Source organism: Humulus lupulus, chromosome 1 (genome assembly GCF_963169125.1).
Source record: "Humulus lupulus chromosome 1, drHumLupu1.1, whole genome shotgun sequence".
NCBI classification, from domain to species: domain Eukaryota; kingdom Viridiplantae; phylum Streptophyta; class Magnoliopsida; order Rosales; family Cannabaceae; genus Humulus; species Humulus lupulus.
In genome coordinates this window covers 50,883,668-50,955,756 of record NC_084793.1, presented here as the reverse complement: position 1 = coordinate 50,955,756, position 72,089 = coordinate 50,883,668, and the positions used below count along the sequence as shown (strand labels likewise).

General features: G+C 40.6%; 1 protein-coding gene and 1 long non-coding RNA gene across 5 annotated transcripts; one reads left to right on the top strand and one right to left on the bottom strand.

Moving 5' to 3' along the window:
- Positions 1-29,857: 29,857 nt before the first annotated feature.
- LOC133792265 (EID1-like F-box protein 3) lies at positions 29,858-31,407 on the bottom strand. Its single transcript, XM_062230175.1, has one exon. It carries the CDS (start codon positions 31,140-31,142, stop codon positions 30,144-30,146), a length of 999 nt encoding a protein of 332 aa, XP_062086159.1. The 5' UTR covers positions 31,143-31,407; the 3' UTR covers positions 29,858-30,143.
- Positions 31,408-34,639: 3,232 nt separating this feature from the next.
- Positions 34,640-62,600, top strand: LOC133792271 (uncharacterized). Of its 4 annotated transcripts, none has more exons than XR_009874237.1 (4): positions 34,640-34,993; positions 36,051-36,090; positions 37,964-38,047; positions 62,197-62,600. It is a non-coding gene; the product is annotated as an uncharacterized LOC133792271 (long non-coding RNA). The 4 variants fall into 4 exon arrangements; XR_009874235.1 differs by lacking the exon at positions 62,197-62,600 and adding an exon at positions 38,866-39,092 and having other exon boundaries at positions 37,960-38,047; XR_009874233.1 differs by lacking the exon at positions 62,197-62,600 and adding an exon at positions 38,866-39,092 and having other exon boundaries at positions 34,641-34,993.
- Positions 62,601-72,089: the final 9,489 nt, after the last annotated feature.

Below are 72,089 nucleotides of genomic sequence, written 5' to 3'. Positions count from 1 at the left end.
CGTTTTATACCCAGCTCGGGGTGAGCCTAGAGGTATTTTGGAAAAATTAATGTATATTTGGGATTTATCGAGTAACGAGTAGGTATTCGGTGGTTAGTTGGGCATATTGGGAATTTGTAGGACGACTTGAGGAATTAGCGGGTGTTGACTGTGTTTTTAGCCAACGACGTGAGAACGTCAAATACGACAAACCTTCAAGAGAATTTAAATAGCACAGACAGTTCAAACAAGAAAAGTAAATAACACACAAGATTTTTATAGTGGTTCAGCCCCGATCAGTCGGTAATAGCCTAATCCACTTAGAGTTGTGATTATAGATCTGTACTCAAGATCAGATGGACTGAGCCAACTGAGTTTCTTCAGTACAGATTGCAAAAATACAAGAATCCTTTCAAATACCAGCACTTTCTCTCTCTAGAATACTCAGACCCAAATTTTCTCTCTCTAGAAAGAAGAAGCAGAAGCCCCTCTCTAATCCCATAAGCCCTATATTTATAGGCTTAGGGTCATACATCTGATATCCCCTAGAATCGGGATATTTTATTATATTTATTACATTGTAAATTACAAAAAAACATTCAAAATGTAACAAACCCCCCATTTGTGGGAAGAATGAGAGATTCCCGCATATCTTGTTGAAGTTGTTTATGGGAATCTTGACTTAGTCCTCCTCTAGCTAGTTGATCCACCTCCTACTGACCACCTATGCAATTGCTGGTCGGACATGTGCATGGTGGTAAGACATGTTTTTGTGGGTCGGACAAGTGCATGGTGGTAGGACATGCACTCATCTCCTCTAACATGGCACTCTCCTCTAACATGCCATATCTCTCCTCTAGCATGGCACTCTTTTATTTGGGCAACCATGCACTTGTTGTACATATGTATAAATACCAAATTCTTGGGCTCTCCTCGGACCACATCCTTGGGGTCTCCTAGGACCACTCTCTTGGGGTCTCCTAGGACCACTCTCTTGGGTTCTCCTCGGACCAAAGTCCCTTGGGCTCTCCTCGAACCACATCCTTGGGATCTCCTAGGATGCACTCTCCTTAGTTCTCCTAGGATGCACTCTCCTTAGCTCTCCTAGTACCACCCCCTTGGGGTCTCCTCGGACCACACCCTTGGGATCTCCTAGGTTGCACTTGGCTTGGTTATGACATCTTTCAAGCAGTCCAAACTCTTCACCAGTCTACCGGGTCACTTTATCACAACTCTGAGGAGTCAATTTATTTATTGACTATTTAATGTGTCTTTTACGGACCATGTACTGTCATTTGTCACCTTTATTGCCACGTCATCAATCTCCATTTTTGGGGATAACAGCGGGAAATGGGGAAAATGACTGTTTTGCCCTTATGGGAAATAAAGGGCTGAGTTAATTTAAGGGGCATTTTGGTCTTTTTGATTAAGGGATATGGTAGAGTAGATTTTAGGAAATAACCAAAACCCATTAGAAACATTTCTCAGCACACCCACGTTCTCTCTATTTCCCTCTCTTGTGCCTTCAAAGTTTTGGAGCTTTGGAAGAGAAAGCTTGGAATTGAGCTGGGAATTAGGGAGATTAAGTTAGGAGTAAGCAAGGGAATAGCTGAGGATTAAAGCCATTAACTGAGGAAAGATTTCAAATTCTAATCCGTTGAATTTCTGGTTGGGTTTTGAGCATGCTTAGGGATTCTTAAGGGAGTGTCTGAATTTGAGATTTAAGGAAGTTTGAACTAGTGTTTTAGGCTATATGTGTTGTTTGTAAGGTGATATTGATAGTTCTGAACCTAGTATTGGCTTAGGTATATCTTTAAGTGGAATTCAGTGGCTTTGGTTTGGGGGAAATTGCAAGAAAAACCCAAGGATTTTGGGTTCACGGGGGCGCGTTGCGACCCAGTTCATGGACGTCGCGGCCTGCGTGACCCCAGAAGCACTGGGGGCTTGTTGTTTCGTAAGCGTGTCGTGGCCCTAAAATGGCAAGTCATGGCCTGCATGCCTTAGGATTTGGGGTCGGCGCCTCTAATTTGGAGGCGCGTCGCGGCCCGCCTAGGTAGCCTTAGCCAAAATAGGTTTTTGGGCTCGGAGACTTAAACCTAAGCGTTCAGGACGAATTCTCTTACCAGGTTTAGTAGAATTAGAGGTCCCAGAGACTAGTATTTTATTTCAAAGCATTTAAATTGATTAGATTTTAATAGTTACCCATTTTTGCTTGTGACTAGGGTTACCGTTAAGGCTCGGAATTGAGGATCGTGCTCGGGACCACTCTATATCTTCAGCTCGGGATCCAAGGTAAGAAAACTACACCCGTGTTGTGATTGGGGCTGAGTTCCCTAGTAAATTGATATATGTGATATTATAAATGTATTCATGATTGGAAATATCTAGATAGGCATGTTAACTTGTGTTGCTTTCAATTGCGTGCTTCACAACTTGTATTTATGCTATGTTTGATGTGAAAGTCTGACCTAAGGGAGGCGGGGCTAATGTTAACCATACTGAATGTAGCTCAGCCTAAGCAAGTTGGGATCATCTAAATAACTAGAGGACTCGGCCTAAGGGAGTCGACACCTAATTAATTTTATTAGTATTGAATTATGTGTTTGGATTAAACTGTTATTGTTGCCTAGCTTAGTACTTGTACTATGTTGTTGATTGAACTGGTTGATCTACTGTTTACTATGCACACTCTGTTGTTATCTATGCTTGTTGAATTTAGTTTTCTTGATGAGCCTTGGGTCACGAGTGCTACATGGTGCTGGTAAAGGTAAGGGAAAGTTGGACCAGCCATGAGTTGGAGAGCTTTGGGGGCAGTGTGTACATCAGCAGCTGCTTGACCGCCACGACCGAGGGATTTTTAGGGACTAGAGCCAAAATTCATATTTTTTCATTTAGGCTAGTTGCAATTGTATTTACTTTTGAGGGTTGTAACTGCCATGTAAACATTATTTTTGGGAACCCATGTATCAACTCTTATTTTAATGAAAGTCAACAATTTTATGATCAAAATCTTTTAACTCTAACCTATCAGTTGAATTTAGAAACACATTTATGTTCAAACAACTTAATTAGCAAGGCTTGCACTATTTTAAACACATAGTGTGACATTCTTTGTTGCCCAGGGCATTACACCTATGTCGAAGATCCCTCACCTACCTTCTCCACGAGGACAAGCTTTGAGCTTGCGGTCTCCTGGGCAAAGGCGAGTCCAGAAATGACTCGGGGATTCGCAAATATGTGAGGTGGGAAGACATCCCAATCCCACCGCCAAGCTTCCCTCCAGGAGGAGGCCCTCAAGCTCGAAGGCCCGTGCCACCACTCCCTACCTACTTGAGCAACCAGGCTCAAGCAATGAAGCCCAAGATGAGGCTTCGACAAGCTCGGTGAATGGAGGTAAAGTAGTGTTGGATCCATCTATGTGGTCTCCCACTCTTTTTAAATATGAAATCGATGTAATGGTTCTTTGAGGACCCCAGGAATAACTTCCTGGCTTGGTCGAGGGTAGACCTTAGAGTCCATAGGTTTGATAGCTAGTTAGGGAAATACCAAACATTGTATAGTCTAAACGAGGTTTGGGATGGGGTAGCTATGCAATATGGTTCAAATGACTATAGGGACCTTTCGAGGATGTCCCCTACTTTCAGGGAGGGGACTCAAGTAGCCTCGTTAGAAGATAGGGGAATTTCCTGGTCCCCGAATTCGAGCTCAAATGAGTCCTCCAGTTATGTTCTTGATACTTAGTCATTTTTACTTATGGCAACCTTAATAATCTGCTGATATACTATTTTATTTTACTTTTTTCAGGTGACATGGAGTCAGACTTGGACAACTTCCTGGGGAAACCTCCTACGGCTCGGGGTATCAAGCAAGGGTGCGCCACCTCGAAGAAGGGTGCTCCTTCGAAGTCTGCGAAGGTTGCAGAGGGTTCCTCTCCCTCGAAGGTTGTTTCCAACGAGCCCATGTCTGAGGCCCCTGACTCTTCGGATGTGGCCTAGGGCACTGTTCCTGCACCTTCAAAAGGTACCACTATCGAGCCTCCAATTAGTATTCAACCTCCTTCGAGCCTAGTCCCTACTGGAGATAAGGGCGAAAAGATTATTCATCCTTCGGCTCCCAAGCCTGCAGCAGTCCCGGTCCCGACCATGGTTTGACATTTTGTAGCCTCGTTTAGTCTAGTTATTTTTTGTTCTTCCAAAGTAACATTTCCTCATCCTCAAGTATGGTCTCGAGGTTGTGAGCTCAAAACTTATTTGCAAAAATTTCCAACCCTTTTTCGACTTATGATTTTTTGTTGGTTTATCTAGAATCCCAACTCTTTATCGTGTCGATTAGGGTTTGCTGGTTTGTTTCACACTTATTTAATCTATGTTTGGTCAATAATCCATACACTGTTAATCCGTGTTTGGTTAATAATCCATACACGGTTATTGTTTACATCATGTAGGTTAACAATCCATACATTGCTGTCAGAGTTTATTTTTATTGATGTTATGTTTTTTCGAGCTCATGGTATGATTGTATACCACTTTTGCCCCATTAATATCCTATGATTGTGATCTTAGGTTATTTAATTTTGAGGGCTTGCAAAAAGCATAACAATAAAAATACAAAATTTTAATGAAATTTAGTGCTTTACCGATGAAAAGCAAAAGTTAAATACAAGCTGGGTTAAAATGAATAAATGTCATTCCTACATTACTGATAATAAGGTCGTAGATGTTCACCCTTTCAAGCTCGTGGGACCAAACCTCAATTCAATCTTGCTAGTTTATAAACACCAGGTCGAATTATGGACTCGATTTGGTAAGGTCCTTCCCAATTAGGCCCGTGCACCCCTGCAGATGGTTCTCGTGTGGCCAAAAACACGCGTCTGAGTACCAACTCTCCCAATCCAAATTTCTTGTCTCAAACCCTCTTGTTGAAATATCTTGTAGCCCTCTGCTGGTATACAACATTTCTTAGTTGGGCTTCATCTCATCTTTCTTCAATTAGGTATAAACTTTCTTCGAGTTGGGATTGGTTTAAGGTCTGATCGTACGCCTTGCACCTTATTGTTGGGATTTTGACCTCAATAGGAAACATAGCCTCGCAACCATAAGCCAGGGAGAAAGGGGTATGTCCTGTTGAGGTCCGTGTTGTCGTTCTATACGCCCATAGGACTTGTGGTAGTTCCTCTGTCCATCTTCCTTTAGCTTCTTCTAGCCTTTTCTTGATAGAACTCTTTAGATTTTCATTTACTGCTTTGACCTGGCCATTTTCCTGTGGATGGGCCACAGAGGAGAAGCTTTTAATTATTCCATTCTTTTCACAGAAATGTGTGAACAAGTCATTATCGAATTGGGTCCCGTTATCTGATATCATCTTCCTGGGCATCCCGTACCTATAGATTATATGCTTCACCACGAAATGCAAAACTTTTTTCGAGGTGATAATAGCTAGAGGTTTAACTTTGATCCACTTTGTGAAATAATCAACAACCACTACTGTAATGCCCCAAATTTCCTAATAAGGTTTAGGACCTTGATTAGGAGGCCGAGAGGGCCATAATTGATTTATTATGATATTTAATGATTATATGCATGTTTATGTGAATTATATTATTATATGATGGTAAATGCATGCATATGGGTTCATTTTTAATTATAAGGGCATTTTGGTAATTTGGCTCGTTGAGGGCGTGATTGTGTATTTTCATGCATGTGGGTGAATTATAAATAATACCACATTATATGTGGATTAGTTCGAGCCATTCGGCATGAGACGATCATGGAATGCAAGTTTTCGGTCTAGTCATAACGGGATTAAGTTCGGGGCTCGGAGTGAGTCTCAGGGTAATTTTATGATTACAACGTTGCCGGGAATTAGAGGGTAACGGGATATGAATTATTGGTATTTGAGAATATTGAGAATAACAGGAATTGGAGGGTGTTAATTATAATTAACGAGATAGGCGGGAAAGGACGATTTTACCCTTGGGAGTCTTTAGAAGCCTTTATTTGACCTAGGGGAAAAATGGTCTTTTCACCCCTAAGATATATCAGCCCTTTGAGTTTAGAAGGCTGTGGAAGTGTAAAAGACAGAGCATTATCATCCTCATCTCTCCCTCACCCGTACACCATTTCTCCTCTTCCATCCTTTGGAATTTTTTAAGCCAACTTGAAAAACCAAGCTAGGAGATCAAAGGTGGGAGCATAGGAACTTAGTTCAATCATTGAAGAGGACTCTGTTGACCCTCGTTTTGGTCAACAGACACAAAGTCAAAATGCTTGATGTGGATAGATGTGTTGGAATAGGTATAATGACAAAAACAGTAAAGAACACAGTAAATTATAATGGTTTGGCCCCAAGAACTGGTAATGACCTACGTCCACTTAAGTTATTATTGATATGAACTCTCAAAGGAGTGATCAAAGAACTAGGGTTCCCTGAGTTTCACCAGTCTGAGAGAGATAAACAATACAATCGTAATACAATAGCTCTAATTCTCTTGTAAGTGTATAGCTTTAATCAACCAAAAGCCAAAAGTCCCTTCCTTGAGCTATCTTTCTCTATTTATAGGCTCAAGGAGGATTACATGAATTTGTTACAGATATTCGTTCCTAATTAATCGGATAATCAGGAATCATAGGAGACAATCTCGGAATTGATTATGATTTACTCAAGATCACTTTGGAATGCGCGGAGTGTACGACCACTCTGGTCGTAAGGAAACTTCAAATGTTACGCCAGGAGAATCTTACTGCTCGATGGTCGAACAGAACTTCTGCCAGGTGTCAGCCACGTGTTTAAAAACGTCTGCCACGTCACCCGTGCCTGATTTTTGGATGACATTTGCCCCCCAATTTTATTTATTACGACCAACAATAAATAAACTTTAAGGAAAACGACTCTTCGATTACCGCACCAGATCTGTCAGAGTAGTTCGTGCATTCTTAGAAAAAGCAACCTACCATTGTCTAATCACGGCTTTTCGGTTCCCAGGTAACCTATTGAGGGCTATCACCCTTCCCCATGCTTCGAAAAGAGGAAACTGATGATTACCTCCTTTTTCATGCCACAGACAAAATATATATAGCCTTCTCAGAGCCTTCTTAGAGCCTTCTTTTTCTTTTTACGCAAGTTATTTCTCTTTCAAGAAACCCTAAATCAGAACCATCATTCTCTCTGAAGATCATCTTTCATCGTTCCAAGAACCAGCCATCCGTTCGTCTACGCTCGAAATTCCTTCAAACCTCCACAATCTTTGCTTTGGTAAGTTTCAGAACCTTTCTACTCTTTATTTTCGCTATGCATGCCGCTGTGAGTTAACTTTTTAAGTTCTGGTATTGTCTGTGTTCTTGGGTTGAGATGCATGGAAGGAGGGGATTTATTAGGTGATGCTAGATAGGATGGTGCTTCTTTGCCATCCGGGAGTTACGAGTCAGTTTGATAGTCGATATCATAAATTTAGCACGTAAAACCGAAGTAAACATTCGATTTTTATGCTAGTTGAAAAACTGAGTTTTTCCCGCCCTTATAGGAGTTGAAAAAGCTTTTTCAAAAAACTTTTTGCTTTCACTTTTTGATCTGTTTTTCAAATTGTTCGTGTGAAAAATTTAGTTTTTGTTAGAATGTTGTTGTATAAAAGTTTGACTTTTATACAAGACCAGCGTTATTCTAACCAACTTTCTATACTCTCCATCCTCACCTCCCCATTTTTCTGTTTGCAGATTTTAATGCCAGATTTGTGGGGAGGTGAGCGGCCCATCGAAGACGATCTTCTTGCGCAACTGCTTGAAGGTGAAGAACAGCCGGCCCAACGAGTTCACGAGATTCCATTCTAAAGACTCTCTTCTTCCAGACCTCAACCATCACCGCCTAAAATGGCCCGTTCTAAATCTCCTGGCAAAAAGAAACCAAACCCTGAAGATAATCCAAATCCCCCTGCCCAACCTGATTCACAGGCTAGGGTTCCCTCGACCAGCAGTCGAGAAAACATTGTCCCGGACCCTCGCATTCAAGTCGGGGCTCGCCCTTGGCATTCAACCCTTCCTGATATCGAGTGGTATCTTTCTCCCCTCAGCCAGATGACCCCCAGGATGCTTGCCAATTACCTTAGGAAGTATCCTCTCACTGGGTTCAATCTCAAGATCCCGGCTGCTGACCAGAGGGCTAACTTGCCTGGGGGCGTTTACAGCGCCTGGTCGAGGTATCATATAGAGGCGGGGGCCACCCTTCCTCTTCATCCCTTTTATCAGGGGGTGGCGAACTATTTCGGCGTCGCCCCCTTCCAAATTACTCCCAACGGGTATAGAATGCTCGCTGCACTCTATATCCTTTACAAACTTAAAACATGGCCAGAGCCTACTCCTCACGAGGTCAACTTCCTTTTTGACCTTAAGTCCAACCCTCAACAGTACGTGACTGGCTTTTTTCATTTTTGTCACCGGGAAACAATCCGAACATTCCTGAGTGACACCACCCACATCTCCAACGTGGGGAAATACAGCCAAGAGTATTTCCTCACGCCCGACATGACTACAAACAACTTGGCCTTCGCTTGAGGAGGTAATTGTCCTTTTCCACTGGTCGCTACTTTTACTTAGCAATTTTCCATGTACTTCTCTAAAGTATCTTGTGCCTTTCAGGACCATGGCTACGCCCAAACCCAACACCGAACATGGTGTTGAGGTCCAATGCACTGGCCAGGATGACTGATGCTGAAAAAAGCGTTAGTCTCTGGTCACTAATGAAAACTTGAGGCTGTCTGGCCTCCTGACCCCTCATCAGGAAATGAGGGAACCCGCGGTGGTTGACACCACTGCCGAGGGGAATCCCAACCAGCAACCCCTAGCGTCCCCTCCTCGAAGGAGACCGACTGAGATTATGATCAGGGAACCGATTGGCGCCCCCTCAGCAGAAAGACCTTCTGCCCCCCAAGGGAAGGGGAAACAAAAGGCAGCAGAGACTGTTGTAGACTTGGATGAGTCTTCAGATGACAACGGTACTGTTATTTCGCTTTTAAATAGCTTTCCAATTCCCTGTCACTTATTTGACGGGGACGGCAATTTTACGTATACTCCAAATCTAGGGCCAGACTTCTTCGTGCCAGAGAGTGAGTGTATGACTAGTAGAGTCAGTAGTGTAGCGACAAGTAGTAGTAGCTCGGGTATTGGACTTTGTAAATCTCTTTACTTCTTTTCTGATGTACCATAACTTGTTATCCATTTTTTGGCTTACTATCTGCATGTTTATCTCTTTCTGCAGACATGGCCTCCGCAGACGTTTTTGACCTGTACAACACTCAGGAGGAGGAGGAGGTTCCCCTGGTTCGAAGGAGGAAATCGGCCAGGAGACAAGATGGCGAGTCTAGCCAAGCACCCTCGGCCAAGAAGAGTCAAGCAGTTGATCCTCCAAAGGATGGGCCCTCTGGCCAACCTTCTGCTCAACCCTCCACTCCTGCTGAGAAGGAGACCCCGCCTGCTGCCACAAATCCTTCGCCCGTGGCTCCAAAGGAACAGACCCAGCAAGCCGAACTTCCAGGAGCCAAACTCTTGAGCCACTCCCTGCGATTAGCCAAGGATCGCCTCACCCATATCCTGAAGCATGACCGTTCCAGGGAGGCAATGGCTGAGGCTGAAAACATGGGGGTCGACCAGATCCTCAACATGGCCCTTAATGAAGTGGCCAGTGTAAGCACTCTTTCTCTTTTTGTGATCATGGTTTTGATTTTTCTTCTTTTCAACTGGCCTAACTCTTATTATTTGATTGCAGGCCATGCTGACAATGACTGCTGCTCGTACCTGCGCGGGTGCCAGTATCGAGCAGTCCCGAGCGAAGGTCATCGAGGAGCTTCAAGCCGTAGAGGCTAGGCATGCTGGGGAGCTGGAGGTGGTCACTCAGCAGAAGGATGCCTTGGTGGTAGAGCTGGCAAAGAAGCTAGCTTCTTTGGAAACTACCAGGAAGCAGAGGGATGACTACCTGGAATCTAGCCGAATCCAATGGCGTGAAGTCAAAAAACTTAGGGAGGAGCATCTTGCTAAGGACACGACCATTGCTGTTCTTCAGAGCCAGGTGGAGCAGCTTAAGCTTACCAATGCCAGGGACCTAGAGAGGTATAAGAACGCGACACTTTGGTGTTTCTACGATTTTTGGAAACACAACCAAAGTGCCGATTTCAGTTACCTTCTAGAGGATGCTAGGAAGGCCGAGCTAGCTCGCTGCACTGCTCGGTTGGCTGCCGAAGAGAGAGCTAGGGTCCCTGCTTCCCCGAACATTCCGCCGACCGCTGAAGTGGAGGGAGGAGAAGCTGCTGGGGACGTGGTTGAACAGAATGCTCCACATGATCCTCTTGCTCCTCAAGCTCCATAAAGTTTTTTCTTTTATTTTTCTTTAATTACACGACCTACGGGTCGTGATGTAAAGACTGATTTTCTTTTTAATTTTGCTGCATGGGCAGCATATTTTACTTTTACTTTTGAACAATTACATCCAAGCAGTACTGTTTGCAGTGTAAAATAATTCCCTTAGATATTATAACATTTCTGCATATTATAACATTTGTTTGCATGACCGAACTTAGCATAGTACTTTGGCTTGATTTAACAAAATATAAATTTTGAAAAATACTCTAAGTATCGTAGCATGCTTTCACTTATTTTGTTCATGTGTTTACATACCTCTTGGTATGCTTTGCTATCGATGTACCTTATATGCCCCCCAAGTGACTGAGGAGCTTTAGGTCCTTGGTCACTTGCCTTGGTCACGACCTGTGTGAACATCACTGCTCGGTATAAAATTCAACACTTATAATACAGCAAAACAACACACATAATGAACAAATACTTGTAAAAAAAAAATTTACAAAGGTTTGGCAAGAATGACTGGCTGTGCACAGTCCCTCATAATTCTCATATTAAAATGGACTAAACATGTCTTTACGAGTGATCTTTAAAAAGATCTTACACTTATAAGCGATTAGCCATATAACATGACTAACCCTTTTTCAAAACTTGTAAAAAGTAAAAATTAATACAAGCCAATCCTTTAAGAAGGACAGTTTACTGATAATACTTGCGCAGGTGTTCTCTGTTCCAATAGCGCGGAACGAGATCTCCATTTAAGCGTGCAAGTTTGTATGTGCATGGGTGAAGGACTTCTTCAATCTGGTAAGGTCCTTCTTAGTTTGGTCCGAGTACTCCAGCAGCCGGGTCGCGGGTGTTTAAGAAACTCGTCGAAGTACTAGGTCTCGGACGTTGAATTTTCTTTCTCTTACTTTTGAGTTAAAGTACTGAGCGACTTTTTGCTGGTACGCAACTACTCGGAGTTGGGCTTTCTCTTGTTTCTCTTCAACCGAGTCTAGGGACTCCATCAACAGTTGGCTATTCTGGTCCTGGTCATATGTGATTCTTCGATGTGAGGGCGGATCTAACTTGACTGGCAACATAGCCTCATACCCGTATGCTAAGGAAAACAGGGTATGACCTATTGTTGTTCGATGAGACGTTCTATACGACCAGAGAACTTCAGGCAGCTGTTCTGGCCATGCTCATTTAGCTTCCTCGAGCCTTTTCTTTAGGGTATCTTTTAGTGTTTTGTTCACTGCTTCGACTTGCCCATTTTCTTGTGGATGCGCGATTGAAGAAAAGCTCTTGACGATTCCATGCCTTTCGCAGAAGTCTGTGAATAGGTCGTTGTCAAACTGGGTGCCGTTGTCTGAGACAATCTTTTAATTATTCCATTCTTTTCACAGAAATGTGTGAACAAGTCATTATCGAATTGGGTCCCGTTATCTGATATGATCTTCTTGGGCATCTCGTACCTACAGATTATATGCTTCACCACGAAATGCAAAACTTTTTTCGAGGTGATAATAGCTAGAGGTTTAACTTTGATCCACTTTGTGAAATAATCAACAACCACTACTGTAATGCCCCAAATTTCCTAATAAGGTTTAGGACCTTGATTAGGAGGCCGGGAGGGCCATAATTGATTTATTATGATATTTAATGATTATATGCATGTGTTATGTGAATTATATTATTATATGATGGTAAATGCATGCATATGGGTTCATTTTTAATTATAAGGGCAGTTTGGTAATTTTGCCCGTTGAGGGCGTGATTGTGTATTTTCATGCATGTGGGTGAATTATAAATAATACCACATTATATGTGGATTGGTTCGAGCCATTCGGCATGAGACGATCATGGAATGCAAGTTTTCGGTCTAGTCATAACGGGATTAAGTTCGGGGCTCGGAGTGAGTCTCAAGGTAATTTGGTGATTACAACGTTGCCGGGAATTAGAGGGTAACGGTATATGAATTATTGGTATTTGAGAATATTGAGAATAACAGGAATTGGAGGGTGTTAATTATAATTAACGAGATAGGCGGGAAATGACGATTTTACCCTTAGGAGTCTTTAGAAGCCTTTATTTGACCTAGGGGAAAAATGGTCTTTTCACCCCTAAGATATATATCAACCCTTTGAGTTTAGAAGGCTGTGGAAGTGTAAAAAATAGAGCATTATCATCCTCATCTCTCCCTCACTCGTACACCATTTCTCCTCTTCCATCCTTTGGAATTTTTTAAGCCAACTTGAAGAACCAAGCTAGGAGATCAAAGGTGGGAGCTTAGGAACTTAGCTCAATCATTGAAGAGGACTCAAATCCAACTTGAGGTAAGGTTTCATCCAAGAACTTAAGCTTTACCCTGTTTTACAAGTTAGTTTTCAGTTGGGAATTTGAGGTGTTAATTGTGAGAATCCATGGAAGATCTTGTGTAAGATTGCTTGGGTTTTGATGAGGGTGTGATGTAGATGAGGTTTTGGGATTGAATTTGATGTTTTAATGATGTTTGGGATTGGTTTGGAGACTTGGTTTCAGAGGGAAATCGCAGGGGAGAAGACCAGAATTCCCTCTGGTTTGCTGATGGCGCCCCAGCGCTAGGCAGGGCTGATTCTGGAGCTCTCTGACTTTGGGGAAGCGCCCCAGCGCCACTAGGCAGCGCCCCAGCGCTAGTGGATTTTCCAGAAACCTATTTTTAGGGTTCAGGAGGACTTTTAAGGCTCGGGGGCTGGTTCCTTTACCCCGTTTGGGTAGATTGAGAGTCCCGAGAGTGTGGGATGGATCTCGGAGTGAGGTTTTAGATTATAAACCTTTTTATGATTTATTTTATTGATGGGATTCCATATTTGGTTATGACTAGGTGACCGCTAAAGGACCAAAGGATTGATCATTCTCAAGGGTCGTTCTTTTACTAATTCTTGCTCGAACTCGAGGTAAGAAAACTGCACCCCATATGTGACATGCATGGTTATTCTTGATGCATGTTGGATGTTTAAATGTAAACATTGATAGCATATTGAATGCTTAGCAACCTTGCTCATTTGCATATGATTATTATTGAGGCATGCTGGATGATTAAGTGTGATGCATGAGATGCACGAGAAACATGTGATTAGGGCATGCCATGAGTATTGACTATGAGACTGATCAGAGCTTGAGTCTCTGTGTTTGTGCATGATCATAACTGTGCTGGCAACTATTAAGTAAGCATGCTGAATGCCCTAAGTTTGAATATACGACATATGACATATGTTTGGTAGCAATGCTTACTTGTACATGGTACTGGCTCATTAGTCAGAATTGGCAAAGGTGTTAGTATCAACTGTGAAGCTGTGACTCATTAGTTAGGTTCAGCAGTGGTACTGGGCACTGGTCACACGGTACTGACTCATTAGTCAGGACGGCTTTAGTGTGTTCAACGCAAGCCAATAAAGATTAGATCTAATCGACAATCTGCATTAGATGACTCAAAGAGCATTAATGCCGGACCGACCTCAATTTCGATGAATATTATAAGCGCTTGTGTGACTTACTTATCAGTCACTCATTTGTTGAAGGCTAGTGGCTTACCTAGCAGCCACTCTTCTGTTGGCTAGTGGCTTACTTAGCAGCCACTCTATTGAAGGCTAGTGGCTTACCTAGCAGCCACTCTTCTGTTTAAGGCTAGTGGCTTACCTAGTAGTCACTCTTCTATTTAAATTAGTGACTTGCTTGTCAGTCACCCAGTATGGTTTTCTAGAACCTCAAAGTGATATTCACTCATCTGATTAGGATTGACTTAATAGTCATCCAATCAGAAGGGCAGGATTTCTTATCCTGGATACCCCAGCATTGTTTGAACTTGTCTGCATGCTTGAATAAAGCTATGTTTGCTAGGCATGCCAGATATGATTTGATATCATGATATGACTGTTTATGAGCATATGATTTTTCTTGTTGGGCTTCGGCTCACGGGTGCTATTGTGGTGCAGGTAAAGGCAAAAGAAAGTTGGACCATCCTTGAGTTGGAGAGCTTAGGTGACGATGTGTACATATGCGGCTGCTCAACCGCCACGGCCGAGGTTTGAAGGAAAGGAACCAGGGCTAAACCCTGTTTTGCCGCTTAGATCGGCTGGTTGTAAATATTTTCTTGTAATAGACCTTTAAATTATATTTTTGGGATCCCAATGTATACAGTAAACGTTCTAGTGAAACGTTATATCTTAACCAAAATTTTTAATCCCTAAACCGCTAATCATACTTAGTTACACGTTTATGGCCAAAAATTTTAATCCCTAAACCGCTAATCAAGATTATGTGTTTTAATTGTGCTCATGCATCACGTTTAATTTTCGAAAATTTTGATATTTATTTTTCTAAATATAATAATAATATTTGTATATATTTATTTATTACCAGAAAAATGTCTATTGGTGAATTACACACCGATGCCTTTCTCAAATCCTTGGTTTTTGAACCTGAAAATATGCAACACTGGTTTCGAGGCATGTTGACTATTTTTCTTATAAGAAGATGATGTCAATTGTCTATGAAAAACCTCCAACAGAACCACCTCTGGCTACTAGCTATGAAGCAGAAGAAAAATATGCAAATTGGATGAAATCCGATAGGTTGGCACGTTATTGCATGCTTTCAACCATGCCTGACGAAACAAAGGAAAAATATATACACTATGACTCAGCACATGAGATGTGGCGAGCAATGATAGAGGAAGTCTTTGCTGAGTGTCATCGTTTATCTCAAACGAAAAAGGTGAATAAGATTCACATATATTTTTTCAACTTTGAATACTAGATTCAAATACTATGAATATCATATTCAAATTTTTGGATAGTAGATTCAAAAATATATGCCACTAATCTATTTTTCTTTTGTTTTTCCTTTTGCAGAATCAGAACCCTGAAAAGGAGGAAGAGTCTGATGAGGATTTTGAATAGCAAGTAAAGAGTTGGAGGAGTTGGAGAGTAGTTTTTATTTAGTAATTTATTTGTTAGTTGAACAATTTAAATTTCTTTATTTTGTTTTAGAAATTTTAGATTTCTTTGAACAAAGAAAAACTACAGTCTAGAAATTTAGTTTATTGTTAGTAATCTTGATTATTAATGTTTGGAAACTTATTTCTATTTTTGCATAACATTTATTTCTTTTATTAATAAAGTAGTTATTATTTAAAGAAATTATCTATTTACTTGTTATGCAAATGCTTTGGGATAAACAAAGTTTACATACTTATAATGAATGACAATTTTTTTATAATTCTGGATTATTTAACACAACTAATCCTAGATCTATTTAACTGATTCCAATAGTGAGACATATCTGTGGCACTTGAGATTGGACCATATTGGTCTAGACAGAATAAATAGGCTTGTAAAGGATAGTTATTTAAGAGAACTATGTATTGGATCCCTCCCTGTTTGTAAATCCTGTCTAGAAAACAAAATGACCAAGAGACCTTTCTCTGATAAAGGTTCAAGAGCCACAGAACCACTTCAGCTAGTACATATGGATGTTGCAATCCACTTGATGTACAAGCAAGAGGAGGTTGTGAATATTTCGTCACTTTAATTGACGATTATTCAAGATATGGTTACCTATACTTAATGCAAAGAAAATCTGAAACTTTTGGAAAGTTCAAAGAATTTCAAGCAGAGGCTAAAAAGCAATTAGGTAAATCACTTAAAAGCACTTCGATCTGATCGAGGAAGAGAGTACTTGGACTGTGAATTCAAGAACCATCAACGTGAGCATGGCATTCAATTCCAACTCACTACACCTGAAACAACACAGTAAAATAATGTTTCAAACAGTCGGAATAGAACGTTATTAGATATGGTTAGATGAATGATGAGTTTCTCATCATTACCACTGTCATTCAGAGGCTATACGATTCAATGTGTTCTATACACATTGAATGATGTTCCACCTAAGTCTATCCAAAAGACATCCATAGAATTATGGAATGGTTGTAAACTTAGTTTACACCATTTTAAAATTTGGGGGTGTCCTGCACGTGTGCTTAAAAGGAAGACCGGGAAGTTGGAAACGCGCTCTGAAGTGTGTATGTTTGTGGGATATTCCAAAGAGACTAGAATGGAATTTTCTATAGTCCAAAAGAAAATAAAACATTTGTATTGACAAATGCAACTTTTCTTGAATATGACTATGTTAATAACCACAAACCTCGCAGTAAGATTGTACTGGAGGAGATGGTCTCAAATAAAGTCGCAAAGTCACCAGTAATAACCAATGAAAAACGGCAAGAGGAAACTGCTAGTTCTAGTTAGAATAGTAGAGAACTTCATCGTAGTGGGAGGGTTAGTAAGTAACCTACGTACTATGAACACGAAGTTCAAATGCTTGTGTTTGACACAAACAAAGACGATCCATTGACATTTGAAAATGCAATGAATCATTCTGACAAGGAAAAATGGCAAGAAGCCATGAACCAAGAAATGGAATCGATGTATTCCAATTCTGTCTAGGTTCTTGAAGATCCACCTAAGAATATCAAATCCATTGGTTGCAAGTGGATATTCAAGAAGAAAAGAGGAGCGGATGGGAAAGTAGAGACTTTCAAAGCATGGCTTGTAGCCAAAGGTTACACACGGAAAGAAGGGGTTGACTATGAAGAAACTTTTTCTCTTGTAAGAATGGGTTGACTATGAAGAAACCTTTTCTCCATTAGCCATGCTAAAATCCATTCATATACTCTTGTCCATAGCTGCATGCATGGATTACGAGATCTGGAAAATGGATGTCAAAACAGCTTTTCTGAATGGCTACCTTGACAAAACCATTTACATGTCTCAACCAGAAGGGTTCGAATTAAAAGATCAAGAGCAAAAGGTTTGCAAGCTTCTTAGGTCTATTCATGGACTCAAACAAGCTTCTAGATCTTGGAATCTTAGATTTGATGACACAAGAAAAACATTTGGTTGTTGAACAAAATGTTGACGATTTTTGTGTCTATAAACAAATCAAAGATAGTATAGTAGTATTCCTCGTTCTTTATGTTGATGATATCCTACTCATTGGGAATGATGTAGAGACATTATCAAATGTAAAGAACTGGTTAGCTGAACAATTCCAAATGTAAGATTTGGGAGAAGCCAAGTATGTTCTAGGCATTAAGATTCTTAGAGATAGACAGAACAAAACTTAGGCACTGTCTCAAGCAACTTATATTGATAAGGTGCTAAAACGCTTTAATAAGCAAAACTCCAAAAAGGGTGATATGCCAACCCATTCTGGAGTATTCCTTTCCAAGAAGTAGTGTCTTAAAACACCTCAGGAAAAGGAAGACAGGAGACAGTATCCTTATGCCTCAGCAGTAGGCAGTCTGATGTACGCCATGTGTGTACAAGACCTGACATTTGTTATGCAGTAGGGATAGTCAGCCGTTATCAATCTAATCCTGGATTGAGTCATTGGATTGCAGTGAAGAATATTCTCAAGTATCTTAGAAATACTAGAGAAACTATATGCTAGTATATTCAGGTGGAGACCTGAACCCCATTGGTTACACTGATTCTGATTTTCAATCAGAAAGAGATAGTCAGGAATTGACTTCTGGATCAGTGTTTATTCTTGGAGGAGGAGCATTAGTCTGGAAAAGCATTAAGCAACCCAGCATTGCAGACTCCACCATGGAAGCCGAGTATATAGCGGCTTGTGAAGCAGCTAAGGAGGCTCTGTGACTCAAAAGGTTCTACTCTGATCTGAAAGTTGTTCCAGAAGTGGAGAAACCACTTGTTCTTTACTGTGACAACAGTGGAGCAGTGGCCAATTCTAAAGAACCAAGAAGCCACAAGAGGGAAAAGCATATAGAGCGCAAATACCAGTTACTCATCGTACATAGAGGATATGTGTCCATTCTGAAGTCGTATCAGAACACATCCTGGCAGACCCGTTTACGAAGACGCTTCCTGCAAAGCAATTCGAGGGTCATGTACGTAATATGGGATTGAGAGAAATGCCTCACTTGCTTTAAGTACAAGTGGGAGATTGTTAGGAGTGTGTCCTAAAAGCATGTAAAGACATTTGTTTTTCTGTGAATAAATAAATATCAATGTTTTATTATTATTGTTATATTTAGATTGTTAAATTATTGTTTGAATAATTTTGTAAATATCAGAAAATTTTCATATTCATTATTGAGGATGTGATCTTGTATTAGTATGAGAGAATTAAGATCACATGAATGAATAAAAATAGTCAACAACAACAAATTAAAGTTATGGAATTCTTTAATTGGAGTTGTAAGTATGGTTTACTGAGTATCATAATGATACAAATAATCTAGATTCGGATTATTGATGTGGAAAGACATCTCGGTCAAGATGCTTTATATAATATGATTATATATGACATGGACCGATATGAATTAAAGTCTTTATCCAAAAAACCATTTAACAATAAAGACTTGTAATTCATATCATAATTCATGATCATTTATAGATCAACCTAAATCCTGAGTGTTCATGATCTCCTGTTCATGTTTATTAAATCTTTTGATTCATTCGTTAAGGTCTCTTCAAAGAATGAGGCTAATGACTTTTGTTTTGGAGATTTAATATCATGGATGGCTGGGAACATGTATCAACAATACGGAATCTAATATTTCCTAACGGATCGTATATTAGTTCCCTTAAGGGTTAATTCTGGAACTGAATGATTTTGAGCTCAAATCTATAATTAGATTATAGATTAATTATTCACTAGTGAATTAATGGTACTTAAGGAATAAGAAGTAAATTAGAAAGGTAAAATGGTAATTCTTCCATTCTAATTTATGAACTAATTAATTAAAGGGTTGAACTATTATAAGATGGTTATATCAATGGACGACTTAAGAAAAGATTTCTGTAAAAGTATATCTATAACATAAAGAGTGCAATTCTGAATTTATAGTGGAGTAATATCATAATTAATAAATTAACTATTATAATTAAAGAGTTTAATTATTTAGTTTCAATTTATTGGAGATTAATGTTATAGGTCCATGGTCCCTAAAATGGCTCAAACAAACACTGACAAAGGTAAACACAAAAATGGGCAAAAAGGACTTATGTGATAAGTAAAATATTTTTCTATGTATCAAACATAATTATTGTTTAATTATGTGTAATTAATTAATTAATTATTTGATTTAACAAAAATATAATTAATTTTGAATTAATTTTTTTTTGGGATTTTTTTTTTATCAAGAAGGAAATAGAGTTCATTGAACAAAAGAACATTACAACTGATCAAAATAATTGAGAGTCATTGACTCCACCCGAACAGGAACTCAATCAATTACACATCAGAACAGAGAACTATTATCTACATTGTAAAAGCCGAATATACAGTTGATCTTTTACTGAAACAAGCCTTTTGGACACTAAATTTAGCCTATATTTAGTAGTATACTTAATATCCTGGGTTAGCTTCAGAACTGTGGAAGAATAGCTTTCATAAAAACATTTATTCCTGTTTTTCCAAATGTTATAGGTGACAGCAGCACAGACTAGATTTACAATATCAGCTGTAATTCCTTTTCGGGCCCTTGCCAACCACACCAACCAGCTATTTTTGGGATTTTTGGTATTTAAATAGTAATAAAAATTGGGAAAAATCACATGCCATCACAGGCTTGTGGTACACGTGTAGCACAGTGCACAGTCACTGTGCTACACGCATAATAGAGTGTGTTCAGTCTCTCGATTCCACAATTTTAGTTATTTAAATATTAAATAAATAATGAGATATTTTAATATGATTAAAATATTATTATTTAAACAAAAATCTGATAACTGATCAGTTATTTTGAATTTGTTTAAAATAACAAATATTTTAATATATTGGATATATTAAATATAGGATATCAGTTTTACAGAACGTAATTTTTCAGGGATAGAAAAATATCTAGAAATCTCTCTTAGAGAAAGAGAACAGTGACATAAAAAAAAGTCATTGTTCTTCACAAAACCTAGGTCCAAACTTTATCATATCTCATGTGTTGAGAACATCTGATAAATAGTTTTTTGCCTATTGTTTGTATAGCGAGCCCACACTCGTTCTTTGTGTGCTGAGAACATTTTGGAAGATCTTGGTGTGAGATCTCAAGGATTTAGCCATACAAAAAGATAGCAGCAAGGAAGGACCTGAGGTATTTTTTCTATTCTTGTCTTTGATTCAATATATATATGTATGTGAAGAAGTAGATCTAGAAATCTTTTGGGATTAAATTGACAATTTGATTGTTGTTCCGCTACGTATAATCTCTGATTTGATCAATAAAAACCAACAAGAACTTGTTCTATGGTGTAGAATTCAAATTCCCCAAATGTCGCCTTAGCTTTCTCAAAATATGTTGCCATTTTAATGCCACGAGCCTGATATTCATCTAGGACCTGGTTAACGACTTGGGAATCACTATAGTAGTGAATGGCCTTTGCCTTGAGCTTGAAAGCTATCTAGAGACCTACTAATAGTGCTTCATACTCAGCCTCGTTTTTTGACGCTTCAAAGCCAAATCGTAACGCTGAATGAAAATGATTTCCCATCGAAGAGATCAAAATGATTCCTGCCCCCACCCGTTCTCATTGGAAGATCCATCGACGTAAAGTCTCCACAGCTCGCGGGCTGGGGTTATGACTTCCTCGTTGGTGATTCCCGTACATTCAATAATGAAATCTGCTAAGGCCTGCCCTTTGATCGTTGTTTTTGGATGATAAGTGATCTCGAAATGTCTGAGTTCAACAACTCATTTTAACAATCTCACAGAGGCCTTAGGCTTGGATAACACTAGCCTTAATGCTTGATCAGTTTATACGTGTATAGGATGCGCTTGGAAATAGGGTCAAAGCTTTCGAGATGCATGCATCAGGCACAAAGCCAGCTTTTCCATTAACGGATATCTCGACTCTGCCCCCAGTAACCTTTTACTAACGTAGTAAACGGGGTTTTTGCACTTTCTTATCATCCCAAACAAGTACAGCGTTGATGGCATGTTCAGTTTATGCGAGGTATAAGTATAATACTTCTCCTGTGAATGGCTTGAATAAGATTAGTGGCTCGGCGATGTGCTTCTTAAGATTTTGAAACGCGAGTTCACACTCGTCCGACCATTCAAAATTCTTGCCCCCTCTCAAAAGGTTAAAGAATGGGAGGCACCGATCTGTAGATTTTGAGATGAACCTACTTAGGGCCGCCATTCATCCAGTTAGGCTCTGGACATCTTTATGTTTTTGAGGTGAGGGCATATCGATTAATGCCTTAATCTTATCTGTATTTGCCTCTATGCCTCAAGCATTTACTATGAATCCGAGAACCTTTCCCGAGGATACTCCGAATGAGCATTTTTGCGAGTTAAGTCTCATGTTGTACTTTCGGAGCACAGCAAAGCATTCAGCAAGGTCATCCACCTGGTTACAGTTATGCTTGGATTTGACTAGCATATCATCCACATAAACCTCCATGTTATTCCCTATTTGTTCAGCAAACATCCTATTCACCAATCTTTGGTATGTGGCTCCTGCGTTCTTGAGCCTGAAAGTCATTACATTGTAGCAATATAAACCTTTATCGGTCATGAAGCTCGTATGTTCTTGGTCAAGTCCATGCATGGCTATCTGGCTATATCCATAGTACGCATCCATAAATGACATGATGTTGTGACCAGCAGTGGCATCTACGAGCTAATCGATTTGAGGCAAGGGAAAACAATCCTTTGGACATGCCTTATTGAGATCCGAATAATCAATGCAAGTTCACCACTTGCCATTGGGCTTCGGAACTAGCACAAGATTAGCTATCCAATCAGGGTAGAAAGCATCTCGGATAAACCGATTTGCCTTCAATCTTTCAACCTCTTCTTTCAGGGCTTTCTTCCTATCATTGTCCAGGAACCTTCTTTTTTGTTGCTTCGAAGGGAAGCTTTTTTCTATGTTGAGTGCATGGCTTATAATGTTCGGGCTGATCCTAACCATGTCCGAGTGCGACCATGCAAATACATCTTGGTTTTCCCTAAGAAAGCGAATTAATTGCTATCTCGCGTCCTTGGGGAGGTTCTTCCCTATTTTGACAACCTTAGTGGTATCCTTTTCATCGAGCTCTATATCCTCGAGCTCCTCTATTGGTTCAAGATCAGCCTTATCCTCTTTTAGTCTAAGGTCGATTTCTACTTCGATTTCAAAGACATACCCACTTATTTCTCGAATAACAACAAGTGTCTGTGCACTTGCTTGGTTCTTCCCTCTCATGGAAATGCTATAACATTCCTGAGCAACGAGCTAGTCTCCTTTCAACATCCCAAAGCCACTGGATGTTGGGAACTTGATGGCCAAATGCCTAATAAATGACACTGCCCCCAGCCCGATCAGGGCTAGTCTCCCGAGACTGGGTGTCCACCACTATGAACTCCATCATCTTGGTCACCGAGACTGGGTAGTCTCCCAAGGTTAGTAGGAGCTCGATGGATCCCGTGCTAACTATCCCTTCTTTTGAAAATCTGTACAACATCATTGCACAGGATTTCAAATCTCGAAGCGTGAGTCCCATCTTTTCTAAAGTGGCCTTATAAAGGATGTTAACCGAGCTCCCGTTATCTATCAGGACCCGACGCACCCTTTTTTTGGCGAGTTGTAGTGTGATGACCAGAGGGTCGTTGTGGGGAAACTGGATATGTGATGCATCCTCTTCTGTAAAAGTGATGGGTTGAGTTTCGACCCTTTGTTGTTTTGGAGCTCGCAATTCCAGTTCGTAGGGAGATTCATCCCCTGTCTTGAGCTCGTTAACATATCTTTTATGGGCATTTCTACTCAACCTAGCGAGGTGTGGTCCTCTGGAAATGGTTACCACATCCTCTCCATCTATTAGGGGAGGTCGATCATCCTCCCTCGCTCGCAAGGCTGTATTCTACTGGGCAGGCTGCGTAGGAGTTGCCCTCTGTCTAGCCAACGCTTGAGCCGAATTTCTGTTTCTTACATATTGTCCAAAATATCCTCTCGAGATCAAACTTTCAATTTGGTCCTTCAGTTGTCTACATTCATCAATCTCTATGGAATCTGCAGTACTTATTGGTGTCTTTTTTTTTTTATTCCGCATTGGGTTAGGTCGTCTAAACGGGATCTGATTTTCATTTGCAATAAAGATTTTTTCCCGAGTTTCAGTAAGCTCAGTATAAACCATGTAAATGGAGAAATACGTATCTCCTTTTTTCTTTTTCCCCCCGTCCGCCTCTGAGTTTTTCCCTTCATTTTTCTTTCTTTTTGAAGGGTTGCCTCCTGAGGGTCGAGACGTTGAGGGGGTAGCCGAGGTCAAGGCTGAGTTAACATTCATTGTTGTAGTTATAATAGGCTGATGGGTCAGTTTTAACTATAACCTTGCCTCCTCTACATTGACGAATCGCTGATCCCTTTTGTTGAACTCGGTTATTGTCCTTATTGGTTTCCTTTGCATATCGTCCCAGTGGGGACTTCCTGGAAATATCCCAGATCGTACTGCCATAAGATGACCACTGCCATCGACATTACGAGCTCATGCCACTTTAATGTTAAACCTTACCAGGTAGCTTTTTAATGACTCTCTCGATTGTTGTCTAACATTAGTCAGGGTCGAGGCTTCGGGTCTGACGCCTACCATGGCCTTGAATTTTTTCTTGATCTATTTTGCTAATTGTTCCCAAGACGAGATCGAATGCCTTCGGAACTTGTCAAACCAATTTATTGTTGGTCCCGTCAGAGTGGTTGGAAATAACATGCACATGAGCTTGTAATCAACGTTGCTAGCGCGCATGATTGTGTTAAATGTGCTCAGATGGTTGTATGGGTCTGAGTTCCCATCAAAAGGAGCCACGCGAGGTATCTTGATTCCGTAAGGAAACGAAGTATTCGATATGTGTAGAGAAAAAGGCTCGAGCTCCTCATCAGAGTCGTATGCCTTGTCCTTATTCCTTTCATCTTGAAGGAGTTGGAATGCTCTTTCGAGCTGGTTACTTCTTTCCTGGACCAAGTCCATCGGAGGTTAAGCTTGCACTTGGGGCAACTCGTTATTATTTGTGAAAAGTCTAACTCCCTGCCCCAGTACAGGGTTATACAGATTCCCATATATTGGATGCATGGGCTATTTTCGGATATTCAAATATGCCCGTAAATCCAGGTTTGAAGGGTTAGCCTGCCCCTGGTTTTGATTCAAATGATCTCAAAGATCAGGGTTGTTGTTCTCGTGATTCCCTATATTTCTGGGTTCGGTATTATATACACTCACTGACCTACTAAGGTCCAAACTTCCACTCATGAAACTAACATTTCTCTCTAGTTGTGTGGCTCGATGGTTGTGAGGTGGGTCTTCCACTGGCCCTCTCGCTCCAGTCGTTTGTGACCTCAACATATGACTTCATGCTGGCTGGGATGCCCTATGTCCTTGAGGAGCCTCTCGCTCGCCCCCGTGTCCAGGACGAGCTCTGTGGTTCTTGTCTCGACTGCCACTCCAAGAAGGTCTTTGAGGTGCTTGCTCCTTTGTCTAGTTCCTATTGGGAGCCGGCTGGGGTGATTCTCGAATCGAAGATGGGTGCCTTATTAGAGATGAAGGATGCCTTATAGGCGACGGATGTGGTCTTCCATTGTTGGGTCTGGAAGGTCCATAATTGGCTCGGACTGGCTCCGGTTTATTCCTGACAGGCTCGGGGTTAGTGTTCCGAGCTGCTGAGGGAGCTCAGCTATTCTCCGTTCCCGTAGTTACACTCACCGTAGGATTGCTAGCAGTAGTAGTTTGAGTATTCCTCCCAGGGTGACCTTTGCTGGTATTTTCCCTGGGCCTTGGCTGGGCTTGTTAGGCCCATTGTTCAGCCATTCTGGCGGTCGTACTCCTGCGGGGATGCCCTCTGGTCCTCCGAGGAGGTGCTTGGGCCTCAACAACCTGCCTGGCCAATTCTTCATTATGTCGTGTGGCTTCGGCCAGCTGTTGGCGCAGTTGGAGACTATCTAATTCCACAATGGCCACGTACCTCTTGGGATTATAATAAAGATCCTCATCGGGCCTGGGGGTTGGAACAGGTGGCCCCCTGGAGTCGGATGATGCGCTTCCTTCATCCGGGCCCTGATCTACCATAGGTTCCTTCCTAGGCCTTCACGGGTAGTTCTCAGTCTGATGAGTTTGTTCCTCAAGGATTTGTGGCAATGGTCGTCCACCAGTTCCTTTATTGTTCGCGGCAGTCATTGATGCTATGCAGGAGGTTTCAGATTAAACAATACAGAGATTTGCTTAATGTTCTCAATCAAAGCACCAAACTGTTGACGCCGTTTTTTTGTCAACTTAGTTATGAAGAGCACTAAACAATATTCTAGAAAAAATAGAAAAACTCAAAACCCTTTTACGTGGTTCAGCAGTTAAAATTTGCCTAGTACACGAGTCAGTATTATTTCTCTCAATACTCTCTCGTAGCCTTTTTAGAAAGCAATTGGCAGAGTATTCTCAGTACAATTTTGTGCATGAATACAAATGAAATTCTCCAGGCTATATTACAATCAAGCATTTAAATTTGAAATAAATACAAATAATGCATTAATTACATAATATCCCATAATAATAGGGATTTAATATCTGATAGCAACAAATCCCTAAGGAATAGGGACTTCTTAACAGTCTTCCGCGTGCAAAACGCGCCGCTGAGCTCGATTGTTGGGCTGATGCGCTTTCGAGATCGATCCAAACTTTGAGCTTGTCATTCCGGTTATAACGTTATCTTCATCTAGCGATTTTACCAAACTCGTTCCTCGAAGAAGGTTGGTGCTTTCGAGTCTGCAACTTAAGCTTGAGAGTGTTAATAATTTAACAAGCCTGAAATCTTATCAAACTATACAAGTGTACAGCCAACACTTGTCATTTTCGAGCTTACCCTTTTCAAGCCTACATTTCGAGGCTTATTCATTCATTATCGAAATCCGGGTGTAACATTAGTTTTATTTTATTTTTTAAAAAAAATCTTAAATAAAAAATTAATCAATATATTTTAAAAGTTTGAAATAAAAATGATGAAAAATAAGAAGTGAGAAAGTAAGAAGAGAAAATTTGAAGAAATGGAAATTAAGAAAAGGGAAACTGATGCAAGAAAAAATGAGAGAGAAGATGGGGAATAAAGTGAAGAGATAGAAGTGAGGAGAGATAAAGTGAAGAGAGAGAAGTGAGGAGAGAGAAAGTGATGAGAGAAGAAATAGCGAGAGAAAAAATAAGGATATAGTAAGTGATGAGAAAGAAAATGAGGAGATAGAAAGTGATGTGAGAGAAAGTGAGGATAAATAAAGTGATGTGAGAATAAATTATGTGAGATAAGTGTTGGAAAAGGCTTATATAGGATCTTTATTTATTTTCATGTATATCTAATATTAAACAAATTAATACGAGATAGCCTAAAACATGTTTCTAAAATTGAATTCAAAGAGAAACAAATAATATAATACTTACAGTATACGCAGCGGAATTAAGAGTCCTTCCTTCAGTTTCTCCAACTCTTGTATCCTCTCTGTCACAGAGTATTATCAAGAAACTGAACCGATCTTTTATTTTCTTTACGATCTTCCAATGTATCCTTAGAACCACCTAGACTAGTGTGGGCAATTCTCAACACATGAGATAGATATAGAGAGAAGAAGAGAAAATAACAAAGTGGCTTAGAAAATGATTTGTGTTTAGAGAGAATATAAAACTATCAGAAAATCTGACTTATGACTTATCTGTCGTCTCTGAAATCTTCTCTCTAAGCACTCCTTTTATAGACTCAATTAGGTCATTTATTTTAATTAAAAAATCAATAAAATAACAGCCATTTTGAAGCCCTAGGTCGAAATTATCATGGGCTATAGGCCCGTGAAATTTCTCATTTGATTATAAGCTCATTGGACTTAAAATCAAGGCATGTATTATTTTCTATTAATTTAATTAATTAAATAATTATTTAAATAATTTATCAAATCAATTATTTATAATTTGAACCTTGATTTAAATTTATTTATTAATTTAGATACCAATTTATCTTAATTAATAAATCTGCCATAATTTCTCTTTTATTCTCAAAATTACACAACTCTGTGAAACTATCCAAAATTGACCTGGTCAACTTTGATAATTCTAATTGATGATTAAATCAATTAATTGAGACTATCTAGATGATTTTATCCAAGGTACAGTGGGGACCATGGGCCTATGAAATCAAGCTCCAATAAGTTATCATAAATCTAACAAATAAATTTACTAACTTATTAATTCCTCGTGGCTCCACTATAGACTCAGAATTGCACTCTTAAATTCATAGAACACTCTATAAGAAATATAGATACGCTATTAATTATCCATTGTTACAACCATAATTGTCACTCAATCCTCTATAGACGGTCTACAATGAGATAGGACTAAAATACCGTTTTACCCCTCATTGTATTTTATCCTTAAAACACTTAGTTCCTTGTAAATGATATTTCAGTAAACTAATTTAATTACTGAAATGAGATCTCTATCATTTAACACCTTGAACCAAACTAAAAGGAAACCATCGTTTCACTTCTTCATCAGAAGATATAGATGTTCATATCTATGATTAACACTCCCACTCAATTATACTACCGAGTTCCCAAGATGTAAGTATGGGCTAGTTCGTAGGGTAAGCTGGTAACGAACAAGTCAAAGAACTCAAATAATACAATCAGTTAGAATACTAACTACTCAGAATTGAGAATGAATTGACCTATGGTCAACTATATGATATGACTAGAATAGATAATAACGCTATGTTTACTTATCTTATCAACTGTCAATATCGGTCCTGTCCGATGTAACATATACATCCGATCTTATCTACTTTGCTAATGTTCTGGAAAGAACATAACACTGTAATGTGTAAGTAGATCATATCGTAGATTGGCAAGTCAGTGTAAGTCCAATGCACTCACTAATCTTAGGACTAACTTATTTTGAACATATAATCATATTTATATTCCACTATGATTACGTCACTATAAATAAGATTAGCTATATGCTCGGGATTTAATAGAAGTTTATATTAAACAAATAATCATGAAAATAAAACATGCGAGCAAAGTGATTGACCAAGTCAAAAAATGATTTCTATTCTTTTATTGATAATAAAATGAGATTACAAAGAATTTGGGTTTTAATTAGGGCATAAAACCCCAACAATAAGAATAATTAAAAAAGTAATGTGAGAAAAAAAAAAAGATAGACAAATTTTTTTTTGAAAAAAGCAAAAAACAACTTTTTGTTGTTCTCAAATTTTTCTGCTTTTTATAACTTTATTTTTAAAAATTATTTTCTGAAAACAATGTCAAACACAACTACTTGTTTTCATAAAACATATTTTAACTTTTAAAAACAAAATTTCGATTTTTAGTTATAAAGTCAAACACTCTCTTAGTTTTTATTAATTAATTAATTTTAAATTAGAAAAAATAAATAAAAATTATTTTAAAAATAAGAAATTAATAACAACTTATTTTAAAATTTATTAAATTATATAAAATCGAATAAATAAAAAATCAATAAACATAATTAATTTTAATCCAAATATAATTTTTAAAAATCTACACTAAATATTTCTAAACTAAGTTATATTTTGAACTAAAATAAATTAGAATCTTTAATTTTTTGCTTCATTATTTTCTAAATGTGCTTAATTATCTACATTTGAAATATAGATTTGGTTGAGTTTTTAATTTAATTTAGTTTAAATATTTTAATTTAGTATTTTTAAAAAATATATATATTTGGATTAAAAAAATGATGTTTATTGATTTTTTATTTATTAGATTTATATGATTTAATAAATTTAAAAATAAGTTGTTATTAATTTTTTTATTTTTAAAATAATTTTTATTTATTTTTTCTAATTTAAAATAAATTCATTAATAAGAACTAATTTTTAAATATTTTTCAACTGTCACGTCATCAAATCGTTACTATTATGGACAGAATAGACAAAAGTCTACAAGTGCTATAGTCTGGGAGTATTTTTTTCCAAGCAAAAAAATCTGTGTTGGGGGGGGGGGACATTTCGTCTTAATTTTTATTATGTCTATGTTTGCTTATTATATATATATATTTTTTTAAATAATGCAACTTATAAGTGAATAGTGTATATAAAATTATTTATGTGCATTTATATGCCTAGTTATAAGTTGCATTATAAAAAGACATTACAAAATAAAAATAAATGTATACATGATAAATATCAATAATTTCATAATAATTCACTTATTAATATTAAAAAAAATGTATGTAAATTTTTTTTTTATAAAAAATTAATTTATAAAATTATTAAATATTTTTGAAAATGCCATGAAAATATATTGTTTTTAATGTTTGATATTATCATAAATTAAGAGGTCCAAATATTTAAGACTGTTTCACAATTTATTTTTGTATTTTTATGTATTAAAAAATTAATATTTAAGGAGTTAAATAATATGATTGAAAAATATTAAACACTTAAGTAATAGAAAAAAACCATAATAATAATAATAATAAACACATTCCTTTTCGTAATATCTGTAACGGACCTAAAAAATAATAATTTGTATAGCAATGGTAAAAATCCAGGAACGCAGTCAAAACTCAAGAGAGTAAAAATTGAAGAGAGATCAATTACTAAAAAAAGGTTATACTACTACAGAGCATCCTGTCATATGTGCCAACTCACGTAAACAAAAATTACACAACACATGATTTGAGTTTCTAACGTCAACCCAAAATCGTTGTGTTCAAATGCCACATCATGATCTTCTCCCTCTCCTTCATTCATGCCTTGCCTTCAGTAAAAGAAATATACATCAACCGTCATGGTCAACCAGTCAACGGGAGGAAAGAAGCTGTGCGAGGATAACCAATACCGGGTTCGCAAGCCAAGTCATTCAGTGGACCCCACTCATCCCGACCACCTTCATCCGGGCCTCGCGTGGAAGCCACTTTCCCATATTCCACCGTCCGATCATCGTCGCAACGACCAACTCCCTGCGCCGCCTCATCTTCTCCTTCAACTCCACAATCGTCGTCTTCGTCGTCTTCATTGTCGTTTCCTTCCTTATCATCCTCGCTGTTGTCGTCGTCATCAGATAACGGCACCAGCCAGCAAGCTCCATGGAGGTGACCATTAATGCAGACGAAATACTCCAACTCTCCATCGTGCGAGCCGAGCCGCCGAGACGCGCTCTTCGGAATGAGCCGAGCCGTCTTCATGCTCCACACGCGGGACCCGCAGTACGGACACCGGACCCTCTCATCGAGCTCCACTTGTCGTCTGAGCAGGCACGCTCTCGTCTTCGATCTCAAGAATCCCTGAAATACCCCTCTGTAGATCCCCAAATCGTCTTTCTTCTCCCCCATCGGATGCTCGCACGGGTCGCTCACGAACAGCAAATCGCTCCGGCACTCCTTCACCAAGAAGCTCCGTCCCGAAGTCTTCGAGAACCGGGATGACTTCACGAAGTGACCCGGCGACGATTCGCTCACTCGGAATTGCCGAGTCGACTCGCACCCGCAGCAGAAGAACATGAGCTTCGCAAGTGTGTGCCAACCACCGCCCATGCGCGTAGCCGGCGCACCGTTCGTCAATGTCGCTACCATACGCGGAGCGCGATACACACACAGCTCCCGCCAAAGATATCGCTCCGCCAATGCTCTGAGTTTCCGATTCACCGACGCGGCTGAGCAGATCGTTTGAATATCCCAGTTAATCGACTCGAAAACTAGCACGAGTATTCGCTCGTTGAGTATCCCCGAGTCACTCGATGAGTCCGAACCCTGACTCAGGGAGTTCGGTCTTAATCTCTGGTTTGCACTCATTGATGGTTTTCGTTGTGGTACAGGGGGAGTGTTTGGTAACACCTCGTCTCAAGAAGAAGAAGAGTAAATGAGATTATATAAAACGGCGTCCATAGTTGAGATATAAAACGGCGTCCATAGTTGAGACCACAGCGATTGACACGTTGCGTTTAATGTCTGAATATCTGCCCAAACGATGCGAAGGAACAAGTACGTGTCAGTGTTTAATTGGTTGAACAGACCTATTATTGAATCAAATGCCGTGAGAGACAATCGAGATATCATATAACATCAGCGGTTGGATTAAAATTGGGCAAAAGGCGCCACGTGTTGTGATTTTATGCTCAATTGCGAAAATATCTCTTTTCGTGGGCCAAAATATCTTTGGATTGTTTGAAACGACTCCACTAGGGACTGTCCAGTTTTCCAAACATTTTAAAGGCAAAAAGAAAAGGCTTTACGATGATTCTTTAGACACGTGTGTACATCTAACACTTCCACGTTTCACTCCTTCAACGACTTTTTATAACCGTTTTTCCGTTTATTATTTTTGGGACATTATCTCAACAGTATCTTTCTTTTAGCAGATATGGACCTAATTGCCAATCATGGAGTTTTTTTTTCAGATAAAAAATGAATGTATCTTTGATGTGGACCATGAAAAGCATTAATAACTCTTACTACGATTTATATATAAGTTAAATATTTTTACTTCCTCTAAAAAAAGTGAATATTTACCTAGTGTGATCTTTAAGTTTGTGAAATATATAATTTGGTGAGTTTTATTAGTTTTGACTCTATATACATATATAGATCAATGTCATAACAATGAGTTTGCTATGAACTAACATCAATAAATGAAACTGGTTTTTTTCATTATGATGAGTTCAGCGCAATTATTTTTTGGTAAATTACAACTCCTAAAATACGTTTATTAAACAGTTGCAAAAAACAGTTCAGCCCAATATATAGAGGAAGTAAAATTAGAATAGAAGACACTGTCAAAGGAAAATGACTAATATTTCATTGATCAGGCTACGTCTTCATTGTCTAAATTTTCAAATTATTCTTATATATATTGAACAGTAACAATATATAAATATAAAAATTTGGGGTGATTCATGTGAACTTCTCTCAAATATTCTTCATAATTTTGTACTTTATGATCGATCGTGACAAGCGAAAGTTGCCACCAAACAAGAGATCTAATACAACCTGTTTTTTCAAATCTCTGTATATCTCAGCACTAATACTAAGTCCAAAAAGAAAGAAATATTTATGGTCAGTGAAACGGAGACAGAAGCCATGCGTCACATTCTCATTTGCTAGACTTAAGTGCGCAATGAACACGTTGTTATCAATTTATTATTATTATGGTTATTATTTGTTTTTCTCTGGCTATATACTTCGAACCATCCGACGTTAGAGATGGTAACGCGTTTCGGTCATTATTATTGTGTTTGATCTACTAATGATATTTTTGTGAAAAATAGTCTGCACAAAAGGGACACGTGGTTCAAGCCCATGAATGCATCATCCTTTGTCGGAATACGTGGCAATTCTGACAGAAATTGGGGCATTTTTTCTAGAATGGTCGATGACTTTGGTCTTTGGGTTTTGATAAATCTGTGTGCTTTGTCGTTTTAGTGCCGCTCAACAATCACATGTGCATGGGGCCATGTTACTCTACTGCATACGCGTGTCACTACTGCTTTCATTATAAATTTTGAATTTGGCACCAATGAAAAACAAATTTGTACTGAGTCAAACAGAATGGAATTAAATTATAAACAATTAGCACCGGTTTTTTTTTTAATAAAAGAATTTAGTTGTGGATTGGTGGAAGAAAATAAAAATTGAAGAATAAGAATGAAAATGAAAAAAGAAATTTATTTTCTAAACTTTGAGAGTCTTATTCCTAAGAGAATCAAGGAAAATAAGTTTTAGGAGAAAAGTTTTGAACCTTATTAGTTTAGTGATCCTGGTTACTTTTCACTTTAGTAGTGTGAGTGAGAGTTTTACTTTCTTCTTCTATATATCTTGTCATCTATTGTCATATTTATGTATATTGATTTTGCTTAGAGTGCAACTCCTTATTTTTTTTCTCTATAAGTTATATTGTAAACTTTGTGTTTAGAGTTGCAATCTTGAAGTTTCCTCGATCGTTATAAAATTCTCTAACAATCAAAAGCTTATACTTTTCTCTTCAATTGAATGAGAAACAATCAAGATTTTGTGAGGATTCAACTTTATAAGGTGTTAAGATAAGGTAATGTTCTTCTTTGTTTTTCTTAGAAGATCTAATGGCTCTCATGTGGTGATAGAAATAAGAAGAAGAAGATTTCATGAATGAGGTTCATACAAATTTATTGTTTTCTAATCTCTTTTGTTTTTTGCAAGTATAGTAGTTACATTAGATATTTCAACATCTTGATTTTTTGCTATACGTGATTAATTAACATATTGTGTAAATAATCTCTAGTGGATTATTGGGTAATTTGGAGCATGTTATATAATTGTCTTGTATTGTGATAATGAGAAATTATTGGCATGATAATTATTTTATGAGCTTTATTTGACATGTATGTATATTGATTTTGTGAATCAATAGAATCTTTTAATATGTGGAACATGTGAAATCATATGTGTATGATATTTGTGATTTATGTTTACATATTAATTCATGTGAATAAAGAGTCATGTTAGTATGATATAAGTGATATGTACTGACAATTATGTGAAATAATATTAAAATATAATCATGTAAATATTTATTAAATTAAAAGCATTTTGATATGTGGATATACTTGTGAATTATCATGATTATTATGGCGTGTCATATAATATGACAATTAAGGTGAAAATAATAAAAATATTGTATGTTTTATCCTATATTATTGTTGGTGTGTGATTTGTGAATTAAGAGAATTGTTTTAGAATTTAAAATTTTCTCATTTAAGTGTTGAGCATCTTAATTTATGAGATAAGAAAGATGAACATAAGGGGTTACATTTTTTGATGGATATGTCTTGCTATCGCAAGAAAAATGGATCAAAGTGAATCCAAAATTATGGAATGGGATATTGACCTATGGGCTTAGAGTCTAAAGTGTAGTCAAAAATGGAAAAATATTTGAGAATTCACTACTACAAAATACCATTTACGGGACACTTTTTTAGGATACGCACATAAATGTAAGTCCTTAAAAATATTTATAGAATTTTTAGGACACTCATTGAGAGTCCTAAAAAAATACAATTTAGGACTCGCAATGTGTGTCCTAAAAAAATATGCGAGTCCTAAAAAAATCTGGGCTAAAAAATGAGTGTTTTACTTAACAATTTTAAGAATTTGCTTTGAGAGTCCTTAATACTCTTTAAGGACTTACTTTGCGAGTCCTAAAAACACCTAGACTGAAAAATTAAGAATAGTGACTTTTAAAGACTCGTTTTGTGAGTCCTAAAAGAGTATTAAATACTCTCAAAGTAAAAGAGCATAAAAACACTCATTGTTTCGAATTTCCCTCTTCTATTTTGCGCTAAAGGTAATAAAAAAAGTCCCAATTTTTTTCCCAATTCTATTTCTCAGCTCTCTCGCACCTCAGTCTCTCTCTCCCTTCTGAAACCGCAAATGTCGAAACCCCTAAATCCCACAAGGTCTTCTCCATTTTCCCTCCCTCAGCTCACTGTTGGTTAATTTTTTTTCATTTTTTTGTTAGATACCTCTTCTTCTTTAATTTTTTCCCACTATTTTTTTTCCTTTTTCTTCTTCCTGATCTCCGACTCCTAGATGGCCCTCCGACTGCCTGTCTCTTCGCCACCCTCCCTTCTACTCCGGCTCATCTACAGGTGCAGCTCCCTCATTATTTTCAGGTATATATATACATATATTTAGTTTCATTTATTTTTAATATTATTAAATTAATAAAGGCTCTCTCTCACTTTTCTCTTAGATCGAAGGCTTTCTCACTCAGAGGATAATCACTATTTTTTTATTATTTTACTATTCCGGGTTTTTTCTGTTCTGAATTTTTTTAATATTTGGCCTTTGATTTGATTACGAATTACAATTTGAGCTCAAACCAGATAATATTTGAAGCCTAATTTGGGAGAATTTAAGAACTGATGCCCTTGTATGTCATATTTGCTTTCAATCTTTGTGGTTTTGCTATACGTTAAATTTTTGGTCGAATGCACTCTTAGAGGTTTATATTGTGTTTAGCTCATATATTTAGTGTGACAAAATGCCAAAAATTTGTTATTAGAAACAAATATTGAATTGATTGGTCATGTGTCCTATCTGGATGAGCCTTTATAATTTTTGGTTTTATTTATGTTAGTGTGGTATTAACCATTGTTATTACTTGCACATGTTATGAGTGGATATTGAGATGTTTATGGAAACTTTTTAATCAGTTAACACTTCTGCATACTAGAAAATAGAACCAAAGTTTAGTGCCCAATTTTCATGATCATTAATAAGCATTATTTTGTGTTATTTTTTTTTTCTATGTGTTTGCTTGTCCAGAAAGTAGAAACAACATCAATGAATGAGATGGACTTTTGTGTTTTGTATATTTCACTTTTGGATATAAATATTTTTACTTTATGTTTGTGAATCTTTGAGATAAACATTCTCTAATGGGTTGGGTTTAAGTTGTCATCTTTAGATTTTTTTTTCTCTGTATATATCCAAACATAAATGTGGGCAGATTTTGTTAAATATGTTTGTATTATATATATTATGTATACCAAGGACCCTATTTATATAAATATATATATATATATATTCGAAGTGCATAGAGTCATAGTTCTTTATGATGCAGGGCTATTTGCTTCTTGTACAATTTATTTTATAGTGATTTTCAAATTTATCTTTTTTTTTTAGGTTTGACAATTGCTAATGTGTGCACATATATCATTAATGCAGGAAACTCAGTTTCCAAGTTCAAATTCAAAAAAAAGCTTGAGTGAGTTTGATTTTACTGATATTTTTTCTTGTTCAATTTCTATATGTATTTCTCTTATTTGAATTTTGAACTTTTCTGATTATGTTTTCTCCTATCATTTTTTTTCTACATATTCTTTTTCCTCATATTTATAGTTCTTTTACACATAGTGTTTCTTTGAATTTTATTTTAAATCCTGATTTGCTTGTCTTAGTGTGGTATGTGGCATCTAACTTTTAACATGATATGGAACATACATCTAACTTTTTTATTTTTTATAATGTTAATAATAATGTTTAGGTTAATATTGTGATTGGTCTTAAAACATTGGATCGGTAGCTAATTGCAAGAAGTATGTTGTATTTGATTTTTTTTTTTTAAATTTTCAATATTTTACAATTTTGAATGATAATTGTATTACTTTAGTGGAGTTTGAATATCTTAGATATTCATCCGTAGTGAGGTAGGTTCTGAGAATTCTGTGTGCTGCGGTAATAACGGAAGATTGAGAACTTGCATGTCTTAGTGAAGTAGGTTTTGAGAATTTTGTGTGCTGCGGTGATATATGCATGAAAACCTGTGTGCTGTTTGATTTGTTTGACATGTTGGTGTTGAATGTGACAGATGGCTAGGCTAGTAAATTAGGAGATATGCTGTCCGATTTTCTATAGATGGCGACATGTTGGCACTTTTTCTTCTATTTTCAATGCAAGATGTGTATTTTACTATGTTTTAATTTTCATGTAATATGTTTTTTTCGGTAACCTATTTTTTTGTTAAATTTTTATGTAGTATATTTCTGTTAATTGATGTCGTGCTTTGCTCAGTTAGAATATGTTGTGTGATTATATCATTATAGCAATTTATGCATGTTCTATAATTTTCTTGCATAGCACATGTTTGATGAAAGTCCCAACTTTTATCCTATAATCTTAATATTAGGCTCCAAAATCTAAAGGTTTGAGACACCATTAAGCATGTTTTATATAGTCAATCGAAATGTTATATATTACATATAATTAAGGCCACCTCTCTACTTGGCAGACATTTATATAAACATTACTTAAATATAAAATAGACTATGTAACCACCATCATTTGTGCGGGGTCCAATGTTGTAGAAATTGATATTCTAACACGTTTGCCCATCTTTTTCTTCCTCGTGTTTAAGATGTTTCGTCCAAATTACTTAAAAGTTATTTTTGCATCATGCAATTTACAAGCAACAGTTATAACAACTACTAGCTTTGTATTTAATTAAGAACCATGCACATTTCCTTTAGTCTTTACTGCATGCTTTTTGAAAGATATATCGATTGCTTGTTGGATCTATAATGGAGGCAACAGGAAAGTGTTTGCAGGGTTTTCTTTTATCATATATGTTTTGTTGTTAGATATTTATTTTATTCTTTTGAATGTAATATAATATATAGTAGTGTCTTTATGTAACACTGAGAACAAGTTTAAGATATATAATTTATATTTATTATGACTATAAAACTTCTTACTTCTCAGTTTGGTTGCTCTAATGTTTTTGTTGTCTATTATAATTCAATTTCTGAAGAACAAAAGCATGGGAGAGCATTATATTGAGTTTTATAATTCTTTTCGTTTTCCATGTATAAGTTTGGTCTTTATTTTGTGAGATATTTTATTTTTTGGGAGTACATCGAATAAGTGTAGTAACTTAATATAATAAAAGTATGTGTGGACTTCTCTTGTTTTTTTATTTCTAGTGGTCAACATTTTAAGAACTTTTTATTTCCAATGGAGAATTTTTTTTATTAATATTTTAGTTTTTTGTTCTCTTTTGCTTTGGTGATCATTATTCTTTAAGTTCTTACCAATGTTCTCTGATTAATTCTTTGATGACAATTATTTCTTTATGAAGCTAGGTAGTTGACAGAATGGAACATTTGGTTTTGGAGCAAGAAAAGCAATATCCATTTGGAGTAAGAGGACAACTTTCAAATGCACATGTATGTTTGCTTTGCTATGTAGTTTGGTAAATGTGTGTGTTGCATTTCTATAGATTATCTCTTGTATAATAATATTTATTCTCTTATAAATGTTTAGTATAATCGTCTCCCCGCTTTTGTTTAGGATTCTTTCTTCGAAATCTGTCTTGTTTTGTCGCTTGATATAGAAAATAGCTTAGTGTGGCAAAAGCTAGAATTTGTCTTTGGTAAGGACTTTCAACACTAGTTTTTATGAAATTGCATTATTATTTTTTTCTAGAGATGTGATACTCAAAGTTCTTTGGGATTTAAATGTTGGTTTGAAATGATTTCTTCATAGCATGTGGACTGTCTATAGGTTAATTAGTATGTGTGAGTAACTAAATATCTCTCCAAAATCCAATACTAAATCTAGACATTATGCTGACTGGCATCTATTTTTAATGTTTTGCACTTAAATTTCTTTTATATTGGATATATGTAATTGATCTTTTGATTAGTACATTATATCTTAAGTTTAAAACAATCATTTTTCATTCTTAATTCAAATGAATTTGTATTTCTCTTAATAATTTATATCTAGTTGCATGAGGACTATTAATCATTAAAAAATGTTGAAATTTGTAAACAAATACAAGCGTGGCTAGCTCTCTTGAAACATATTTCTTGTCCCAAATTTCCTTGATCTATTGGACTTGCTTATTTTCTAAAGGTATATTTTTTTGTAAATACAATATTCTAATATTAATTATCAACTTGCAATGGATTGATTGTTTCTAAGCAAAATTTTGAAAAGTTTGATGAACCTAATAATTAAATAACTTTTTTATAATCTGCAGGTCTATATTGAGATGCATTTCTTTCGCGCAAAACTAGACATTGGTAGTTGAAGTTTTTAGAATCAAAAATATATTTCACTAACTTTGTATACATTTCTTGTTTAATATTTGGTGATGATAGAATTTGACTGTAGTATAAACTTTCATGTAATATGATTTTGTAAGCTGAGTAGACTAAATATTGAAATTATATTTTTTAGTAATTAATAAAAAATTATTTTGTTGTATTTTCTTTTGAAAATTTTAGAAATGTAACATATATAATACATTTTGGACTCTCAAAGGGATATATTTTTTTAAAATCAAAATGAAAATTGTAGCTGTATTTTTTTAAAAAAAATTACTTTTAAGGGCATGCAAAGCGAGTCCTAAAATCTTAATTTAAAGACACTCAACGGGATCTTTTAGGACTTGCAACGTGAGTCTTTATAAATTAATTAAGGGCACTCAACCCGATTTTTTAGGACTCGCAATGCTAGTCCTTAAAAGTCTTTTTTGTAGTAGTGATTGTTTAGTGATAATAATTCTTAAATATTCAATGAAATATGTCTCAATGAGGAGATATTAAAAAATTAGAGAAGCAATTTTCAATCTTAAAACCAAAGTGGTGAATAAATTGGTGAGAGTTTTGTTTACTTTGGTTCAAAATAAATAAAAGGAAATGTGTTAAATTAGTTTTGATAAGGAAATAATTTTAAATCATAAGAAATCAAAGTGTTTAAATAAATCAAGGAGGGTTTCTTTTTCTTTGACTTATAGTGGTGTTTTCAAAAGAATCTCAAAGAGACCCTTAGAAAATGCACAAAAGTTGTTTAAGTGATTTTGAGATTATTTGAACAACTAAAGTGAAAATTAGTGATTATTTACTTGGGAAATTTTCACATGGTATTTGTCTTCACACATTTCATTTTGTGAAATATAAAAAGAAAGCAAACTAAGTGAATGTTACTTTCAAAGGGGCGTGTCTTACTTTTGCGAGGAAAATGAGTCAAAATAAACTAACATTGATGTTTTGTTTATCTTGACCTACCTTGGTGAAAATCTGAAGTGTAATGAGGCTTTAAATGTTGGGAATTGTGCCCTGAAAGCATATGTAATAGATATTGTTTTAAGAAATAAATAAATAAATTGAATTTGTTATGCATATATTTTATGGACTATATTATTCTGTGATAATATTAAGTAAATATCAGAAAAATTCATAAGTTCATATATGTGATCTCAACCACGTATTGGTACGGTAGGATTGTGTTTGAGATAAATAAACTTGAATAGTTCGCAGTAAAATAAAGTTATGGAGTCTTTAGATTAATTACTGCAAGTACGGTCCACTAGTATTATGAATACATGTGATCTAGATCCGGATTACTAGTGTAGTAGAACACTTTAGTGGATGTACTTTATATATTAGAGAATATAGAGAACTGGACCAAATATGTTTATTAATATTTAGTTAAATACCGTTTCGAAGTATTAATTAAATATATCAACTGATGATCATATACAAATATACCTTAATCCTGAAGTTACTATGAACTCCTGTTTATGTTATATGAGTTCTTTGATTCACTAGTTAGGGTTTGTCAGAATGATCAGGCTAGAAACTTTTGTTTTAGGAACTCATTAATGTAAATGGTTGGGAACATAGTATACATATATGGAATCTATACCTTCTCGTAAGAGATTGAATAATGGTTCTCTTAAGGGTTGACTTTTAGGACTAAAGGTTATTGAGCTCAAATACATAATTTAGTTATGAATTAACATTCACTAGTAAAGTCAATGGTACTTAAGGAAACAAGATATAATTAAAAGGGTAAAACGGTAATTTTATTCCTGGTTAATTATGAACCATTATTACAGGGTTAATTTGTATGTAATGATTATATCAATGGACACTTTATTGTTATTGTTATCCTCGTTTCTTTCCGGGTGTTCGGATCCACACTCTAAGCCCGTGGGCCGCCCGATTTGGAGTTAAGGCCCAGATCGGGCCCATTTGACGAGAGGAAAACGAATGTTGGTAGCCCAAGTCTGGGCAAGGCCCAAAGGGCGTCCGGGAGTGCAGACTGGGACCTCTGTCAGGGCAGGTGGTATGAACCCGAAACCGCTCCCCCCAACATCCCGAGGCACGGCAGAGAAGGTCGTGGCTTGCAAAACCAAGATGGGAACCGGGATCGCTGTGGATAGACCCCGGTCCTGGTAAATGGTCCGGGACCTGGGTGAACGGAGGGGGACATTGGTAAACTAACCCGGGTCGGCTGTCCGAGTTTGGCGGGATAAAGTGTCCAAGGTACTGACATCGTCCCATGAAGCGTGGGGGTTGTCCCCACGCTCAACCTGCAGAAGAGGCTACCTTGGGATTGTACGCCATTGGTTCAGACCTGCGTCGCCACTACTCTGATCGATCTTGTCCCCCAAATCTTCCTCGTAGCCCAGAGAACCCAGACTGAAACTCCAGTTTGTCTCATGTCTTAGAATAAGATATTATTTGGTTTGACCCAATGGGTTTTGATTATTGTACGTTTCATATTTTGATCCTTTGTATTGGGCTCCCATCAGAGAAGATAATGGTATTTACGCCCTTATTGGGCCCGGGTCAGCCTGGCCCAAGCCTAGTGCACTCCGGCCCAAACCCAGTGCACTCCTGTGCCTATAAATACGATTAGTGGTGCACTGAGGAGGGGATCCGAGATTTTTATTGTAAGCAGTTACTCTGCTCAAACTTGTAGAAAAACTCCATTGTCAAAGGTTCTCTAAGCTTTAATACAACTGTCTCATGGACTAAGGCTCATTAACGCCCCAACCACATAAAAACCTTGTCTTTACTCCTCAAACCCTTTCTTCTAAGCTCTCTAATCTTCTATTATTAAAGTTTTTTTAAAAACTCGGTAAACATTTTGGTGCTTTCATTGAGAGCCTGAGAAAGCTAGAGTTGATCTTGAACATCTGCAACAATGGTGAACACAAGACACACCACTTTCGACCCTACTAATCAAGAACAAGGCTGTAACAACCCAAATTTACTAATAAGGCTTAAGGGCCTTGATTAGTGTGTCGGGAGGGCATAACTCGATTATATGTGATTTAATGATTTAAAAACATGTTATATGATTATTTGAATATCTGTGATGCATGACTATGTGTATTAGTATGCATGTAGGCCCTGATTAGGTTAGAAGGGCATAATTGTAATTTTGGCCCGTTGAGGGCATAACTGTATATATATGTGATAAATTATCGAGACCACATTATTATGTGGATATATTTGTAATTTGTGACTCTAGACGATCCTAGTGAGCGGTTTAGCGAAAAGTCGCAGCGGGGATTTATACCCGGCTCGGGGCGAGCCTGGGGGTATTTCTGGGAATTTAGAGAATATATTGGAGTCTATTTTGATGTTGGGTAATATAATTGGTGATTATTTTGGTGATGGGAAGTAAGCGGTAAATATTAGAAACACTTGAGGAATTAGCAGGAATTGAGTGTAATGACCAAAATGCCCCTAGGTGGATTTAAAAGCTTGGGAATTAAGGGAGGGAAAATTGGTTATTTGGCTTATAAAGGATAAGTGTTATTAGGCTTTATGCCTTAGTGGAAAGTCTAGAGTCTGAAGGAAGTTAAAAGAAGAGAAGAAGAAAAAGAAAGAAGAGAAGGAAAAGGGAAAGGGAAAGAAAAACAGGGTAATTTTCAAGAACGGTTTGGGACTTCTTCATCATTTTATTCTGGAAATTTGGGGCTAAAATCCAAAGGAGCTTTAGGTTGAGATTGTGTACTTGGGGTCTTAATCAAGTTGGGGAAACTAGCTGAGGTTGCTCATCATTTGAGGTAAGATTTTGAGGTTAATATTCAGTTCCTGGTATTGGTGTTGAGTTGATTTTTCTAAGCAAAGTTCTATGGGAATTCTAGGGAGCTGAGGCTGAATATTTGAGGAGGATAAGGATAAGCAAGAGTGGGAGACAACCTAGGCTAAGCTCATCCATTAAAGGTAAGAAGCTCTAGCTTTAAGCTTTGTGATTTCTGTGGTTTTGCTGAGATTTTGAGCTTTAGGTTCAGCTATGGTGAATTTTGTGATTTGGGGTGCATGTGATTGAGTTATGTGTGGTTGGGATGTTTGGGATGAGTGGAGGATGTTGATAGGATTGTTTTTATGTTTGGTTGAAGTTTGGAAGGGTTTTGGTAAGGTTTGGCTCGGGGAAAATCGAAGGAGAAAAATGCAGGGTTTGCTGTGCTGTGACTAGCGCTACAGCGCTAGTCACTGGGAGCTGTAGTGCTAGGCTATGTGGTCTGGGGCGCTTTAGGCTCTGTTTGTAGCGCTGTAGCACTCTCCTTAGGGTGCTGTAGCGCTACCCTGTTTCTAGAAAGGGGTTTTTGGGTTATTTTCAAGGGTTTTTGCCCGGGGGTTCGAGGTTGATTCCACCACCTCGTTTGGTGGAATTAGGGCTTCCTGAGGGCTCGAGATTGGTCCCGAGGCTAGGTTTTGGACTTGAGGTTTGGTGATGATTCTAATCTATGGCTGTGACTAGGTGAACGATAGGGCTCGGACAGGATCGTGCTTGAGGATCAAGTTGAACAAAGCTAGCAAATTTAAAGGTAAGAAAACTACACCCAGTGATGTGTTTGTGATGGGACTAAGAGCTCCCTATATCTGTATGATGTCATAGATGGTATTATGCCATGGGACATGTGATAAATGGCCTAAGGGTGCCGTAAATTATACTTGCGCACAGGGCGCGGCTCGGCCACTGGTAGCTGAGGACAGCTTAATATTCACTAAGCTCGATTTAAGCGCGCCGGAGTCAGTGGGATAAATAGAGGGTGCGACCTAAGGGCATCAACCCTAGTTATCATATGTGGATTGATTATTGATATGAAGTGATATACTTGGTATGCTGAATACTTGATTAACATGAATGCTTAAACTGTTGAATACATGCTTATGCGATATGGGTTATCTGATTGTCTGTTGAATGATTATGCTTTGTTATTATGTTTTCTTGCTGGGCCTTAGCTCACGGGTGCTACGTGGTGCAGGTAAAGGCAAAGGCAAGTTGGAACAATCCTGAGATGGAGAGTTGCAGGGCTGAATGTACATAGTCAGCTGATCGGCCGCCATGGCTGAGGAGTGGAACAGGACGAGAAGTGCTTAACTGTCTGTTTTGCCTTAGAGTGGCTAATCACTGTATTTAAATCTTGAATCTTTGCAAACAGTCTCAAACTTATTAATTTTGGGATCCCATGTAAAAAGAAAATGTTTATTTATAAGAAATGCAGATTTTGAAACCAAAATCTTTTAACCCTAGTACAACTATAGTTTCAGTAACACGTTTTGAGTTAAATGACTTGGTTAGCAAGTCTTGCACCTTTATAAACACACAGTGTAACGTTCTTGGCTATCCATGGCGTTACAACTTGGTATCAGAGCGTCCTAGGTTTAAGGGTTCCTGAAGACTAGCTGAACATGTACATTCGTCGCGAAAGACAAGCTCGACTCAAGGTTTGGTAAATTGTGTATACATGACTATGTGCTTAAATGATTTGAATGAGATACGACTGTTGATATCTGCTTGATTAATAGGGTGTTGACCCACGATTTGGCCAACTGACATGGAGTCAGAATATGCTTGATATTAATGAAAGTAATGAGAAGAACGTAATGACAAAAGTAAATAAGACACAATATTTTATAGTGGTTCGGCCCCAGGATCTGGTAATGACCTGCGTCTACTTAGGTTGATATTGATATAAAAATCAGATGAGTGATCAAAGAACTTGGGTTCAATGAGTTTCACTAATCTCTGAAGAACAATACAATCTTACTAGGAGAATTACTATAGTCTCGAATGATTCAAAAGAAAAAAGTCCCCTCCCTTGAGCTATCTCTTGCTATTTATAGGCTCAAGGGGGATTACAAAAGATTGTTACAGATATTCTCTCCTGAATAACCGGATACTCAGGAGATTGTGTAAGATAAATTCGGGATTCACAAAGATCTTCCCATTAATGTTGCCTTGTATGCGGAACCATCGACCAGGCTGGTCGCAGGTAAGGCAGGTTCGCACTGCTTCTAATGTGTCTTCTGGTCGATACTCTAGTAGAACGTTTCCAGGTGTCAGCCACGTGTCCAGGGATCACTTGCCATGTCACCAATGCTAATTTTTTGGATAACATAGGGAGCATGAGATACTGATAGGGCCCGACCCTTGACTATTGCATGATGATTTTGAGGCATGCTTATTAGCATTGCTATGCATGTGAATGAATATTTGGATAAATTGCTACATCTAGATTGCTTGTGAATGTTTGGGGTTCTAATGGTGGATCATGGAAGGATTATTACCCTGTCATCATAGTCTGACTGCCAAGTCATTGATTGCAGATTGACTTGGATAATTATGCGTCCAAGAAAATCTACGCGAATAGCCGTCAATAGGTCTGAGACTAGAGATGATGATCAGGACCAGACCCCTCCGCCAATCCCTGAGAACTGGAAGCAGCTTATGGCAGACATGCAAGCTCGGCTACAGAGCCAAGATGAACAGATCTAGATTCTGCGGCAGAAGGCTCCATCAGGGAGTGTTGCCCCCATTGTGCCACCTGCAGTAGTACATGTTGTACAACCAGTAGAGGTCGGGAATAGATGGGAGCCGTTGTATGAGCGGTTCAGAAAATAGCAGCCCCCAATCTTTGAGGGAGGACCTGATCCACTAAAGGCTGAACAGTGGATGACCATGATTACTACCATTCTGGACTTTATGAGGGTAGAGGGACATGACAGAGTGGCTTATGCCATATATATGCTGAGAGAGGATGCCCGAATCTGATGGGAGGTGGCATCATAGACCAGAGATGTTACTGCTTTGACTTGGGAAGGATTTAAGGTTCTATTCAATCAGAAGTATTATAATGTTTCCATCAGGGCAGCGAAGGTAAATGAGTTTGTGGGGCTGGTTCAGGGCAGCATGACAGTTATAGAATATGCCTTAAAGTTTGATAGACTTGTGAAGTTCGCACCCGATCTTGTGCCTACCGATGCAGCTAGGCAAGATAGATTTATTAGAGGGCTTAATGCTATGATAGCCTGAGATGTGAGGATTACAACAGTACCTGGAGGGACGACTTATGCCCAGGCTGTAGAGAAGGCTCTTACCGCTGAGGAAGCAAAAAATAAGATATGGAGAGTGAGTGCAGCGAGACAGAAGGGCCGCAGGGCGGTGCCTCCATATTCTGGTTCTAAAAGGGGCGGAGGCCCCAGTGATTTAAAGAGAAAGACCCCTGATGCTTCGATCGCTCCTAGTCCTGATAGGAGAGGTCGGGGTACTCAGGGTGGCCGTCAGGGAGGCGGTGATGCATGGAGAACTTACCCTGAGTGCACGAGGTGTAGGAGATGCCATCCGGGCAAAAGTCAGGCTAAGGCTTGTTACGTGTGCGGGGTGGTGGGACACCTCAAGAAAGACTGCCCGACAGTGAAGAAGGGAGATGCGAGGAAGGTGGACAGTTTGAATCCAGCTCGAGTGTTCACCCTGATGTAGGCAGAGGCCGAGGCTAGCCCCTCGGTAGTGACAGGTCAGCTTTCTAGCGCTAGCTCTTCTTTTACTGTATTGATTGACTCTGGCGCTACACATTCATTTGTTTCTAGTAAGGTGATTGATAGACTGTGTAGACCTAGTGAGTGTTGTACTTCAGGGTTTGGGACTATTTTGCCTACAGGGGAACTGGTAGTATCTAGGAGGTGGATTAGAGCACTGCCAGTGATAATTGATGGTAGAGAGTTTTCAGTAGACTTGATTGAGTTGAGTATGGAGGACTTTGATATGATTTTAGGTATGGATTGGTTGGTTAGATATGGAGCTACTATTGACTGCAGGGAAAAGATGGTGACCTTTGAGCCAGAGGGTGAGGATCCCTATGTTTTTGTGGGAGCGATGCATGGACCCCGCGTACCCAGGATATCGGCGCTGAGAGCCAGAGATTTGTTACAAGGAGGGTGTATAGGTTTTCTGGCTAGTGTGGTGGATACCACTAGGGTTTTGCCAGCAGGACCGGAAGAGACTAGATTGGTTTGCAAGTTCTTGGATGTGTTTCCTGAGGACTTGCTTGGGTTACCGCCACGTAGAGAGATTCAGTTTGTCATTGAGTTGGCGCCAGGGACAGAGCCAGTGTCAAGGGCAACATATAGGACAGCACCGGAAAAACTGAAAGAATTGAAGATACAGTTGCAGGAGCTTCTAGATTTGGGGTTCATCAGACCTAGTTACTCGCCATGGGGTGCTCCAGTTTTGTTTGTGAAGAAGAAGGACAGGACCTTGAGAATGTGCATAGACTACAAGGAATTGAACAAGTTGACTATCAAGAATAAGTACCCCTTACCAATGATTGATGACTTGTTCGATCAGCTGCAAGGTAAGACGGTGTTCTCAAAGATTGATCTTCGATCTGGTTATCACCAGCTGAGGATCAAGGATGAGGACATACCGAAGATGGCCTTCCGAACGAGGTACGGGCACTATGAGTTTCTGGTCATGTCGTTTAGTTTGACCAATGCCCCAGCAGCCTCTATGGACCTAATGAACAGGGTGTTCAAGGACTTTCTGGATCAGTTCGTTATTGTCTTCATCGATGACATTTTAGTGTACTCCAGTTCAGAGGTAGAGCACGAGCTTCATCTTCGATAGGTTCTTCAGAGGTTGAGGGAGCATCAGTTGTACGCCAAGTTTAAGAAATGTGAATTTTGGTTACCAGAAGTGACATTCCTTGGACATATTGTGGGCGCATATGGGATTAAGGTGGATCCATCTAAGGTAAAGGCAGTTAGGGGTTGGCCGAGGCCAAGGAACTCCTCGGAGGTGCGGAGTTTTCTTGGTCTAGCGGGTTACTACAAACGGTTTGTGGAAGGCTTCTCACAGATAGCGGTACCGATGAAAGAATTGACACGAAAGAATTTGAAATTTATCTGGTCAGACAAGTGTGAGGACAGTTTTCAAAAGCTGAAGCGATGACTTATTACTGCGCCTGTGTTAAGTCTCCCCTCGGGGGAAGGGAAGTTTGTTGTTTACTGCGATGCATCGAGGTTGGGTCTAGGCTGTGTGTTGATGCAGAATGAGAAGGTCATAGCTTATGCATCACGACAGCTGAAGGAGTATGAGCAGCGGTATCCTACCCATGATTTGGAGTTAGCAGCGGTGGTATTCGCACTAAAGATTTGGCGACATTATCTGTATGGGGAGAAGTGCGAGGTATACACTGACCATAAGAGTTTGAAGTATTTCTTTACACAGAAAGACCTAAACATGAGACAGAGGCATTGGCTAGAGTTGGTGAAAGATTATGATTGTGATATTCTTTACCATCCGGGGAAAGCCAATGTAGGGGTAGATGCATTGAGCCGGAGAGGCCCAGGTCAGTTATACAACTCCACCTAGATCTTGAGAGAATTAGCTGATGAGATGGTCAGAGCGGGGATATAATTGGTGGTAGGCCGGTTGGCCAATATTACTCTGCAGTCGACCCTGCTAGAGCGAGAATGTCTTAGCGAGAGTAGCTAAGGACTATTCTATTTTTGAGATATACTGTGGATCAGTAGCTAATGTCTTGGCTATCCAGGGCGTTACAACTTGGTATCAGAGAGTCCTAGCACATCCTGACGAGGAAGAAAATGAGCCTTGCGCCAAGCACATCCTAGATGTGATGCTCCCCAAAGGATTCAAAATGCCGAGTCTGCCCGCCTACACTGGGAACACCGACCCCAGAGATCATCTGTCGTGCTAAAATCGGCTAATGACCGTGGCCCACGTCTGTGATAATGGCAAGTGCCTCTGTTTTTCGATTACTCTAGGTGGACCTGCGGAGGAATGGTGGAAGAGGCTCAAGTCAGGATCCATCCAATCATGGTCCGGACTGCAGTCGGCCTTCCGCAAATAATTTGTGGCAGCCATGAGGATGGACATGCATATCAGTGCCCTCGCCATCATCAAGCAGCTCCCCATGGAGACGTTGAGGGCCTACATCCAGCGTTTCATCGAGGAAGCCTCCAAGACCAAGGGGGACGATGGGCAGCGCTTGGTGGCCCTGCAATCCAGGATTCGGGCTGGATCTCCCCTCTGGGATGACATGCAGCGTAGCAAGGCGGCTACCCTCAAGGAATTCATAAGAAGGGCCAAAGGCTTTATTAATTGGGAGGAGGCCCAAATCCAAGCATTCGGATGGCAGCCGACACTTCAGCCAAGTGCCCAAACATTTCCAAGATACGGGGTGCAGTATCCAGCCCAGCAGTACGTCACTCCCCTAATTGCACTGAGATCAGCAGCCGCGCCAGGAATGACCTTTGCCACAATCGCGGTATACGACCCTACCCCTTCAGGGTACGCCCCGGCCCAGTCTACCCCTTTTTCCAGGTACAGAATCGCGCCAGTCGGGTACAGCGCTGCTCCCGTTGGAGCCTAGCCATCCCAGGTGGGGGGACCTAAAGCGAGTGTGAATCCCTCCCGGGAAAAGAGGTCCGGGAAGGGACAAAATTGGGCCGAGTCATCTAAGAAGGACAAGAAGGGCTACGAGCCCCAGTATTCGAAGTACACCAACCTGGCGGATACCAGGGAGAACATCTACTAGGCCACTGAAAGGGCGGTTCATTACCGGAAACCGGCCCCCATGTTCAAAGGAGGAAGGAACCCGAGGGACACTAGCAAGCAGTGTGCTTACCATAAGAAGGTGGGCTACACAATCGAAGAATGTCGACAGCTCAGGGACGAGATCGAAAATCTGATCAAATTGGGACACCTCCACCAATGGGTCAGGAACCCGTGGAGTTCTAGGACTATCAGCAGTCCATGATCCCGGGCGCGCCTGGAGTATACCTACCTCCCCAGGGAGGATACACAAAGGGTCCGGGACCACAGGCTCCTCAGGCAGCCCCCGCCGTGCAGGCGCCTGGGCCCAGAATGCCTTATCCGGCTGGGACCGCGCCCCTGCGAGTAGATGGTCACGTAGCCACCATCTCGGGCGGGCCCCATCTGGGAGGATCGTCCCGGAATGATCAGAAGCGTTAATTCAGCGAGCTTGACCACGACCAAGAGGTATGCGCCCTAGTCCAGGCACCAGCCTAACGCCCAAAGTTGATGAACCTCCCCATCACCTTCACGGAAGACGACGCCCGCAATGTCCATTTCCCGCATCATGACCCTCTGGTCATTAACGCCCAAATCTCCAACAAGATGGTGTCCAGGGTGCTAGTGGAAAACGGAAGCTCCGTCAACATTTTGTTCAAACCTGCATTCATTGTGATTGGCTTGACTGAGGTGAATCTAGCCTCGTGCCCAACCCAGATTTACAACTTCAATGGGGACTCGATACTCCCGATGGGAAAAATCCAGTTGCCCATAACTCTGGGGAACGAGATGCAAAGCTCATTCAAATTTTGTACGTTCATGGTGGTGGACTTCCCCACTGCTTACAACATCATTTTCGGTCGGCCCGCATTGGTCGAGTTCGAGGCAATCACCTTCATCCGCTCTCTATGCATGAAATTCCCTTGGGATAACGAAGGAGTGGGGACAGTCTGAGGAGATCAAAAGAGGGCACAGAAATGTTACCACGTATTCGCGTGACCCGTTTACATGGTCCGTGAAGAGCCTTTTGAGGAAATCGTCGATCCAGTCCCGCCCCCTCACCTTGGGGTGCGCCAGTTCTATTTGTAAAGAAGAAGGATGGTTCTCTGAGAATGTGTATTGATTACAGAGAACTGAATAAGCTGACAATTAAGAATAAGTATCCTTTGCCAAGGATAGATGATCTGTTTGATTAGTTGCAAGGTAAGAAGGTATTCTCAAAGATCGACCTTCGTTCTGGTTATCATCAGCTGAGGGTCAAGGAGGGAGATATACCGAAGACTGCTTTTCGTACCAGGTATGGGCAGTATGAGTTTTTAGTCATGTCATTTGGATTGACTAATGCCCCTGCTACTTTTATGGATCTGATGAATAGAGTATTCAAGGATTATCTAGACCAGTTTGTGATTGTCTTCATCGATGATATTCTGGTATATTCTCAGTCTGAGTCAGAGCATGAGCAGCATCTGAGGTTGGTTCTACAGAGACTGGGAGAACACAAATTGTTTGCCAAGTTTAAGAAATGTGAGTTCTAGTTATCTCAGGTATCCTTTCTTGGGCACATTGTCAGTAAAGAGGGGATTAAGGTAGATCCAACAAAGATTGAAGCGGTCAGAGATTGGCCAAGGACAAAGAATGCTTCTGAGGTTAGAAGTTTCCTTGGATTGGCAGGTTATTATAGGCGGTTCGTGGAAGGGTTCTCAAAGATTGCTACTGCATTGACTGAGCTGACACGCAAGAGCCAGAAATTTGTGTGGTCAGATAAGTGTGAGAACAGCTTCCAAGAACTGAAGCAGAGATTGATTACAGCTCCGATTCTGAGTCTTCCGACAGATCAAGAAAAGTTTGTGATTAATTGCGATGCTTCTCATCAGGGTTTGGGCTGTGTTTTGATGCAATCAAAGAAGGTAATTGCTTATGCTTCTCGTCAGTTGAAGGAGTATGAAAGGAGATATCCCACTCATGATTTAGAGTTGGCGGTTGTGGTTTTTGCTTTAAAGATATGGAGGCATTATCTCTATGGGGAGAAGTGTGAGATCTATACAGACCACAAGAGCCTGAAGTACTTCTTCACCCAGAAAGACCTGAATATGAGGTAAAGGCGTTGGCTGGAGTTAGTAAAAGATTATGACTGTGAGATTCTGTATCATCCAAGAAAAGCCAACATGGTAGCTGATGCTTTAAGCCGGAAGGGTCCGAGACAGATTCATGGTATGAGACTGATATCCAGAGAGTTAGCAGATGATATGACCAGAGCTGGTATAGAGTTGCTGGTGGGCCAGTTGGCCAACATTACGCTACATTCTACGCTATTGGAGAGAATCATAGAGGGTCAGTTGAATGATCCACAACTGATTAAGATCAGAGAGGATGTTCTGGCTGGAGCATCCAGAGATTATACAGTGTCTGAGTTAAGCTTGTTGAGATACAAGGGGAGGATATGTGTTCCGCTAGACACTGCTTTGAGGCAAGAGATTCTGGATGAATCTCATACTACACCTTACTCTTTGCATCCTGGCACCACAAAAATGTATCAGGATGTGAGATCGTTGTATTGGTGGCCGGGGATGAAGAGGGATGTAGTGGAGTATGTGGCTAAGTGCTTGACATGTCAACAGGTCAAGGCTGTAATGCCCCGAATTCTCCGATGAGTTTAGCGGCATGAATAGTAGGCCGGGAGGGCCATACTTGCTTAATTATGTTATTAATTGATAAATGCATGTATATGTTGATTATATTATGATATGATGTGAGATGCATGCATGTGAGTCCATATTTCTCATTACAGGGGTATGATGGTAATTTGGCCCGTTGAGGGTAATTTGTGTATTTGGGTGCATAACTTGATTTGTGAATGAGATTCCATTATTATGGAGATATATTCGAGCCATTTGACATGAGACGGTTATTTTTAGTGGATTAGCGGTTTTACCATAATGGGGTCAATTTTGGGGTAATAGAAATGTTCATTTGATGATAAATTGGGAATATTTGAGATCAGGGTGAAATTTTGGAGGTTTTGACTATAATGTCCCCGGGGGTGTTTTCGGGACCCCTAGAATTAGGTTTTATTTGAGGTTACTTAAGGTTGAAGTAGCTTATCAAATAGAACATACGATAGAAAACCTTCCGTTCTTCCTTTTCAAAGTTCGTTTTACCGTTTGAGCCTTTCTGACGAAATCTTGAGTTCTAGGAGTCGGAATCGAGTGAGGATCGAGGCATAGCGATCCTAGGGAAGATTAGAAGCTTCTTAACCGAAGGATTCGATGAAAAACAACCCAATTGAAGGTAATCGAAGTTTAAGTTTTGAGTTTTTCCGAGGCTTTGAATTTATTTTGTGAATTGTTGAGTTTTCGATCCGTTTGAACCTTGGGTTTTGAGGGTTTTGATGCATGGGGGAGCTTGGGAACTTTGTTTTGATGATTGGGGAATGTTTAGGGATGATTTTGGAGGTTTTGGAGTGTTAGAAACGCGGTTGGGAATGGCCCAGGGTGGAGCGCCGCGGCCCTGTTCTTGAGGCGCCGCGGCCCTTCATTGAAGAAGCAGGTGGAGCCTTTACCCTTGCTGGGCGCCGCGGCCCTTGCCTCTGGGAACCCTGGGGGCCGCGGCCCAAGGTGCTAGGCCGCAGCCCTTGCCCTGTTTTCGCCCCGTTTGCTCGTTTTGACCCCGAAAACCTAGTTTTAGGCCTCGGGAGTGTCCTTGCTACTTGGATTAGCTTGGATTGATCTCTTGGAGGTTAGATATTGGTTTGAGAACCCTTGATTATCTTGATTATTAATGGTATCCCATATGTGTTGTGATTAGGTAACCGCTAAAGGACTAAAAGCTAAACCGTTCTCAAGGGTCGTTCTTTTGTTCATTCTAGCTCGAATCAAAGGTAAGAAAACTGCACCCCAAATGTAACATGCGTGGATATTCATGAGGCATGTGATTGTGAGAATATGGACATGGATTGAATATAGAATGCTTAGCGTATGTTGCTCATTTGTGCATGGCACTGACTTGTTAGTCAGGTTTGGCAAGAGTGCTAGTATCAACTGTGAAGCTGTGACTTATTAGTCAGGTTCAGGGGTGGTACTGGGCACTGATCATTTTGAGCTGGCTTATTAGTCAGGACGGCCTTAGCGTGTGTTACGCAAGCCAACAAGTTTTGATCTGATAGATCACCAGCATTGAATGGCTCAGAGAGCATTAATGCCAGACCGACCCCGAGGGTCGATGAATGAAATAAGCACTTGGAGGCTAGTGGCTTACTCAGCAGCCACTCTCCCATCTGAATTAGTGACTTGCATGGCAGTCACTCAGTGTGGTTACCAGAACCTGTTGAAGGCTAGTGGCTTACCCATCAGCCACTCTTCCATCTGAATTAGTGACTTGCGTGGCAGTCACTCAGTGTGGTTTATCAGAACCTCATGTGGTGTTTACTCATTTGTCTGAAAGCTTTATGCTCAGTGTGATTATAATGATAATCATTTGATAATGTTTATATAAAGTGTTATGTTTTCTTGCTGGGCCTTGGCTCATGGGTGCTATGTGGTGCAGGTAAAGGGAAATAGAAGCTCACCTAGCCTTGAGTGGAGAGCTGATGTGGTGGTGTGTACATATGCAGCCGCTTGACCACCACGGTCAAGGTGTTCTCAGAGGAACTAGGGGGTTTACCCTATTTTTGCCGCTTAGGTCGGCGGGACTGTAACTTTACAACAGTAGTGACCATTTTGTACTGAGAAAAACTTGTAAATGTTTTGTTTAGCTCTGTAGAGCAGTTTGTAATGAAAATCTCCATTTCATTTTTATTGGTTTTATGCCTTAACCTGTTAATTACGCTTAGAGCACGTTTTTGACCGAAGGACTCGGGTAGCGAGTCAAATTTCCGGTCCACCGTTCACCGTAACTGTTCTGGGGTAGCCAGGGCATTACAAAGGCTGAGCATCAGAGGCCGGCAGGGTTATTGCTGCCTCTGGATATCCCGAGTGGAAGTGGGAAGACATCACCATGGATTTTGTGGTGGGCTTACCCAGGACTGTTGGTCAGCATGATTCTATTTGGGTGATATTAGATCGCTACACCAAGTCAGCTCACTTTCTGCCAGTGAGGACTACATATACAGTTGACCAGTATGCAGATCTCTATGTGAGAGAGATCGTGCGCCTCCATGGAGCGCCTAGGTCGATCGTGTCAGATCGAGACCCTACTTTTACTTCCAAGTTTTGGGGGAGTTTGCAGAAGGCCATGGGGACACAGTTGAAGTTCAGTACAACTTATCATCCTCAGACAGATGGGCAATCTGAAAGGACGATCCAGATATTAGAAGACATGCTGAGAGCATGTGTACTGGACTTTGGTGGATCTTGGAGTAAGTATCTACCTTTGATAGAATTCTCCTACAACAATAGTTATCAGCCTACCTTTGGAGTTGCACCTTATGAGATGTTGTATGGTAGGAAGTGCAGATCACCCATTCATTGGGATGAGACAGGTGAAAGGAGATACTTAGGTCCTGAGGCATTTCAGAGGACCAGTGAGGCAATTGAGAAGATTAGAGCTAGAATACTTACTTCTCAGAGTAGACAGAAGAGCTATGCAGATCCCAAGCGCAGGAACATGGAGTTCCAAGTGGGAGACTATGTTTTCCTTAGAGTCTCGCCATGGAAAGGGGTGAGAAGGTTTGGGAAGAAGGGCAAGCTGAGTCCTAGATTTGTAGGTTCATTTGAGATCCTAGAGAGGATTGGTCAGGTGGCTTACAGATTGGCCTTGCCTCCGGCGTTGTCGGCCGTGCATAATGTATTTCATGTTTCAGCTCTTCGAATGTATGTATCTGATGCGAATCATATTTTGAGTTATGAAGATCTAGAGCTTGAGCCAGATCTCTCCTTTGAGGAGCAGCCAGTTCAGATTCTTGACAGAAAGGATAAGGTCCTCAGAAATAAGACGATACCTTTAGTTAAGGTATTGTGGAGGAACAACAAGGTCGAGGAAGCGACCTGGGAGCTGGAGTCAGATATGCAGGACCAGTATCCCGAGCTGTTCAGGTAAATTTTGAGGACGAAATTTCAGTAAGGAGGGGATAGTTGTAATGCCCCGAATTCTCCGTTGTGGTTTAGTGGCTGGATTAGTTGGCCGGGAGGGCCATAACTGTTTAATTATGCCATTAAATGATTATGTGCATGTTTATGTGAATTATATTATTATATGATGTTATATGCATGCATGTGGGTCCACATTTGAATATTATGATGTTTTGATAATTTGGCCCATTGAGGGCAAATTTGTGTATTTGGGTGCATAATGTGATTTGTGAATGAGATTCCATTATTATGGAGATATATTCAAGCTATTCGGCATGAGACGGTCCTATATAATGGATTAGCGGTTTTGTCATAATGGGGTCAATTATTGGGTAGTAAGAATGTTTATTTGATGATAAATTGGGAGTTATTGAGATCATGATGAAATTTTGGAAGTTTTAACTATAATGCCCCTGGGGGTGTTTCTGGGACCCCGAGCACTAGGTTTTATTTGAGGTTACTTAAGCTTGAAGTAGCTTGTCAGATAGAACGTACGTTAGAAAACCTCTCGTTCTTCCCCGTTAGCTCATTTTCACCGTTCGAAGTGTTTTCGAAGATATCTTGAGTTCTAGGAGTCGGAATCAAGCGAGGATCGAGGCATAGCGATCCTAGGAAAGATTAGAAGCTTCTTGACTGAAGGATTTGACGAGAAACAACCCAATCGAATGTAATCTAAGTTTAAAGTTTTGAGTTTTTAGAGTTTCTAAGCTTAGAATTGGCTTTTGTGAATCGTTGAGTTTTTGGCTCGATTGAGCCTTGGGTCTTGATGGTTTTGGAGCATTGGGAAGCTTGGGAACTTTGATTTGATGATTTGGTAATGTTTAGGCATGATTTTGGAGGCTTTGGGATGTTGGAGAACGAGTTTGGGCATGTTCTGGGTTGGGCGTCGTGACCCTGTTCTTGGAGAGCCGTGACCCTAGCTCGAAGAAGCAGGTGGGGGAATTTGTGCTTGCTGTGCGCCGCGGCCCTTGCTTCAGTGGTGGCTGGGGGTCGCGGCCCTTGAGCAGGGTTGAGCCCGTTTGAGTGTTTTGGTCCCGGGAACATGGTTTTAGGCCTCGGGATCACTCCTACTACCCGGATTAGTGGGGATTGATGTCTCAGAGGCTAGATCTTAGCTTGGGAACCCTTGATTATCATTTTATTGATGGTATCCTATAATGTGTTATGATTAGGTGACCGCTAAAGGACTAAAGCTAGACCGTTCTCAAGGGTTGTTCTTTTATTCATTCTAGCTCGAATCAGAGGTAAGAAAACTGCACCCCATATGTGACATGCATGATTATTCTTGAGGCATGTGATTGTGTAAATGTGGACATGGATTGATTATTGAATTCTTAGCAATTCTTTCTCACTTGTGCATGGTACTGACTCATTAGTCAGATTTGGCAAAGGTGTCAGTATCAACTGTGAAGCTGTGACTCATTAGTCAGGTTCGGCAATGGTACTGGGCACTGGTCAGACGGTGCTGACTCATAAGTCAGGACGGCCTTAGCGTGTTCAATGCAAGCCAATAAAGATTAGATCTAATCGATATCTGCATTGGATGACTCAAAGAGCATTAATGCCGGACCGACCTCAAGTTCAATGAATATTATAAGCGCTTGTGTGACTTACCTATCAGTCACTCATCTGTTAAGTTAGAGACTTACCTATCAGTCTCTCATTTGTTTAAGGCTAGTGGCTTATCTAGCAGCCACTCTTCTGCTTAAATTAGTGACTTGCTTGTCAGTCACTGAGTATGGTTTTCTAGAACCTCAAGTGATATTCACTCATTTGCTTAAGAGCTATAAGCTCTGTGTGATTATAATGATAATCATTTGATAACGTTTATATTCAATACTGTGTTCTCTTGCTGGGCTTTGGCTCATGGGTGCTATGTGGTGCAGGTAAAGGGAAAGAAAAGCTCACCCAGCCTTGAGTGGAGAGCTTAGGTGGTGATGTGTACATATGTGGCCGCTTGACCACCACGGCCACGGAGTTCTCAGAGGAACTAGGGGGTTTACCCTATTTTTGCCGATTAGGTTGGCGGGTTTGTAATTTTAAAACAGTAATGACCTTTTTGAGTTGTAAATAACTTGTAAATGTTCTTGTGGGCCCATGAAATGTTTTATGTATTAAATAAAACATATCCTTTCCTTTTTGTTGTTTTTCACCTTAGCCTGTTAATAACACTTAGAGCATGTTTTTAACCAAAGGACTCGGGTAGAGGGTCAAATTTCCGGTTCACCATAACAGTTCTGGGGTAACGGGGTAAAGGAACCAAACCCCGAGCCCCTAAAGTCATCCCGAGCCCTAAAAATAGGACTTGTTGAAGTTGACCTAGCGCTGAGGCGCTGTCCCAAGTCAGAGAGACCCATCTCTCTACCCTGCCTAGCACTGGGGTGCCAAGAATGGCGCTGGGGCGCCATTTGCAAACCATAAATTTTTTCTGGTTTCCTTCCTTGCGACTTCCCTTGAAAACTAAGCTTCCAAACCAATCCCAAACATCACCCAAACATCAAATTCAACCCCTAAACTTCATTCATATCACAACCTCATCAAAACCCAAGCAAACTTACTCACAAACTTCCATTGATTCCTAACTAACCACTTCAAATATTCTTGACTGAAAACCAATAGAAAAACAGGGTATAGTGAAAGTTTCATAGATGAATTCTTACCTCAAGCTGGATTTGAGTCTTCTTCAATGGATGAACCAAGTTTCTAAGCTTCAACCTTTGATTTCCTAGCTTGTTTCTTCAAATTAAGGTACAAAATTGAAAGAAAGAAGGAGGAGAAATGGTGTTGGGAGAGGTATTTTGATACTCTGTTTCTTGCAAGTTCTACAGCCTTCAATGGCTTATACCAATCCTAGGGGTGAAAAGACTAAAATGCCCCTAGGTCAAATAAAGGTTTCTAAAGGCTCCCAAGGGTAAAACCTTCCTTTCCCACCTATTTCGTTAATCATAATTAACACCCTCCAATTCCCGCTATTCTCGATATTCTCAAATACCAATAATTCATATCCTGTTACCCTATAATTCCTGGCAACACTCTAATCACCAAAATATCCCGTGACTCACCCCGAGCCTCGAACTTAATCCCGTTATGACTAATCCGCTAATTTATACTCAAAGATTGTCTCATGCCGAATAGCTCGAACAAATCCACATTATAATGTGGCGTCAACAATAGATCACCAACATGCATACAAATATACAATTATGCCCTCAACAGGTCAAATTACCAAAATACCCTGTGATGAAATGTTGACCCACATGCATGCATTTAACATCATATTATAATATAATTCACATAAACGTGCATATAATAGTTTAATAGCCTAATAAATCAATTATGGCCCTCCCGGCCTACTAATCCAACCATTAAACCACATTAGGGATTTTGGGGCATTACAATCATACAACATTGTATTCAAATATAAGGAACCCTAGTCCCAACATAGCCACACAAAAGGGTGTAGTTTTCTTACCTTGAATTCCGAGCAGAGGTGATAGAGCGCTCCCGAGCACGATCCTCAGTCCTGAGCCTTGGTGATAAATCTAGTCACAAAGGCCAATGGGTATTCATCAATTTCCAATTCAAAATAAAATACCTAGGAAACGAAAACTAGCCTCCGGGACCTCCATTTCTATTAAACTGGGTAGTAGAAATTGTCCCAGGCACCTAGGTTCGAATCCCCGAGCCTTACCAATTTTAGAAATAATTCTAAGGCAAAAATCCCCAGGCGGGTCGCGACTTGGCTTAGTGAGTCGCAACTTTCCCCCAAGTCAGAGAGCAACCCAGGCCAAACTGGCCACACGCGCCACGACGCCCCCAGGCCAGGTCGCGGCGCGCCCCCTTCAAACCTAGAAAAATTGGGTTTTCCTCCTCCTTCTCCCAGCTAAGAACACCAAAGATGTAACACCCTAAGTTGCTAATAAGGTTTAGGACCTTGATTAGCGTGCTTGGAGGGCAATAAGTGAATTAATATGATAATATATGAATTTAAATGAATATGTGATTAGAGTGCATGTTTAGGTGGTATAAATATGCATGTGGGCCCCATTTGCATGATAGGGGTAAAATGGTAATTTTAGCCCGTTGAGGGCATAAATGTGATAATTATATTATGTGGTTTGCACCACGTGGGTGTGGTGATATTAATGTGATGCACGTGCCGAAACGGTCCTAGAGAGCTAGGTAACTCAAAGGTCACAACGGGATTTTATACCCGGCTTGGGAGGAGCCTAGGGGTATTTTGGGGATTTTGTAAATTTAGTTCTTGTGAGATAGTGGTAACTGGTAATCTGGTAACTTGTGTAACCGTTAGTAACTGCTGAGGGTAACAAATTCAGATGGAGAAATGGTAGAATTGTAATATAGGTGAAAGGACAAGAGTGCCCTTGAGGTTTAGCTAGGAAGGGATTTTTATGGAGGGATAAGATGGTCTTTTGGCAGAGGTTTAGATAGCTTTGGCTGAGGGAATTGGATATACACGATACTTTATGCTAAGTATGACTGAAATCAAGTTTGGAGGGCTAGAGAAATCAAGAAGGAAAAAGGAAACTAAGAACCTAGAAGGCAAAGTGGAAGGGGGAAGTGAGCTGAGTTCTTTGAGGCTAGTGAAGAGCTTAAGAGTGTGGAACCAAACTCAGGTCAAGGATTACTCAAAGGTAAGCATTTATCCCCTGTTTTGTTGAGTTTTGAGCTAGATTTTAGAAGATAAGAATGGAAATTGAAAGATAATCATGGCTGGTTTTGCATGAGGATTCAGCTGGTTTATCAAGAGGAATTTGGTTTAAAGTTGGGATTGGAGGGAGTTCAAGCTGAATTATTGATTGAGGTAAGAGTTTTAAACATTTTTGAATTTTCGTATCTGATATGGTTTAAGAATTTGGAAGCATGGTTTAAGTTTTTCAAGCTTTGGTTTAAGTTTCTGGTCTATAGGTTTAAGTGTTTGAAATCTGAAACTCAAGTGTGAATGTTGAGTGTGATTGTGTGTTTGAGTTTGTTGGTGGTGTTTATAGGTTGATAGATGGTTTGTTTGGGGTTTTGAATTGGTCTTGGGGCTTAGGTACTTGTTTGGGATGATTTGGAGTGGTTATAGCTCGGGAAAAACGCAAGGAAAAACCCAGAAATATGGGTTCGCGAAGGAGCGCCGCGGCCCTGTTCTTGGGCGCCGCGGCGCGAGGTTGCATCAGGATGAGGGAAAGCCGCTAGGCGCCGCGGCCCTTGAAGGGAGTGTTGTGGCCCTAGGCCATTTTTGACAGCCAAAAATTGTGTTTTTAGGGCTTTTGCCCGGGGACTCGGGGGATGGCTCCAATGCATTGTTTTAGGGAATTAGGGGTCCCGAGAGTACGGGATTGGTCCCGGGAAGTGGTTTTGGGATTGGTTAGTATTAAAAGTGTTTTATATGTGTTGTGACTAGGATTTAGAGAGGCTCGTGGTAGAGGACCGTGCTTGTGGCCTTGGTGCATCGGAAAGCTCGGGATACAGGTAAGAAAACTGTAGCACCTGTAGAGCAGGGCTTGGGCCCATAGCTTTGTTGCAGGGCGCGACCCTAGATCGTATTATTGCTAGGATGTAGCATTACATGAATGATTATATATTTGATTGTTATTTGAGAATGCTAAATGTGGAAATAGCAGAGTGAACGGCGAAGGGCCGAGAACGGCAGTGGGGCCGGGAATACCACTTAACACATGGAGTGCTCGTGTTTAGGGTGAGACCCCAATGGATACATGGGATATCCTTACGATGTAGACTGAGATCCCAGGCTTTGGTAACGCTTCTGGGACGGCATGGCCGTATATGTGTTAGATTTTATGGGCTGTCTGACTAGATATGAGATATTTGTTGTATTGACTGTATACTATGCATATGTTATGTACTGTTTGAGTTTTCTTGCTGGGCTTCGGCTCACGGGTGCTCTGTGTTGCAGGTAAGGGCAAAGAGAAAGTCAACCAGCCATGAGTACGGAGAGCGTGGGGGCGGCGCGTACATGTTTGGCCTGCCCGACTGCTTTGGTTGGGGGGTATTTTTGAGGAATGGTTGTATAAACCCTAGTTTTGATGGTTAATGATTTATAAACTTGTTTTGAGTTGTAAATATTTTATAAACTGAGTTATGGGATCCCGAATGTTAAACTCTTGAACTTTTAATGAAATGGAGTACCTTTTAAAAGATTACAGCCTAGACTTTTATTTAATCACACTTTTGTTCTAAAAACCTCGTTTAGCGAGTTGATTGCACATCTTAAACTCATTTAGTAACGGCTCTAAGGTAGTGACTCACTCATCAGTCACTCATATGATTAGGGCTATACGCCCCAGCATGGTTATCAGAACCTCAAAGTGTTAAATCACTCATCTGATTAGGGCTACACGCCCCAGCATGATTATCAGAACCTCAAGTGTTAAATCACTCATCATATTAGGGCTACATGCCCCAACATGGTTATCAGAACCTCAAGTGTTAATCACTCATCTGATTAGGATTGACTTGATAGTCATCCATGCAGGAGGGCAGGATCCCCCATCATTATTTGAATTTTTTTGCATGCATGAATAGGGCTATTATTGCTAGGCATGCACATTATGATTTAGTAACATGTTATTACTGTTCATGAGCATATTGAGTTTTCTCGCTGAGATTCGACTCACGGGTGCTATGTGGTGCAGGTAAAGGAAAAAGAAAGTTGGACCATCCTTGAGTTGGAGAGCTTAGGTGACGATGTGTACATATGCAATTGCTCGACCGCCATGGCCAAAGGTTGAAAGAGGAACTAGGGTTAAACCCTACTTTGCCGCTTAGGTTGACTGGTTGTAAATATTTTGTTGTAATTAACCTTTAAATTATATTTTTGGGATCCCAATGTATACAGTAAACGTTTTAGTGAAACGTTGTATCTTAACAAAAAAATTTAATCCTAAACTGCTAATCATACTTAGTTACATGATTATGGCCAAATGACTTGATTAGTGACTTTAGCACTGTTTAAAATGCACACTGTAATGGTCCCTGGGTAGTAGGGTGTTACAACTTGGTATCAGAGCGAGCCAAGGTTAAGGGTTCATGAAGACAAGCTGAGCATGTACACTCGTCTTCAAAGATAGCTTCACTCAGGGTATGGTAACTATTTCCGTAGTTATGTGCTTAACTGCTTAAATAGAATGTAAATGATTTACCTGCACATTGTACTAGGGAGCATGAGATTCTGATAGAGCCTAGCTCTTGACTATATGAATATCTGCTCCATGAATATATATATATATAAATGTGATATTTGCATGCTGGAGTTGGAGGCATGGTAGGTATGTTGGAAGAGCAGGAATTATGATTGATGAATGAATGCCATGGGCATGTTTTTAGCACTGCAGTGGTTTATGAATGTAGTGTGGTAAGATTGTTCCCGTGGGGAAAGCTCTTTATATGCTCATCATATTTAATGGGTCAAGTTATTGACTACAGATTCAATCAGCAGACATGTATCCAAGGCAAATAATGAGGCCTGATGGTGGTTATACAGTGGCTGGAAATTACAGTCAGGGCTTGAGTTCTTCATCTGCCCCTCAGAATTTCCAGCAAATGTTTACATGTTTGCAATTAAGATTGCAGAGGCAAGAGGAAGAGATTAGGTGTTTGAAGCAACAATGGAACATGTCGGGGAACACCTATTCCTTTATTTTGCCATGAGTGGCACCAGTTTTAGCTCAGCCTATGGTTGAGAACAGATGGGAATTTCTCTATGGAAGATTCCAGGAGTATTACCCTCCAGTCTTTAAGGGAGGCTTAGATCAATTCAAAGCTAAACAATGGATGGGCATGATCAGTTCCATTCTCGACAGTATGGGGCTGGTGGGTCACGATAGGGTGATCTATGCGACATACGGGATGATGCCCAGACATGGTGGGAAGTAGTATCCTAGACGCGAGATATAGCTGTGATGGACTGGAAATAATTTAAGCAGTTGTTCATTGAAAGATATTATTGTGATGCAACCAAGACTGCTAAGATGAATGAGTTTCTGAACCTCGTTCAGGGAAATGCAACAGTAACCGAGTATGTTAACAGATTTGATGGGTTGTCCAAGTTAGCTTTTGATATGGTGCCCACAGATGTAGCTCAAAAGGAAAGGTTCATTCAGGGATTGAATCCCAGAATATCTCAGGGCATTAGAGTTGCCCCACTAAATGAAATCTCTACCTACGCTCAGGTGGTAGGGAAGGCTCTTGCTGTTGAGAGCACAGGAAATCAGATTGAGCAGAACAGTGCTGGAGAGCATGGAGCTCAACAACAATACCTCCATTTATTGGAGTGAGTAAGAAAAAGAACTAGAGGACTTACCCAGAATGCACTCGGTGTAAGAGGCTTCATCTGGGAGAATGCCGAGCAAAGGCGTGTGTTCTTATGTGATATGGTTGGGAATTTCAAGAAAGATTTCCCAAGGCGAAGGAAGGATGAGCAAAAAGGGATGGATAGCTCGACTCCAGCTCGAGTGTTCATTCCGAGGCAATCAGAGTCAGAGACTGAGACTGGGACTAGTTCCTCAGGGGTGGCAGGTCAGCTTTCTAGTTCTGATTCTTGTATTGTGCTGACTAGTTTGGTACCATGCTATTTCTTTACTTGTTGCATCTAGAGAAGCATAGACTTCGTTATGCAAATTGCATGGTTATGTTGTGATGGGAATGTGATACTGTACTGGTAATTTTAAGAGATGAGGTAGATTATGGTGGAGAGAAGACTCATCAGTTGATATTATGAAATTGGTTATGACTGACTTCTGTATGATCCTGGATATGGATTGGTTAACCAAGTGTGGGGCAATGTTAAATTGCAAGGAAATGATAGTAACTCTTGGGTTTGAGAGTGGGAGACCATTGTGGTAGCTGGCACTGTGCATGGATTTTGTATGCTTATGACATATGTATTTAGAACTAGAGATCTATTGCATGAGGATGCATATAACTCTTAGCTAGTGTGTTGGATACCACTTAGGTTGTGCCAGTGGCATCAGGACAGACTGGATTAGTTTGTGAAGTTTTGGATGTATTTCCAGGGGATTTGTCAGGATTACTTTTACATAAAAAGGATAGAATGGTGATTGGAGTGGCGTCGGGGATGGAATCAGGTCTAAGGCACTGTATTGAACGACTTTAGCAAAGTTGTAAGACCTAAAGGCTCAGTTATTGAGTAAGATGGTATTCTCCAAGGTGGATCTTTGATCTGGTTAGTACAGCTGAAGATCGGGGAAAATGATATGCAGAAGACTGCTGTTATATTAGATAAGAGCACTGGGAGTGCTAGATTATGCTTTGAGGATTTGGTTAATGCCAAGTTGTTTTTATGAATTGGATGAACAGAGTATTCAAGGATTATTTGAATTGGATTTGTGATCGTCTTGATCGATGGTATTGTGGTATATTCACAGTTGGAGAATTGCCAAGGTCAAGGAACGCCTCAGAAGGCAAGAGTTTCCTTGGACGGGCAGGATATTATATGTGCTTTGGAAAAGAGTTATGAGTCTTCTTGTAGATTGGAATCAGTTTGTAGGTTGTTATGACACCTCAGTGACAGGGAAAAGTGATTGCGTATGCATCATGTTGGTTAAATGATCTGACCAGAACTATAGTAGAGTTTCTGGTGGGCCAGGTGGCAGCTGTATACTTGAGTTTACTCTTGTAGAGAAGATCAAAAGGAAAACAATTAAGTGAACCACAGATAGGAAGATTGAGTGGAAAGCCTTAGCTGGATTAGCTAAGGACTATGCAGTGTCAGGTATGAGTTTATTGTGGTATAAGGATCGGATTTGGAATCCAATGGACACTGGGATTAAATGGGAGATTCTGGATGAATCTCATACTACTCTTTTTTTTCTCTTCATCCAGGCATCGAGAAAAGGCACTAGAGTTTGAAAGCTTTATATTGATGGCCTGGGACGGAGAGGGACCTAATTGAATATGTGACAAAGTTCTCAGCCTGTTAGCAGGTCAAGATAGAGTATCAGAAACCAGTAAGGCTATTGTAGCCTTTGAGTATTCCATAGTGGAAATAAGGAAACATCGCGATGGGTTTCACGGTAGGGATGCCCAGGGTAGTGGGTCAGCATGATTGGATTGGGTCATTATGGACCCGTATTTAAAGTGAGCCTACTTCTATTAGTAAGGATGAGTAACACAGCTGATCAGTATTTAGATATCTATGTGAGAGGGATAGTATGCCTTCTGGAGAATTCAAGGTCTATCTTATCACATGAAGACTGTGTTTTTACTTCCAGGTCTTGGGAGGGTTAAGGAAGGTGTTGACGCGGTTCTTCGGCAACAGATAATTAATAGAAGAAGAGAAAGAGATTAGTACTTAAAAGTAGAACCGCCACAGATATGAAATCTTTGTGAAAAGAACTAGGTGACTCCAGACACGTTTTTAAGTGGTTCGAAGGTTAAAATCCTTCTACTCCACTAGTCAATATTATTGATATTCTCTGGGTAATTGGTTTACAAAGTATATAGTTCTTAAAAGACTATTTTTTCCAACCCCTATCAACTCCCAGGGTCTCCATATTTATAGGAGAAGGCACCTGGAAGTTGGTAGGGAGGTCATCCCGTGACCTTACCATTTGTCATATCAAGCCTGTGATATTCATGATTAATTCCTAAACCTGACACACAAGTGTGGTCTAATCAGTATGGAAGGAGATAATGGGCCACACGGCCCAACTCGTCCGTGGGTGTCTGAATGCGCACGTTCCTGCTGCGTGTCCGAGAAGTCAGGGGGATATCGGACACGTGATGGCAGGAATATGCACGTTTATCTTGCGTGTTGACTTCCCATAAGGTCAGAGCTTCATGAGAAGCTCGCTACCGGAGCAATTCATAACCCGAGCTCATTCGTCCGAGGTCGCCGGATGTTATTCCCAGCTCCTGGTGCAACAAGTGCGAGCTGGAAACAGGACTCCCTCGAGCTAGAAAGGGCCCGTCCTGGAAATAGAGCCTCTGGCCTGTGGGAGCCTCGGACTAAATCATGTTTAGTCCGAGGCTCGTCCTGCTAAACAGCCCGTGGGAAAACCAGGGCGTACATCTGCCCCCAAGCTCCTGCTCGTGGTCCATGACGTCAGATATGGGAGACCACAGTAGGGGCTTTTAGACTTCTCCCACAACCCTTCGCATTCCATGCTTTTCGCAGGCGTCTGATACGTGGAACACCGTGGGTGGCGACGGTACACTCTACGAGAACCGCATTAAATGGCCTAGCCTACTGTCCAGCTGTTGTTTCACATTTCGAGTGGAGGGTCTCCCAAGGGCCTTTTACACGTGATCCTTCCCATGTATAAAAAGGGGTGGTCATCCCACGCACGGGCCACCTTACCATTCAAAACCTCTCAAATTTCCTTCTTTTCTCTGACCTTCCGAAGAACAAAACCCTCATTTCCATTGCTCTCATCTTCTTCGTTCACGAAGCTTAAGCGTACGAGTTCCTTCAAAACCTTGGAGACCACTGTGCCCACGAAGCTCCTACCAGCGCAACAACCTCGCTCACCATCTAACCATATACTGTAAGTCTTCTGTCCCTGTTTATTTTTTAAAGCATGCCACTGTAGCTTAGGTAAATTTTTTTACTGTAGCCACATGCAGAGGTTTTTTGGGTCGCACGGATATGGAGGGTGACAGCCCTTCTTAGATTAGGGCACACTTGCCATGGGACATCGTCTTAGAATATGGGTTCCATGGTTCTTTCTTAGGAACAATTTCTGGGTAGGATCCTTAGGAATTTTGGGTGCAAAAACTGGGTAGCTTAGGGAATACGCCTTAAAAGCGGTTTTGCCACGCCTTGCCTGTTGAAACTTTCCCCCCAAGGCAATTTTTTACTCTGAGTCCTCTGACACACGAATTCCGAGTAATCTGGGATCTGTTGAGGGCATAGGTGCGTGTTCCTTGGAACGCGTGGCACCACTCCCCACGTGCTGGGCTTACCCCAGCTCGTGTACTTAATACTTGCTTCACTCTCCTACTTGGGTCGCCTTTTCTAAAGTGTTTTCTTTTGTTCGATAGGCGACCAGATGGCTCCAAAGAGAAATCTGCCACAGAAGAATGTGGGAAGTTCGTCCTCCCAGCAGGATAAAGGAAAGGCGGTGGTGACCAGCTCGCCAATTCCTCACTTTGGGCCGGCGGTGGAGAAGCAAGCCGAGGTGGCCCCTGACGCGTTTTTCGAGGCGGAGAGAATCGTCTCGAAGATAACCAGCCAGGCAAAGATCACCAAAATCTTCCTCAACCACAACATTCCTCTGGGGATGACCTCCGTGATCGCCCGACCTGCTGCAGATGGGGAGCGGAGCTGCACGCCGCTCGACGAGTCGTTCGCGGCCTGGAGCGGTGAACACTTCAAGGCAGGGGCCTTCCTCCCCCTGGATCAGTATTTTGCTGATTTTCTGAACTATGTGGGGTTGGCCCCATTTCAGCTCCCCCCCAACTCATACCGTCTGCTGGCGGGATTGAGGTATTTGTTCCAAAAGCATGAGTGGGAGGTCCCCACTCCTGCTGATATTCTATATTTCTTTTGCCTCAAAGCCAGCCTGGACCAGCGGGGGCGAGGCGACGGGTTCTATTACTTAACCCGCTTCCCTAACACAGCAGCAGTGATCGAGCTGCCGAGCCATCCAAACGACTTCAAAGACCAGTTTTTTATGTCAACTGGGTTCCGAAACTACGATCATCACTATTTCAACCGTCCTCGTAAGTGATCCTTGATTTAGCTCGCCTTTTAACGGTTATATTATTTTAGCTCGTCCCTTATTCCACTTCTGATTTCAACCAACCTTGCAGCCATTTACGCGAGGACCGAAAAGTCTGTGACCCTCGGGGGTCAATACGATACACTGGCGAACTTGCCCCCCAGTGAGAAAGACTACCGCGTGCTCGTGACGGACGAGACGATGGTATTTTGCAAGCTGATTTTCCCAAATCAGACTTTGAATTTGAAAAGGCCCCGGGGGCCTCCCCCAGCTCGGGTCAACAGACCGATCGTCGCGGAGGAGGTCGCAGACGACGAAGGCGAGGAAGAAGGTGAGGAAGTTCCTCTGGTGATGAATAGGAAGAGGACCTTGGAAGTCGCCCAGGGGATGAGCGAGGAGAGGGCCCAATCTGGAGCAGCCGCGGGTCCTTCTGGTCAACGTAACTCTTACTTATTTAAGAACGTAGATAGGGCCACCGCAGACCCCCGGCTGGTTAGGTTCAACCCTAGGCAGCTCGTCCATCGTCACTCAAGGAATCCGAACCTGGACACGCTCTTGCTCCATTGCGTTGACCAGCTCGTGCTGGACAACCAAGAGAGTCGGCCTAAGGGTACCGTAGTAGTAGATAATACCCTAGCCTTTAGGTCGGCCGTTTTTGAGGAGTACGGGACCAACTTACGCACGTGGCCTGCGCTCCAGAGGGGCATCTATGCTCCGTGGATTAGGCAGTACGTAGAAGAGTCCAGCACCGAGTCAGAACCAGACCTAGAACCTTCGCCAGTTCGCGAGATAATTGTCCTAGGCTCTTCCAGCTCGGGGGGTAGGGCTCCCTTAGTATTTGCTTTCTTATTGCCTTTGGACCTTTTGCCTTTATTTCTGCATGATTGCTACCTTGTAATAACCATGTTTTTTGTTCTTGGTAGAAGAGATGTCTCAGCCCGGGAATAGTCTGCGGGGCGTTGTGTTCGATGGGAATCCCCCAGCAGGGCCGAGGTTAAAGAGGCTTCGCGAGTCCAAGAGCTCGGCTGGGGCCTCCACCAAATCCCCGGCTAAGGAGAAGGAGAAAGCCCCGCCATCCCAGGTTGCGGGGGCAAACCTCCCTGTCGCCAGGACAGGGCTCATGCACCCGCCACCCCAACGATCTCCACTGGCCGCCCAGGACGGGGTAATAGAGGTCGGGAATCTGGCCGCGGCAGCCCCGGACGTGCGTATCCCGGTCGACCCCCGGGCTCTAGAGAAGATGCCCGAAGCATTCCGGGGTACGGTGTATGAGTCGGCTAGCTACGCCGTTAGCCACTTCTACAATATCAGGGAGAAGGAGCTCCGGGCCATCGAAGCAACGAGCCCGGTCCGAGTTATAGAGTCTGCGATGGACATGACCTTAACGGTAAAGTGCCCCCTTCTTTTAAGGCTTTAACACTCACACGCCGCCTTTTTCCTTCCAGTTTGTTAATTTATCATTCTTTTCTTGCAGGGCATGGCTGCCGCCTATAGAGGCATTGTTAGGACCAAGGCCCAGCTCGAGGGTTTGGAAGCTGATCGCCAGACCGCCCTCCAGGAGTCTCAGGAGGCGAGAGACGCTCTGGCGGCCTCTAAAGCAGAGCTAGAGAAGATCCACTCCGAGAACCAAGAGCTTAAAAACTCCCTGGCCGCATCCGAGCTAGAGAAGATCCGCTCCGAGAACCAAGAGCTTAAAAACTCCCTGGCCGCCTCACGGACAGATCTTGAGGCGGCGAAGGCCGAAGCCCAGGCCTCCCAGGCCGCCCTGAAAGACGAGCGGGTCGTATCGGAGCAGTCCTTACAAGACCTGTTCTATCACTGCTGGTCCCACAATCCGGACGCGGAATTTTCTTTCATGCCGCCGGACCTCTGGGCATTCTTGTTGCCGCAGCTTCAAGCCCGCCTGAATAAGGAGGTTCCTCCCTCGGAGACTGGAGAGACCTCTGCCGTGGCGGAGCAGGATGAGACCGCGACCTCCAAAGGGCCAACTGATGGGGCTTAGGACACTTCTCGTTTAAGTATTTTGAACTCTTTCTATTGTAATTCTCTTTTTTATGTGAGGCGTTTCCGCCTCGAGACAATTTGCTCAGCCAGTTTTACATATATATTTTTATGCCTTTGGTCACAATTCATCTCTTTATTTTTATGAACTTAGTTCGAGTTAACTTTATCTGTATCCGGGCTCTTTAAAGAAGATCCGCGTTCAACAAATTTTAGTTCACTTCTAAGTTTTCTGACCTGGTTAAGACCAGGAACTTATTTTGAAAAAACTTAGTTCGCGTCAACTTTTATCCGTATCCCGGGCTCTTTAAAGAAGAACCACGGTCAACAAATTTTAGTTAACTTCTAAGTTTTATGACCTGGTTAAGACCAGGAACTTATTTTGAAAAAACTTAGTTCGCGTCAACTTTTATCCGTATCCCGGGCTCTTTAAAGAAGAACCACGGTCAACAAATTTTAGTTAACTTCTAAGTTTTATGACCTGGTTAAGACCAGGAACTTATTTTGAAAAAACTTAGTTCGCGTCAACTTTTATCCGTATCCTGGGCTCTTTAAAGAAGAACCACGGTCAACAAATTTTAGTTAACTTCTAAGTTTTATGACCTGGTTAAGACCAGGAACTTATTTTGAAAAAAACTTAGTTCGCGTCAACTTTTATCCGTATCCCGGGCTCTTTAAAGAAGAACCACGGTCAACAAATTTTAGTTAACTTCTAAGTTTTATGACCTGGTTAAGACCAGGATAGGACTTAGTTTGTGATAACTCTTATCTGTAGATAAAAATTAACACCTAAGTCGTTAAGGAGACCTGGATATATCCAGGTACCATATGCCCCCCAAGTAACTGGGAAAGGGTCTTTCGTTGTTACTTTAAAATTACACTTGCATATAATCGAGAAACATTTGATTTTTATTTATACATGGAAGGTGACCTTCTAGGCCTTACAAATGGCTCATTGATAATATTTCTTTAGGTGGATAGCATTCCAAGTTCGCGGGACCGCCCCTCCACCAAGTCGAGCTAACTTATAAGTTCCCTCTTTGATGACTTCGATGACCTGGTATGGTCCTTCCCAGCTTGGTCCCAAAACCCCATCTTTGGGATCTTTCCCGGCCAGGAAAACTCTCCTCAAGACCAAATCACCGACGCTAAAGGCACGTCTTTTGACCTTAGTGTTGAAGTAGCGAGTGATTTTCTGTTGATAACAGGCGAGCTGGAGTTGTGAATCCTCTCGCCTTTCATCCACTAAGTCTAAGGAGTGGCACAGGAGCTCGTGGTTCCCGTCTTTGTCGTAGGACCGGACCCTGTGCGACAGGACCTTCACCTCCACGGGGAGGACTGCTTCACTTCCAAAGGTTAGGGAGAAAGGAGTGTGACCCGTGGGAGTCCGATGTGAGGTCCTATAGGCCCACAGAACTTGGGGGAGCTGTTCTGGCCAGATCCCCTTTGCCTCATCTAGCCTCTTCTTGAGGCTTGCCTTCAGAGTTTTATTGACAGCCTCGACCTGGCCGTTCGCCTGGGGATAGGCCACGGACGAGAAGCTTTTCACAATTCCGTGCCTTTCGCAAAATTCGGTGAACAGGTCGCTGTCAAATTGAGTGCCATTGTCGGAGACGATTTTTTTGGGTAGGCCAAATCGACATATGATGCTTTTAACCACGAAGTCTAGCACCTTTTTCGATGTTATTGTCGCCAACGGCTCTACTTCGGCCCACTTGGTGAAGTAGTCAATGGCTACCACGGCGTAACGGACCCCGCCTTTTCCGGTGGGCAGGGCGCCTATTGGATCTATCCCCCAAATGGCGAAGGGCCAGGGAGACGAAATCATTTTTAGCTCGGTCGGA

What these genes read in the sequence shown, in the direction of transcription:
- LOC133792265 (XM_062230175.1), bottom strand. Translation starts at nt 31,142, where the DNA reads ATGAGTGCAAACCAGAGATTAAGACCGAACTCCCTGAGTCAGGGTTCG.